This window comes from Xiphophorus maculatus, chromosome 16 (assembly GCF_002775205.1).
Source record: "Xiphophorus maculatus strain JP 163 A chromosome 16, X_maculatus-5.0-male, whole genome shotgun sequence".
In the NCBI taxonomy this organism is placed as follows: Eukaryota; Metazoa; Chordata; class Actinopteri; order Cyprinodontiformes; family Poeciliidae; genus Xiphophorus; species Xiphophorus maculatus.
The window spans coordinates 5,101,391-5,173,479 of record NC_036458.1 but is presented as its reverse complement, the minus strand read 5'-3'; the positions used below and the strand labels follow the sequence as shown (position 1 = coordinate 5,173,479).

The following is a 72,089-nucleotide window of genomic DNA, read 5'->3' as shown; positions in this document are numbered from 1 at the left end:
GGAATATATCCTTTTTCTCGCACTTCACATTTTGTGTTGGTGAGGGTGAATATACTTTTGTTAATTTCTTCGTTTTTCTTCTTCTACAAACTCTGAACACATATTATGTGCATGTCTGGCTCTTGTGATGGTCATAGTAACAATTAGGAGTACATAATGGCACCATAATTGATTAATCATCAAGGAAAGGCAGATTTACTGACTCAGAGCTGATCGTAATGTGCAGTTTCCAAACCACAGAATCACATGGGTCCAACGGGGAGTGATAGCAGCTCGTCTTTTTAGATGATTATTGTGGTTAGCTGAAGTGTCGCTGTGAGAAGGACGGAGCGAAGGAAGCAGATAAAAATCTCTTCTCCCATTAAAGCTGATAACCGAACGATCTTATCTTCACTCTGACGACGAGGACGTTTCAAACGCAGCTTTCTGTTCTTATCATTTTCAAGAGAGAGATCAATAAAGTAACTCAATTCAACTAAACAAATGAGCTTGAGTGGAACTAAACACAAAATACATCAGAAAACCAAACCATAGTAGACATTACATGAAGGATTTCCTGTTAAAGTGGAGAACTAAATGTTGTCTCCCTGCTTTGTCTGCTGTGTTTGATTCAGTTTTTGGAACTGAACAGTTTGGGGAATATAACCATTCAGTGAAAAGAAAGAAAGGTTTTGAATCCATGTCAGTTCCTTCTGGTAAAGGATGAATGACTTCCTGTTATTGAACGTTAGATCAAAAAAGGCAAGCAGGTTCTTTACACTGTATCCAAAATCCATCTCCTCCTCAGGATGATTAAATTATGGATAAAGCCAAAAAAAAGCTTTGCTGTCATCGCTGAGTTTCAATTGGATGAGACGGTGAGTTTCCACTGAAATGGATGATAAACAAAAATAAAACAGTCCTTATGAAAAGTATTCACCTCCTGGCATGTTTTTACACTTTTTATTGCTTTTACACATCAATTGTGAGCAATAAATTTGATATTTTGACAGAGAAAACTTTAATGTTAAAGAGAAAACTGTCAATAAAATCAAATAAAAAGGTAACATAAAAAAGTGACTGTATTGATGGACGACGGATTTGTAGAAGCAATAAAATGGGTAAAATGTTATTTTTATAAACGCTGTATACACGACTTTTGTGAAAATACATAATATCTGACACACAAATAAACAACTCTTTAGTGTCATCACATATTGGTTGAACCAATATTTAACATGCAAGAGGGAATTATCTGTATTTTTATTTACGTAAAAATGAATAACAAGAATTGGGGATCGCAGTGTTTCACAGATTGCTCATGGTGTAAAACGCTGCAGGCTACATTAATATCAGGTTGGAATATTTGTGCAAAAACATTTTATTTTCTACTGTGAGGAGGCATTTGGAGCGTTTCTTTCATCGTCTCCAGCTCATCTTTCATAGCCGCCGTTGCTCTGGGGTCTGTCGGGAATCTGCTGCACAGCTCTCTGAAGGTCTGGCTTCAACATACGTCGCTTTTCATTTCGCTTTCAATACAAGGGGGAAAAAAAAGTTCCTTACAATACATAATAAATAAGAAGTGAACATCTGTGCTTCAGAGTATCTTCAGTGTATCTTTGCTAGGGTCAAACATGATATAGGTTTAATGATGCAAAGAGCAAAACCGATCCAAACAGTCAATCACTTCTTCTTGGCGCTGGTTCACTTCCTGATTGTATGAGTAAGACAAACAGAGCACAGGTTAGCACCACTTTGAAACATGGCTTGAGATCTGAGAAAGTATGAAAGTATTCAAGCTGCATCTGTATAAAACACAGATGTTGCAGACAAGGAGAAAGTAAGGCCTTAACACAGTATGACCCCAGTATTATGTTATAACCACTCAGTCATTCCTTATCTTCCTGCTGCTGAGGTGACAGATTCAGTCACTGTGACGCAGCACGTTTTAGGGAACCTTAGGGGTGCTGAGAAAGAGCTCCACATGTTTTTAGCAGACGTCCAGGCAAAGATTAGCCCACCTGTGACTGGTTACACATCTAAAAACTGGAGCTATTGTTGTTATTCAGCACAGATGATGGCATGTGTTCAACCTTCACAAATCATGTCCAGTATTCACGCTGAAGGCAAAACCTGCACAGGAACATGCAGTTTCCAGTGAGTACGCGTCTTTACTGTGTTTTATATAACTGGTGCTTTCTTCTGCCTTTCTCTAATGTGAAATAAATACTTTCTGGGTCCAGCATGACGCACTGAAAGGTGACCTACTATGCTTCCTTATAGCATGTTCATTACTTTTTCTGTTCAAAATCATTATTAGATAACGAGATTTCAGTTTGTGTATTTTGTGCTCCTGTCAGAATGAGCAGTTTTAAGGCGTCTCGTCATTTTAAATCCACATAAGCTGCTTGTGGCCACGCCCCCAAACTCAACATTTACATGTGAAAATGGTTGCAAACAGATGCACAATTACACAACCGTACCAAAGCAGAAGTGCATAACCAACAAGAATGCAGCAAATTGTATGGGGAACGTTTCCTGCCATAATTCGAGAGCACACATTTTCAGTCTGAAAGAAGGATCTCATAACTTCTGTCCTCAAAACGTTTTATACTTGCGCTTACATTTTCATTTTGAAAGCAGGACCTCGTGTAATGCTTGAACTCCAAACTTCTGCTCTCTTTCAAATGTTCACTGTGCTTTTTCAAACCGTTCTCCTCACGCTCAAAACTCCTCTCTGCTCGGATCAAATCTCCGCTCACAAACCTTTCTGCTCGCTTGTGAATCACTGCGTGGCTACAGTCGATAGCAGCCACACAGGCACACCCACTAGAAGGAAACAAACGCACCCAGTATAAACTTGTCATTCTATTGGCTGAGAGGTTGGAAAGTGCGAGGAGAAAATGATTTGCAAGCGAGCAGAGAAGTTTGCAGGTGGAGATTTGATACGAGCAGAATGGTTTGAGAAAGCACAGTGAATATTTAAAAGAGAGCAGGAGTTTTGAGTACAAGTATTACATGTTTTGAGAGATGAAATCCTGCTTTCAGACTGAAAATGTGTGCTCTCGAATTAAGGCAGGAAAATTCCTCCATATTAGAACCAGCTGTTCGGGATCTCAGCTCTGGTTGCTAGGCGACTGGCAGCGCCTGCTCTTTTGTGACGTTACATTAAAGGAGGTTTATGAAACGGCTCATCTTCCAGACACCAAAAAACACAAACTTTCTGCTAAAAACCAGCAGGGTGCCTTTTCCTCAGTGTTTTTAGAAGCACAAAAGAAGAACAAAAAGGTGACAAATGGGAATTCTGAATAATAGGTTTCTAAGGAGAGAAACTATATTTACCCCTTAAGAGCCATTTGAAAGACCTCGCTTCAGTTTTTCTACCAAGGTGTCATAATATTTCCCTGAATTGCTGCTCTGTTTGTCTCCCAGGACGGCTAGCTGGACAAGCTCTCAACAAATGCTCGAGCTTAAGCCGAGAAAGAAAAAGATTGCGACTAATTATATGAGCCGTATGGTTTACCTCAGCATACATTAACTCACAGCTTCCTTCATTAAATGAATTACGATGATCTATACAGAGCATAAGGAGCCTTAATTCCCGCTTTTCTTACATCCACGGGTTCCTTGGCCTGTGGAGTAAACGGCTCCCTCAGGATCCATATTCATAAAGCCAGATCTTTCCATTTAAGTTATTGGAAACTTTGTCCAAAGTCGAGCACAGAGTCCAAATCAAAGACTTTTCATCTTGCAGTTTTCCTCTTTGTTCTCAGCTGTAAACCTCCAGCGCTCTCTCCAAGAATGATACAGACATGAAATAAGTTTAAAGGCCCAACAGTTTATAGTAAATCACATAAAGAAAAGATGTTTCAAAGGAACTATTAGGAATTAATATCAATAAAAGTTTGTCTTTTTGGTAAATAGAGTGTATGAAAATGTTTTGTTTATATTTATTGAAACCATCTATTTATATCGATTTCTTCTTCACACACATAATCATCCTGTTTACATCTTTGGCAAGAACTGATAAACACCAGATGAATTTACATGATGTTTTGCTAACATTTTATATGAATAAACTTTAATAATGACCAACAGACATCCATAATCAAAAACACTGGAGTCTAAAACCAATATACGAAAGCTGAAAGTACTGAGGAGCCATATTTTTTTCCTCAATAAAAATTCTTGTAAAATATTTCCTTTGTACTTGTTTAGCAATAAATTATGCATCCAATGTTATAGTGAAACAAAGCAGAATCAACTCCTTATTTTAGATTGCAAAAAGAGTGGAGTACAGCTTTTGCGTAAAATCTTGTTTTGTTCTTTTAGAAATAGTTTTTTTCACACATTTCCAGCAAACAAAAATTAGAATTTTATTTGAAAACATTCAATAAATGTTCGTGCCAGAATTCACAAAATCTTTTGAGGAATAAAGTTGAAGAAAATTTGTTATCCGACTTCCTTGAAAACAACAAGAAAACAAAAACATGGCTAATTAAAGAAAAACACTTTGTCTTGCACCTAAATCCTTTTTAAAACAAATTATTTCAGAAATTATCTCATCATATGAAATGACAAAAAGCTGAAGCTTCATGAGCTCCTTTTGCTGGATGATTACATTTCTATTATTCATAACTGCAGTTTTGGGCCCAAACAAAATTGTTCCAAAGACTATTGATAGTCTTTGGAACTATCAATAGTTCCAAGACTATTGATAGTCTTTGGAACCCCTGATCTAAAATGTAAGGGTGACGCGCCTTCTGATAAAATTTTAGCATTCTGTCTTTATCAGTCAGACAACTCACCTGGAGCGCTCTCTGAAGTCGGATCTGAAGTGTGGACTGTCTAGTTACAGCTGGACTCGTTGTGCAGGTGAAATCCCATCTTGGTACCAAGCTGAAATTCACCGATCTCACAAGAGTGACGCGTTTCTTCACCATTGTGTGTAGAAGGGATCTCCGATGGATTTATACACCTGTTTTCATGGAACATCTGGATCCCAGGACTGGCGCCGTGACCCAGTAACTTTGGCATTACGGTGTGTCAAACTGATGGTAGTAAAATTTATGAAATGATTTATCTTTGCCTCATTCTTTAATTAAAAAAAATGCATTACAGGAATGTGAGACTTTTCATATAAACCAGGAAGACAAATTTCAAGTGCATGCTTCTGAAAAAATGCTTTTTAGCACAAAATATCTACATTTTTTCATTGCGGCTCTTCTTTTGACTAAATTTCTTCTGTCAACTTTCCCACTTTACTTTTGTTTTCTTTGCCTTGTTATTAACCTCTGTGTTGTTTTGGGGGTCTCGGCGTGTTGTTGCGTCTTGTTTTACTTCCCCTGCTTGTCTGCCTGTGTAATTGCCTTGATTGTTCCCACCTGTGTTCTGTCAGCCCCGTTTTGCTTCCCTCCGTCTCTTCTCCTCGATGCGCGCTCCGACCCCGAAATCCCTGCTCGACATGTTGTGGAGACCTGCAAACGGACATGTTTGACATTAACGGTTTTCTTTCATTTCAGCGTTTTTTCCCCCCCTCTGTTTTAGGAAGTTAATTAAAGTCTTTTGTTCCTTTTTATCTCGAGGAACAAAAGACGTCTTGCAGTTGGGTCACCTCGGTAACCATGGCTATTATTGTTAACTAAAACTAACAAAATAATGAAAACTGAAATTGAGAAAACATTTTCGTCAACTGAAATAAAAACAGCAATTAATAGGAAAAAAACTATAACTCACTGGAAATGTAGTGTTTACTTATAAAACTAAAACATGCTGAAATTATAGATATAAAATCATTTGTTTTTATTTGTGAACTGACGTCAGCTGTTGCCAAATTACGGTCCTCCATTTTCCTCCTGGTGGAGACTGTTAGCCTGAAAAATGGCGACGGAAAAGTTGGGAGAAAACATGAGTCAGTTTGTTGTTTAATAATTTAATAAAAAAAATTTTTAAATTATATATTTTGAGTATTTACCCAATCGACGTGATCACAATACTTTGACCGTTTTGAACTGCACACCTAAAAATTAACCAAAGTATGAAGAAACTAAAACTACTACTGTAACTAATAGAAATGAAACAATATTTAACAAATGACTAGCAAACACTCTATAAACATAAACTAAGTGAATTAGACAAACAACAAAACACAATAAAATAAAACCACACTATAATAAAAACCCCAACACTACTATTGTCATGATATTTTAATTAAATGGACCCAATTGCAGCATGCAGGCCGGATACATAACAAAAAAATTTAATGAAAAAACAAAAATACAACTTGCAAAAATGAGAAGGCCCAGCGTAGCAGAAAATATCCAAAGCAAAACCCAACAGGAGACAAAGAGGAGATCACAGTGGCACCAGGGAGGAGTGAGGAGACCAACCAGCAAGTAGTGACTGGGAATGAAGTGCTTAAATACTGGGAGGTTGACTGCTGGAACAATAGACCAGGGCTAATGAGGTAACTGACTGCAGGTGTGAGAGGAAGGAGTGAAGGCAGACTGAGGAGGAGAGAGGGAAAGTACACAGAATAACTGGACTAAAGGAACCTAATAAAACTATAACAGAAAATAACTACAACTGGAATCACGAGGGAAGAACAGAAGTGAAAAACAAGGCAGGACTAAAAAGAAAAAACTAAGGAACACCAAAAATTACCAAAATGAAAGTCAAACAACCCCAGATCCTAACAATTAACCCTGCCTATAATCCCAATTGGCCGATTTCAGAAGAGGACGTGGTTCTGGTTCTGTAGGAGGTTTCTTTCTGTTACAAGACATAAATTTTTCTCTCTACTGAGAAATGAGGCAAAGATTTAAAATCTCCAAAAAATAATAATTGTTAAACCTGGATTTAAATTAATGTAAAACTATTACTTCTGACTTTTGTCACAGTCAGCACCCAGAAAACATTCAGCGCCTGAGGTAACAGCAAGCTTATGATGACGGGCATGAACAACAGTGGGTGTGAAGTGTTTAATGCTGCCTGAAGCGCTGCGCTGCACTTCACTGAGCTTGGAAATAGTTTCATATCACGGGGCTAAAAGAAGCTAAAGAGAGAGAAAGCCGCTCTGCTTCCTCCATCTGACACAGCTGGCCGATCTCAGCGTGAAGCTGGTGTGAAGATCTGATTAAACGGTTTGGGAGGTATGAAAATGGCAGAGCTACAAATCCAAAACCATAAAGGTGCCTGGGAAGGGGAGCGTTCGCTGCCTATTGTCCGTCTCTATTCCCATTTGTTATGCTCTCTCAGAGCGACTCGCGTTACAAGAAAACGCATAAAATACCTTCTGGCTTTGTAAATGTGAGGAATAATTTAAACAGTTTTGTTTATGATTTTAAAAAAGGACGGAACAGACAATACTTCTCGAAGAAGCTTAGGTCAGTCAGTGTAATCTCTTAACAGCCAGAAACTTAAAAAAAGTCTCAACACTGAAAAAATTTAATCTCTTCAGTTCTGGAGATTACAGTGCAAAGAAGGAGCTGCTACACAGACTGCTACAGGAGATCCTTCCTACCGACAGCAATCAGCGTTAGATAATTTCCAATTTCCATTTGACACCAATACTATTTTTTAATTAGAATTGAATTTGAAACTGTTACAATTGCTCCACATTGACTGTTTTTTAAGCCAGAATTGCCACATAATTTCAATGGGAATTAGTCAAGAATTTGACTAAATTTTGTTTAGGTTCAATTGAAAACATCTTAGTACACATGAAATAAGACAAACTAACTTAAAAGTAGCTTTGTAGCTAGATGTAGAGGCTTGTTTTAAGTAATTAATTTATTATTGATGAAAAGGTAGCAAATAAATTAACTTATAAAATGGAGAAATGTCTTGTTATAAGTTAATTTATCTGCCATAGGATCTGGCACTTTTTCATCAATATTAAGGAATTATTTACTTAAAACAAGCTCCTATATCTTGCTAAAATGTTACTTGTAAAATAGTTTTGGTCTTATTTCAAGTTTGCTAAGATATTTGCACTAGAAACTAGACAAAAATACTTGGCAACATTTTGTGTTTTTGCAGTGTAGGCAACTCCAAAACCTCAAATGTATTTATTTATGAGTCAGTCTGAGCTCAGTTGGTGTCATTTGAACACTTTCCAGATGCAATTTAATGAATTAACGGTAGCAAGAAATAGAAATGTATGATCCTAAAGCAGCATGATGTGTTGCTTTGTCAGATAATTCAGATTTCCTCCTATTATCAAACAAGTTTTATTGAAAACATTTATCTATTCCACACGTTTGGCAGGAATCTTTCTTATAAAACTAAACCAGAAATATTTTTTTCATTTAAATTACGAGCTAAGGATGGGAATGACACGTCCAAACAACCAGGTTTTTGTTTGATACTAAAATATAATAATCTGAAAAATTTTTCTTTTTAACATTTTCTTCTTTTATTTTTACAATTTAAAATGAACATGTTGATATAAACAAAAGTTTTGGAGGAATATTAGTTGGAAGAACAAAATTTATATAGTATATCCCTTCTCTCAAAATACAATTTACTACATCATAAGCAACTAAGCATCAATCAACCATCCAAAATAAACGTCAAACTCGAGGCCCGTGGGCCAAATCCGGCCCGCCATAACGTTTTATATGGCCCTCTAGGTTATAGACTAAACACTAAGTGTGCTTAAACATTATATTATTAATCAAATCAATGCAGTTTGATCTGTTTATGCCAAATTATATCAGTCAGTCCCTCCAGTTTCTTGAGATTTATCATGGAAATTCACACAAAATCAACAACTTCTTTGAGCTAATATGTAATTGGGAATTTATTGAAGATTTTTCTCAAAAATTTCAAAAACTTTCTTACTTGTACTAAACAGAACAGGTTTTATCAACACATTCTGGCACAACCGGCCCTTTAAGAGCATTCAGGATCTTGATTTGGCCCACAACGAAAATGAGTTTGACAGCCTGATCCAAACTAGATATATTATCTCTGTAATAATACAGCACTATACTGAGCCAATCTACTTCATTAAACCTTGATAAAACATTATATTTTATTATTTTCTTAAAAGAAAACATTTATCTACTCACTTTGGTTTCTTTAGAAAGATTGTTCCACAGATTTCTGTGTGACAGAAATGAGAACATAAGAAACCTATAAAGGACACAAACACGTTTTCATGCTAATGTTGAAACAGAAATGCAGCTGCTAACTGGATCCAGATAAGAGACTCTTCATGATGCAGCTCCAAAAGCAGATGAGTCATCACAACCGCTGTGTAGCCATCACCTGAATATTAATTAGCATTTGGGATAAAAAATGATTAATTTAGCAGTTTGGGCATGATCACTTCAGAGCGCCGTTTGTCACACGTGCAGAGGGATCGTTTCCGAACAGACAGGTTGAGTCCTGGGGGGTTTTACAGAGAGAGATGCTGAGTCGGTTCTCTGTATTTACCATGAACCAGCACACCAGACAGGTTCCATTCCTGCTAAAACCAGACAAATAAACTCTCCAAGAGTAAGCAGGTGCACCGTTATATTTCAGGATTTAAAGAAAAAACCGTCTGGTCCTGTTTTTGTCTTTACATGGCCGGACCCCCTGCTGTCGCCATGTGGGGAAGCAGCAGCGGCATGAAAACTGCAGGCTGTAAAACAGGTGACCCCTCTCAGCATACCTGGCAACCAGAAACCCACAGGAACAGGGCACAGGTTGTATTTACACAGGTGAAAATTTAGACATCTGAAACAAACATCAGCATCTCTTTCAACAAGGTGTTTCATATCTTGTTTGTGTTTTTGTGGCTGCATCAGCTGGTAATTCGGTATTTAACAGAGTTGTTTAGCGATTCAATAACAGTACAAAGGAAGATCAAGGTTCAGGAAACCTTCATTTTGCTGAGAAGAGTTTATCTGTATAATCCACAGACTGCTCTGTGGCTTATCTAGATGTAGTAAGAGCAGATAAAACACAAGCTGCAGAGATTAGTCTGAAGCTGCAGTGATAACGTCTTCAGCTAGTAATAAAATCTAGCCTCCTGTCATTTATGGTTCACTGCACATCCTCAGCCGTATGAAAAATTATAAACAATTAAATGATTATCTAAACACCTGGGATGTACCTGTTCGGAAACTGTTAAAATATCAATGAATTCCTAAAGTTAAATAATATCTTTGAACATCTTTTCAGAATTTTGTGATACTTTTTGTGTTTTTTTTTTTTTTTTGGAATAAAAATCAAAGTGTTTGTGGTATTAAATTGGACATATTTGCAACATTTCCACTTATTTATGACAGTAAAAGCGACTTTTTGTACAGATTATGGACTATAATCTGACAACCATTAAGGCTGAGGCAGCTGTTTAGTACAAGTAAGAAAGTTTTTGAAATTCTTTGAGAAAAATCTGCAATAAACTCCCAATTATGTATTAGCATAAGATAGTTGTTGATTTTGTGTGACTTTCCACTATAATTCTCAAGAAACTGGAGGGACTGATTGATATAATTTGGCAGTAAACAGATAAAAACTGCATTGATTTGATTGATAAGATAATATTTAAGCCCACTTAGTGTTTAGTCTAGAATCTAGAGGGCCACAGAAAAAGCTACGGCGGGCCGGATTTGGCCCGCGGGCCTCGAGTTCTCGTTATATAAACCTGATGGTTAAATGTGACAACTCTGGCTAATTATCTGACCCCAAAAATGTCAGAGTAGATGGAAAAAAAATCATTTGTCCAGCTCTATTAACAACTGAAACGAACGTACTTTCCGGGATTTCTCAAATTGCTAACTTTATGTAACATTAATTTAATGTAAAACATTTATGTAACATTTTGAGCTTCATCCAAATGATCTAAATCCACATTGTTTTCTGTCTAATAGCTTATATACTCTTTCTTCCTGATCAATTGTACTGCTGCAATGTGATATGTGCAGAGGAGGTGCATGTAACCCACCTGGAGTTTTGTCAGTGCTTATCTGTTTATCCATATCACGACTTATTGACCTCATATTCTAATGGCAGTTTTCTATATTTGGTTGTCTGTTGGATACATTTCCTTCCCATCTGATACACTAACGTTAGAATCAAGACAAATGTTTATATCAGATTTAATTTTGGTGACATTACAAGAAAACCATATTGATAGAAATGCCAAAATTAGTTGGCATTATTATTTGAACATGTTGGCCTAAATAACATGTTTTTTTTATATTTACTAAAAAATTCTGTTTGTGATACGCCAAAACTCATAATTACATCTTTTGTTATATTTTTTCACCTGCTGGGTTGATGACGCGTTTTGGTCCATTCTGTGCTGGAATCTATAGATTGAACATAGAAATTTTACCTGAGTAATTGCTTATCACATTGCGGTTGACTGGTGTAATTTTAGATAATGCCACACGGTGTCACTGTTGGCTGTAATTTAAAAACAAAACAAAATAAAACAGTAAGGTGAATCTCCATCGCTTCCCACACACACAAAAAAGAAGAGTGCAGTGGGAGAGAGCCGGACCCGACCAGAACTTCTGAAGGGCCTAATCTGTGCTCTCAACATTTCTCTCCAGAAGTCTTTGAGCCATTTGTAGGAGCAAAACTAACAAAGGCTCTAGCAGGTGATGCTACCTTAAGGAGCTAAAAATAAATGACAGTTTTTATCCGCCAAATGCCTAAAACCTGCTGCCGCTGGAGGATTTGAAATGCTAACGGATCTCTGCGCCAGTTGTACAAAGACCGGACTGGACACAGAGCCATAGAAGTTCTTACCGGATCACACAGCTGGACCAGAGGTAAGTGTCATTCATTGTTTCATTTACGAAGCTGAAAGCAGCAGCTCCAATAGCCAATTCTGTCCTCTTCCTCTGTTTGGTCTTCCTCATCTTTGTCACCTCTTGGTTTTTCTACATTCCCATCGATTTCAACAATTGGACTCAATTTGAAAAGGCTTAATGATCGCTGTTCTGGCTAAAACTGTAGCGCAATTGGACCATTAGACGTCATTTACCCAGCATGCATTGCAGCGAACAACATGGTTGTGTGACAATATTTAATTTAAATAAAATAAAAATATTTAAATAATACACATTTACTGTTTAAATATTGTTTTAGAAATATAAAATTTAAAAATATAAACAAATATTTAAAGAAATGTTTTTTATATTTAAATATTTATTATTTTAATATTGTCACACTAAAAACTAAACAGCCAATATTACTGTATTGTTTTTACATCTAAATAAATATGTCTCAAATAAAGTCTATTGTTGCAACTAATCTTGGATCCTTTAAAGGAGGATGGAAGCAGAGGGAGAATCGATGAGTCGGTGCTTGAAGGCATTCAGATCTCTACAGTGAAACCTAATCACCATTTGGCAGCTGCAGCTCGGAGGCTGCTCCCTCTGCTGATAATCTGCATGAAGACACATGTCAACATCGGGAAGATCGTTTGAAAAGGAAATTATAAGGAGTCTGAAGCAGGTAGAAACTGTTTCCCTGGTGACACCAGCTGTTGTATACTACCTCTTGGATCGATATCTATCAACATTGCGTTTTCTTGAATGGAAAAACTAACTTGCTGAATGTGTATTGGTGGTTTTAGAGTGCTTTCCCCCAAATTAGCATCATTTTGAAACGAAAATAAACACATAAAAAGGATGAAGCAGCTGGTTTTAGTGTGGATTAAAGTTCAGCAAAACCTCAGAGAAGTTTCCACAGAGAGAAATTTTACTACATTTGCAAAATTACTAAGAGAAATTTCACAGTTTTACACTTAAAGTAAAACTTTGGCGATCATGACAAAAAGCTGTTTCTGAGCTCCGGCTCAGCTGAGTCGACCCCTGGTGGCAGAAAACGGCCCTGCATGCTCTCGGAAGGAAAACGAAAACACATTCCTGGTATTTGCTCTATACAAAAAGATATATAAATAATTCACAATCTTAAGGTCGGGAACACCTGCACATGTTTTGTTGAGAAATCAGTTTGTGTTCAGGCACTTCTGCAGAAAGGTTTTGAGGCGATATATGAGGCACGCTAAGTGGACAGGTGTTTCCAATACTCCCTCCTTTTACATCCAGAAACATTGAAAACATATTTTAGCATAACGAGGTCCAGCAGAGCAATGCCACAGTCTTCAGTGATCAAGAAGAAATGTCTTTTCTTTGCAGCCACTGTCTGATTTGGTTCCTTTTGTGTTTCACTGAGATCATTTCATGTCTCGTTTTGAGTGAACTGTGTCTTTTTGTGGTCATTTTGCATCTGCTGTTGGTTGTTTTCAAACTTAATTGTGGATTTTTTTTCTCTTTGAGGTTAATTATGCTCAACTTTAATCATTTCTAGTCACATGTTGCCCATGTTGATTCAGTTTTTGGGTCACTTTGCATCACATTTGTTTTATCTTATGTCTTCATTTTTGCGTTTTCTTTAGTTCTTTTCATTACAGTTTCTCTTTATTTCATCATATTAACAGTTTGTGCCACATTTTTCTTGGTGATCTTTTCCACTTTTTATTGGAAATGTATGTGCCAGACCAGGTTAAAGAAGCGCAAAACTGTGAAGTGGAAGAAAAATGAAACTTAAAAATAAAAATCATATGTAAATATATTCCTCCCAGGTTAACGTTTCAGTTCCATCTCCAGCTTCACATATTGAAAGACTGACATTCTGGCTCAGTTTTTTTTTTTATACCAAACAGCTAAAACTGGATGGGGGGAATCTGTCAACATCAATTTTTAAGTCTCCACAAATATTCTCAATTTGATTCAGGCCATTTTAACACATGAACATACTTTGATCAAACCAATCCATTGTAGCTCTGGCTGTATGTTTGGGGTCATTGCCCAGATGGAACGGGAACCTTTATCTCCGTCTCAAGTCTTTTGCAGCCTATAAGATGATTTCTTCCAGGTTTTAAACTGAATTTAGCTCCATCCATCTTCATCGCCCCTTCTGACATCATTCCAACATCAATTTACGCAATATTAGCTTTCTGCCACACATAGCGTTTTGTATGTAGGCCAAAAAACATCAATTTCTGCCAAATCTGAGCCGCACACTTTCTTTGCTGTACACTTAACCATTTTTGATGTCCTTTACTCAGGATTGCTGGGTTTTAGATGACGTCACCCAATGCAGACGGGGGTCAGGAAGTAAATGCAGCTCGTTTACTTCTGTTGATCCAGAATCAAAATGAATAAAGTCTGCGTCGTGTACGCTTGCTCCAACCGTACAGGACACAGACTTTCCACTTTCTAACAGTCGCATCGTTTACATTATATTTTCACATATTTTATTGGACAGCTGCTTAGAAAGACTATCATTCATATATAAGGTGAGATATATTATTTTTGGTCAAACCGTGTTTTAATGGGGTTTCTGTGGATCACTGCGGATGTTTGACCTACATTCTAGAAATGCAGAATGACTCAAAATTAACATCCAACTCCAGCGTGAATTTGGGTTTACAGAAGCTAAATTAATTATTTATCAGGAGATCCAAGCTTATAGAAATAACACTGGTTAGCTCGTTGTTAGCGATAGCATCGTTATCGTAGACTAATTACTTAAAAAAGCACAACTCACTACTCACCTGTACAGAAACAAGTCAGCAGCCATTTAATGCTTCTTTTGACCCTAAATGTTTGACCCAATCTGAAACTTTTGAGAACTTTCTTCTGGCTCGTCCTATAATATGAGGCCTGCGGCACCGGACCAACCCTCTACACCCTCTCAACGCCGGATAAATCCTCAAGATTATATGACAAGTCTTTTTTTACAGAGACAATACGGATCATATCCTAAATATACGTGTATTTTGGAGTTACCTCGTCTGTTCCGGCCCATTTAGGGCATTAGCTACTCGCTGTGATCCATTTTGCTCTGTTTTGAACCAGAGAAATCCACTTCCTGACCCCCATCTGAATTTCGCGCGTCATCCGGGTCTGAAACCCAGAAATAGTTTTCTTCTTCCCGCTCTTCCAAATCAACCAGATTTGTGCAGTTCATCCCTAATAAGTGCTTTCCTCTGCCTGATTCGTGGCTCTCTGTAGCTCATACAATAGTTACCAGTTTGTGATTAATGTTCTCCTTGGCTGGCTTACTCTTGGTATTCTTTCAGTTTTTTAATAATGGATTGAACAGAGCACTGTGAGTTATTCAAAACTTGAGATGTTGTTTTATAGCATAAATCTTCCTTTAACGTCTCCACACCTTTACTCCTGGTGTTTTTAAGATCCTCTTACTGAGGCCTTCACAAAACATACTGATATTAAATTTTACTAATTAGATGACTTCTGAAGGCAAGTGGGCATACTTTCATTTGGGGGTATCAGAATACAAATGCATGCCACACTTTTCAGATTTTTATTTGTATTCCCTCACTTCACAGTTATTCACTACTTTGTGTTAGTCTGTCAATTGGAAATAAATATATATGAAAGACAAAGTCGGAAAATGGAAACATTGAAGCCGGGCTTTCTCTCAGTGTGTTTTTTTAACCGAGGGAGCCCTGGCTCCTTGACCTTTGACCTGCTGGATCCTCTCACTAATCTGTGTGAAATTATTCCAAACAAGACGAGATCTTCACCTTTAACATGATCCACTGATGTAATATAAAGATTGTCTATAATATAAGCAAATAAAAAGGGATTAACTTCGATTTATATTATATTCCAGTCGGTGTGATCGAAGCTACTTATAGCTACTGTTGCAATAGGGCCGAGCTAATGTGGGGGGATCAGGTTCTGCTGCAGAACCATCAGGAGGAGTGATAAACCGGAGGCTGGACGTGACTCTCTCCTCTCCTCTCCTCCGCAGTGCACTTGCAGCTGAGCAGCTCTCCGGACAGGACCGTCTCCTCCTCCCCTCCTCTCCTTTATATCACTCCTGCCTTTGGCGCTGGCCAGAGTAGCAGCGGCGCTGCTGGAAGGCTGCGGAGACTCTTCCATCCGACTCCACGGTGCGGAGGTTTTCCCGGACAGACGCGTGACGGCGCGGACTCTTAATCCCGCTGAATCCCAATCCGACAACAATCCGTGCCTCTGGAATTAAGATGAGCGCTTCTGCCGCACGGCTCTACTCCACATAGCGCCGCGTTTCCCTGCTCCAGATCTGTTTCATGTGACTCCTGCGTACGAAGAAGGATGACTGCTACCTTTCCGCTGGTGATTCTGTGCGCCTTGGTGAGTCGCCGCTTTCCCTGACTTCTGCGGGATTTAGTTATTTAGAAATGCGGGTTATTTTACGCGTTCCCTGTAAAATACACGCAGCTGTAATGCGTTAATAAACTTATTACTGAAGTTTTGCGTAAAAGTTTCCCTGCTCGGGTGTTCATTGAGGGAAAATCCTGCAGGTGTCTCATGCAGGTTAATGTTCGGCACCAAGGTAATGTCACATTACACACTCCAGCCTTTCTGCTGCGTTTCATCCTGGGTAGAAGATGCAAACTGTGCTGCTGGGATTCCCAGAGAACTGGAAATTCTTTGGAGCTACTGTAATTTCAGTAGATTTTGATTTCAAATCTGTATTCTTTTTGAAGTAAAACAGATTCACTCAGCAAGAGTTTGGGACGTTTTTCAAGTGTTCTGCATAAAAATCCGGGTTATAATCAAGAAAGTTAACAACGAAGCATATAGGGGGCTTTCTGCCATGTTCACAGCAGCTGGTCTAATTGGGCTGCAAGGCTCAGTCATCATGCAAACAGCCCTGGATGTGAGGGGACACTGTTATGACAGCTGGTGCAATAGAGTGGCAGCAGTCGCTGCACTTTGGTAGAATTAAATTTAGAAATAAACTCACAAATTGGCCATGAAATTGACCAGAGGACAAACGAAGCACATCACAGCTGTGTTGCTTCATGGCTTAATGGTGGCTCCAATTTTTATTTACCCAACTTGACCTAAATGTGTTTCAGCTGAGTGAAAAATCTTTTTTTGGTGGTCAGGTGGAACGCACACACGGTGTTTGAGGTAAAAACCGAGACTTGTGCAGAAGTGTTGACGGGGAATGACGAGGAAAAGAAGAGCAGAGAAAACGGGAGAGCAGGAATGAGAGGCAGGAGGGGAGATGGTGGCTGCTTGGTACATCTGTTTCTGAATGAAAGCAGAGAGGAGGGGAGCGACCAATGAGAGTCAGGGAAAAAAAAGATGTCTCAGCATATGTGAATTAGCTGGAAATGAGGTTTTATTTATTATATAATAAAAGCCACAGGACATGAAAGTGATGCAGGATAATCAAATTTATTTTTCTTCTAAAGAAACTGGTTACAAATTCTTGTCATTTAACTTCAGTTCTTGTGCCAGTGAGTTAAACTGTAAATATGTCAGGAGGGAAAATGAGAAACAAGAGCAGACGAGGAGAAGTAAGAAGTAGAAGCAAGTCATATCAGACAAGACCAATGAGCCTGCAACAGTTTTAAAATAAACGGTGTATTAGAGAAGTTATCTGTCAGAATAAATATGCATGTTTATTTAGGCCTGTCACCATAAAAGATTTTTAATTAAATAAATTGTTCCAGAAGTTATTGTTGCCTTGAGACCATTTATAAGTAATGTAATGGCAAAATACATTACTTATAAATTACTTTTCTTTAAAAAAAAAAAAAAAAAGAAAATCTGTAAACTTTAAATTCTAATAAACATTTAACACTGGAACTGGGCGACATTTTAAATATCCAAAATAAATAAACAGAACAAGTAAAATGAATTTTGAAGTCTTTGTAAAGAAAATTTGCACCAAACTGCAGTTTTTAGTTGAAAGAAAGAAAAGATAAATCATGCCAATGGAAATGACTGAGTTTGCTTTAATTTATCATGTGATTAATCAATTTATTGATTATTGTGACAAGTGTACGTATATTTATCTCAAGTGCTTGAGTTACATTTATGGAGAAAGATTGAGTTTAATATGTTTGTGTCAGGAAACGTTGAGTGACAGAGAAGGAGCGCAGGCTTTTAATGCCCAGAAATACTGAAGCTGAAGTGTTTGCGTTAATCACAAGCAGAGAGAAGCTGCGTCTAGCTCTCACCTTTGGACGTTAAATAGGACGGGCATCTGGGTAATGTTGTGCATACATGCCTTTATGGCTCCTGCTCAGCCTGAATGCGTTTCAGGTTCATTATTAGAGCTGATGTGCCTTTAGGGGAGCTATTACGCCAGGTTACATGGCAGGTTAGTGCAAAGTCTTTCCAATACAGGCAGGCATAATGATTTATGGTGAACCTTTACAGAACAGGTTATCCACCTGGCAGTAATCTTTTCCATCAGTTTGCCTATTTGGTGTAATACGTCTGTCTCTATTCTGCCAGGCGACGTTAGCGCTGGCGTCCAAGACGGAGCGGGCGCTGAACGTTGAGTGTGACTCTGGCCAGTTCACCACCGGCGGGGAATGCTGCATGGAGTGTCCACCTGGAGAGGGAGTGGTGAAGGAATGTGGCGCCGCTCAGACTGTCTGCGCTCAGTGTTTGGACAGTGAGTAATGATTTCTCATGGTTTGCACCTCTTTTGTACATGCATGTGCATCGAACTCATCAGGTTCAATACGCGTGACTATCGTTTTCAGGTATGTCAGCAATAAACCTTCTCATTGGCAGGTCCTGACAGATTGATTTGTAAATGCTAGGTCATCACTAGCTACTGCTTTTGTGCCAATGGGGAATCGATAATGAGGGAAACCACCTCAGAGTCCTGAACAGGGATGGTGGATAGAGACAAATCCAGCCTTCATTCTTATTGTCAAGATGATATCGGTGTTAAAAACAAAAAAACAAATGTGACTGTATGGGCGAATTTTTCTGCCATAATTTGAGAGCACACATTTTCAGTCTGAAAGCATGATTTCATGTCTTTCTTCTCAAAACTTGTAATGCTCGCACTCCAAACTTCTGCTCTCTTTCAAATATTCACTCTGCTTTCTCAAGCCTTTCTCCTCGCGCTCAAAACTTGTCTCTGCTCAGATAGGATCTCCAATTGTCTTTGCTCGCTTGAAACAAAAATGCACCGTTGCCTGGCAACCTCTCAGCCAATAGAATGAAAGTGTTATACTGGGTGCGTTTGTTTCCTTCTAGTCGGTGTCCCTGCATGGCTACTATCGACTGTAACAAAAAAGTACCAGTTGCTACAATCTATATATAGCAGCCACACTGGCACACCCACTAGTTGGAAACAAACGCACCCAGTACAACACTTGCATTCTATTGGCTGAGAGGTTGCCAGGCGATGGTACTTTTCTGTTCCAAGCAGGGCAGAAAATGTTTTGCAAGCGAACAGAGAGGTTTGCAAATGGAGATTTGATCCGAGCAGAGACCAATTTTGATACAAGAAAGCACAGGGAATATTTGAAAGAGAGCAGAAGTTTTGAGTACAAGCATCACAAGTTTTGAGAAAAAAATACATGAAGTCCTGCTTTCAAACTGAAAATTAAAAGCACAAGAATTCAAAGTTTTGAGAACAAAAGACACAAAATCCTGCTTCCAGACTGAAAATGTGTGCTCTCAAATTATGGCAGAAAAATTCCCCCATATAGTTTCAACAAAAACACTTGCAGAAGTATTCATACACCTTGAACTTAAACTTTTTTCCAATGTCAATGACAGTCAATGCTTTCTAGGACTTCCTCTTGTTGCAATTAGTAATCTGGATTATTATACCAGTTCTTTGCAAAAAGCTCAGGTTTTTTCAGATTGGAGAGTACGAGTAATCTTTGGTTCTTAAGTCTTCCCACAGATTTTCAATTGGAATTTAATTATTTTAACTTAAGTATGCCATTCCACTGTCCAGGACAGATTTCTCCTAAACCTCAAAACTATGCAGATTATCCAGATAAAGATTTCTTTAAATGCATCATAACTAACAAAATTTGTATGGGTCTATAAGTTAATCAACATACAATATGTTTGGCACGTAACAGAATTTAGCAGAAACCTGATAAATTTGTGCAGAAACAGGAATATTCTTTCTATCCCTCAATTAGCTGTTGAACTTGAAACTAGTACCTCACTAATTGAACAATAACAATCCTTTTATGGTTTATATTTGATATATTTTAATATGAGACTAAAACAACATTCAACTTATATTTAAGGACTATAATCTGATAAAAATAATTATCCTTCCTGTTAGATGATGTGTTTTCTGCTGCTGAGTAAGAATCAGTTTGCATTGAGCTGCGAGTAAAGATTGCTTAATTAAAGAGTAAATATTTGTACAATAGAGGACCTGTGCAGAATAAAAGAGTTAAAGGAAATCAGCTTTAAATATTTGTAGAGTTAAATAATCTTTCTTGAAAATCGAGTCCAAATTTTTGTCAAAGCCAAAGTAAATTGCTACAGCCCAATATTTCAATCTGGATATAAGGTAAGACTTCTGCGTTTTCTTAAGATAAAACGCTTGTATTGTTTTAAGTGGCTCCAAATGTGCCTACAGCTCGACTTAAGCTGCAAACCATTAGCACTTACTCTTTGGTCCAAAGCCGGAAAAACATTCAGCTTCAAACAGGAGGGAAACAAAAATGCAAATAAATGTTTTCCTCTGCATTCAGGAGTCTCTGTGTTGCATCCTAGCAGCTACTTTTCCCCTTTATGATGTTTGTGTTTAATTTTCTAAGCATGCATTAAAGTTTAGGTCACTGATTTCAGACATAAATAAATACAGTTTCACATCCTGTGTGAAACGAAACACGTTTTTAGGATCCAACGCTGACTCAGTAATGTCAGCACTGTTTAATTATTAGTCAAGCATTTCTTTCTTCCCTTTAAAAAGTTTTTTTTTCTAAATAAGCCTCTATGTTATACTTTTTTTCTCATTTCCTACACTTACAGAAAAAGGTTCAGGGAGAGTTTTTTTTTTTTCTTTGTCAGGACCTAAAGTGTGACAGGATAAAAACTAAAGATGACACAAATGCTGTGAGCCAATTTCACACAAAACAACCCCATCAAAGTCAGAGTTAGAAAAGGTGCAGGCATGAAATCCACGCAGGAGCAGAAACGCTTCGAATTAAAGCTCTGTTCCAACGCTTTTGCATCAAAAAAGCTCTAAAAGGTCTCTAAAAGTCCTTTTTTTGCATCAAAAAACCCCTGAAAGGTCTCTAAAAGTCAACAAAATAACTGATCGACATCATCAGATAATGCATGCAAAAATATGTTTGATTAACACCTTTGCTCAGATGTCACTAGAAGTTTATTTTATTGTCGCATATTAATTGTAAGCATTTGTTTTTCCTGCACTGTCTGCCCTGGATTTAAACGTTTTGCACCAAATCCCACAAACCGTTGTCACGTCTCCTTTCTCTTTTTGCTTTACTCCACCATGCAGTCCCCTCCCCTCCTTGCAGTAACTATGAGTCATCCTCTGTATTAGCGGATGAAATGGTATTAGAAAAGCCAGGCACCAAAGGGCACGATCTGCTCATTTATCATGCATACTGTTACATCAGTCTATCTTCACCCATTTGATCCAGTTAATTAGGCCATATTGAAAAGCCTATTGTGCCTCCGATAGTGAACAATTAGTCCGCTCCGCTGTACAGGAATGGTAGTCACAGCTGATAAACACTCAACAATTAAGCCAGAATACCCCAGAGGTTGCCCCCAATTTCCGGTGTGAGTGTGTTTTTGTTTTTTTTGTTTCAGTTAAAGCAGATATAATCTTGGTGTGTGTGTGTGTGTGAGGCTTACAGGAGCACGCACAATAAATAATACAGCTGAGCTGGGTTTATATGGAGGTTAAAAGCTAACCTACTATAAAAATAACCCCATAAATATATTTTCTGAAGTGGTGAGGTGAATAATTAATGAGTAAAATTTGACAAATCCATTTCCTGCTTCATGGTAAGCATGAACATATCTGTATTTACCATGAGACCCCTTCAATGTCCTACTTCCTGTTGGTTATACCCCCTCCCCACCCAACTGTAGTCTTCCTGGCTTGGGATGTGCATCTGTAGCCCTGAAATATTTATTAGTCTCCTCCACTTCTCTCTGTGGTCGAGGGAAACAGGACGAGGGAACCTGCCTCACTTAGTGAAGCATTCAGAGGGGTTTGAAGTGAAAACGGGCTGAATGACCGAGAAAAAAGCATGACGAGACTGTGAATCTCCAGGGATTTCAGGAGGAAGGAAAGTGGAATCACAGGCATGTCTGGTTGAGGTCTGGAGCCGAGCATCAGGAACCGCTCCAAACTGTGGCTGGAGATGAATGAAGTGAGGATAAGCAGAGATTTTACTTCAAAGCAGAGAGAAAACGATTAAAACGGGATGCAGGGGTCTAACACACAACAATGCGCAAAATTCAATCAATTCAAAATACTTAAAAAAATCTTTAAAAAAAGGTAAGCAGGGTTTCCCCCAGTTTATTATAAGCCTGGCGGGCCACCAGGCTTTGCTTGTGCCCCCACCAGGCAAAGCACTGCTTATTTATTCAAGTCTTTTTAAAATGTTTGCATTTTTTAAGACTTTATTGTTGGTGTTCAGGAATTACTCTTCCAACCTTTCAATAATACATAATTATCAAGTGATATTTTTAAATTTCCTGTCAAATGTAAAAAAAATGTAACTCAAAAACACGACGGGCGGCTGGCTGAATGACTGCTGAGGACCAGGTTCAGCAAGTTTTCTGGGGGAAACCTTGGGTAAGACAACAAAACCAAAGGAAACACAAAAAGGTAAAAGTATAAAACTACATATTGGTAGTCCGTAATTTATGAACTAGTAGGAGTTTCTCTGGATTCTTATTCTGATAAAACTAAATGTTGATTCCAGTTGTTCTGGGTTGAGTTCTAGATTTGTACAAAGCTAAATGTTGGTTCTACATGTTTGATTCTTGTTCAGGGTTGTTAAGTAGATGGTACTTTCTAAGTTTATTCTAGCTTTGTAAACTAATAGGAGTTTTGCTCTGATATTAAAAGTATAAAGCTAAATGTTGGTCTAAATTAATAAGTACTCCACGGTTTATAAAAGTAGTTAAAATAGCTCAAACTAAGTTTCGTCAAGGAGTTTCTGTAGCTGATGATCTCCTGTAGCAGTCTGTGTTACAGACCAAAGGCACTCTGGTTGTTCAAAGTTATCTGTTATGGTCTTTATTTAATAAAATACAACTTAATGTTAAATATTAGAAACTCCTCACTCATACTGAAAACGCTGAGTCTGTTCACTCAGTAACACCGTTCCCACTGAAGAGTGTTGTTCCTGCAACATGATTTGTTTCATTTATATTATAGATTGGATTTTGAATTTATTTCTCAGAGTTTAGAGATCAGATTTGATCAATACAAAATGTGACTGATTCATTAATGCTTTAATAAATACAACATGGAAAACCGTATTTCCAACTGACTTTAGCAGTGTTTTCACACCTGATAGTCCAATAGACTTATTCAGTTGGGGACCAAAATTGCAACATTTGTTACATTTTCAGCTACACTAAGTCAAACGAATCAAACTCTTTGAGAAACCTGTTCCCCTCCTCGCCTGTGGGGGCGCTGCACCAAGAACTACTGAACGAAAAGACACAAAAACCTCAGAAGAAAACAAACACAAATTCCTTCTTCGCAAACAGAAATGGAGTGGCGTAGGATTTCTTCTTTTGTCTTTGGCAAAAAACTACAAGCTATTTCTTTCACAACCACTTGGTTGTATTTACCCAGAATGCCCTGCGCTATGGTCCACTTCCTCCTTTTTAGGTCCACTTGGCGTTCAAATGCATTTGAACAGTACCAGAGTTCACTTCTACCAAGCCTTAACCTGGATTTTTAGGGGGACCAGAGTTTGCTTTTTGGTCCAGACCTTCTCAAATACGCCAAACTTTCTACAAAAACAAACTAAAGTTCAATCAAAGTTTGAATTTAGTCTGAGAAAGAGCCCCAAACATAAATCTTTAAGCCAAACCTTCACTTCTACATCTTACGATTCATTCTCCACTTGAAGTAATGATAGATGGCACTTAACTACACAGACTTTACTTTTTAGATTCCTATTTAACCATAAATGTTTACTATCCAACACCAACCTTCCCTCTGCCCTTTTCATAAATTTGGGAACATTTAAAGACACCTGTTTCAAATCTGGAGAAGGTCAACCAAAGAAGTGGGACGTTGATTAAACACAGTAAAGTTTAAAACAAACAAAAAAAAAACCCAATTCAACTGTCAAACATCTTTGCAAATGTTGATAATTTATCCTCCCTAAGCAAAAGGTCACCAGTTTATGTGGGACATTTTGTGGAGGGGCAGAAATTTCCAGCGTCACTAAAAGCTTCCACTCAAAAGGGCTGATTGTGAAGATCAGTGAGCAGTTTCAAGGACATCCGCTGCTACATTATTAATGACACTAATGGGACCAAAGAAACACGAGGGGGGCTGAAGTGGCACATTCAAAGTGCAACAAGCCCCCCACTCACATCTCACTGTCCCATCAACCAACTTGGTGGCTAAATATGAAAACTCTAAATACTCGTTTCATGGCTCAGCTGGGGACAATTAGAAAGAATCTCATATTTTATTTAAGAAGACACTCCCCGTCTGAGTCTTGATGGCATTTAACTTTCTTCTTTTAGCTCTGGATAAAAGTGCTGACGCATAAATTGGGTCCGCACACCTCGTCTGTGGCTGCATATGGTCACGTTTATAAATGTTTACACGCAGGCACTGTGAAGAGAGCTAAACTGAGCGAGGAAGCAGCCTGCATGCTGGGGGATAATTGATATGAATGAGAAAAGGAGCTTTACTGGTTCAGCTTGACTGCAAAGGAAACAAAAGCTTTCAAGCTCAACTAATTCAGATAATTGTTTACCTTGGAGTTCTGTTGTTTATCTGGAACTCGGTCACTGTCGCTCTCCTCATGCTAACAGGAGCGAGAGGAAACGCCAGATACTAAAAACTTGTCATTTTACTGTATAACTTTTAAAGATATGGGGCTGCCGTCAATCATAAGGACTGTCAGCCCTCGGTGTAAACGCGGATTTATTTGCAGCTCACACTTTATACAAGGTAAGAAGACTAACATTAATATACTCTATAAGTACGTATGATTAGAAAGATATCAAATATTGCATTATGGCAAATGCCATAATGTCTAACGGTTGGTAACCATGGAGACAATGCCACACCGTCATGTAGCCTAGCATGTATGGAAGAAAAAGCTGGTTAGCATCTCGTCTTCTGTACGTTCTTAATGCCGCTCCGGTTTAAGGGGAAACGCTGTTCATGATATAAACACATGATATAAATCATGTGATGTGAATTCAGGCAAAGTTGGTAATTTGATCAACAGGTGTGGGTCGGTTTCTAAGTTAGCCGTTTCCAATTTTTAAAAATACGGCCGTCTATGAGCCCTAATCAGGTGTGTTACGTTAACAGACAAATTAGCTCGACTCGAACAAATGGACTGGCTGAATAAACTGGCAAAAACAACGTTAGAAAACAATTTCAGTTGCTCCGTCCCTCATTTCTGACCTCCATCATGGCGCCTCGAATGATTAAGTGACGTAGTTGCAAAGGGTCAATATTTGACGGTACATCGGGAGCAGCACTCACAGGAGTCTCCAGTTAATCTATTTTACTTGACCCTTCCTCCTGCAGCCGTCAGCACTTTGATTACTAAATTATGTTTTTTAGATTAGGTTTGGACTTTGAGCTCCGGACCACCCTCGGAGACCGTTTCCGATTATGTCGCCGTCTAGCTGCCTGAAATTCATTCGAGCAAATCTGCTGGTTGCTTGCACGTCGTCCCCTCTCCTCCATACCTGCCTCCCTATCGTTACCCCCATCTGCTCCTCTCTGTCTGCCTGTATAATGTGACGGGGCCCGGCTGTACCGCTGTTTACAAGGTGTTTAAAACTTCAGCCGCTGCCAACGCTGACTTGCCAGGGAGGTTTAGAAGGAAAAAGAGGAGTGCTGGGACATTGCTGCAGGGGTTTTCACACTGACAATACGCCGTTGCTCAACACGACAAACCCTTAAGCAGTTCTCATGAAAAAAAAAAAAAAAAGGAAAGCAGCACACTCTGGAACATATGGAGAGGCAGATAAGAGTTGTGCAAACGTCCCACACGTTAACGCATGTGGTTTCATTTGCGGTTCAGTAAATCTTGATGATTTATGTCATTGCAACCCAAACAATACGATTCCAACCAGAGTAAACGTAGCAGAGTCCTTGTTTTGTAACTTTGAAAATCAAACCCTGGTGTTAATTAAGTGGTTTAAGAAGCAGCTTTTACATTCATTCCTGTTTCATGGTGTCATGCTGTGAAACTTTCATGACGTACGGATCGTCTTAGGGATCAAAGTGTGCTCCTTTCTGAACCGCAGCTTTCACAAGGTGACCGCTCTCGTGTTTGGCAAAACGCAAAGTGGAGCTGCTCGTGTAATGAATATGAGCTGCAGGTTTTTCTTTTTTTTAAATCTCCCTCCCATCAGCCTCTCAGCTCACCTCGCATCTTTTTCAACCACTAAGCCATGCTCGTATGGCACATAAACACTTTCTCTCTCTTGCTGTATGCATAATTCAGCAGCCATCCAATTATATCTGAAAATAATTCTATGTGAACATGTAATAACAGAACATGCAGCGCCCTGAGGAAGTCTTCAGCGTCAGACCAAGCTAACTTCAGGTCATCACTTCCTCAGTGATGAACTCTCCTAAATCCTCCTGTTGCCAAATGTTCCTGGAGAGCAAATCTGAAGTGTGTGAAGTAATTGAAAAGCAGCGGGCAATTAGTCGCAACAGCTCTTACCCCTTTTTATTCAGCGTGCCTCTCCACATCTCAGCTGTTTTCTAGAGTCGTTATTGCTCACAGTCCTTCCAAAAACCGATGGAAGATGAAGACGTTGTGGACACATTGTCAACTTTTTATTTTAGTTATAAACGTTGCCAAGAAGGCAGAATGGTGGCGCAGCATTGGAAACTGAAATAACAACATGCAGTGCTACTTTACATGCTATTTGCTAGCAGGAATTCTGATTGCTGTAAATCAGCAAATCTCTGTAGTCCAGACGACAACGACCTGGACTACAGAGAGGAGGTGGAGCAGCTGGTGGACTGGTGCAGAGACAGCAGCCTGATCCTGAACGTTGACAAGACGAAGGAGATGATCGTCGACTTCAGGAAGAACCGGCCCAGCCACGCTCCACTGCTCATCAACAGCTCAGCTGTGGAGGTGGTCAGCAGCACCAAATTCCTGGGGGTGCACATCACTAACAACCTCACCTGGACTGTGAACACCACGTCTCTGGCCAAGAGGGCACAGAAACGTTTGTATTTCCTGCGGAGGATGAGAAGAGCACACCTGCCCCCGCCCATCCTCAAGACGTTCTACAGAAGCACCATAGAGAGCATTCTGACCAGCTGCCTCTCTGTGTGGTGTGGAGGCTGCAGCGCCTCCGACTGGAAGAACGTGAGGAGAGTGGTGCGGACAGCAGAGAGGATCATCGGGGCCCCCCTTCCCTCCATTCAGGACATTTCATCCCAGCGCTGCGTGTCCCGAGGCCGAAACATCATCAGTGACCCCTCACACCCCCACCATGGACTGTTCTCCCTGCTGCCCTCTGGAAAGAGGTTCTGCAGCATCCGGTGCAGGCCCACCTGGTTCCGAAACAGCTTTTTCCCACTTGCCATCAGACTGCTGAACTCTTAACTGGACTGCACTCAAAATCTGGTCTCCACTTTATACCTTGCACATGTACATAGCTAAATAACTTCCTTTTTACTGTCAGTCCTGCACTTTATATTTTATATTTATATTCATATTTTATACTGTATTTTATTTTATTCTGGAGTAACCTCACAACATTGGAAGCTCAAAACACTGTCCTGAGCCGTATGCAACGAAATTTCGTTCTGTATACACCCTGTGCATGCAAAATGACAATAAAGTCAGTCTAAGTCTAAGTCTACTTTGGGTTCAGAGGAGGAAGTCAGTAACCGCTGAGTCAGAGTGAAGCCAGGGCTTTGTGTAAGGTGGCGACGACTTGAGAATAAAAGAAAAAGAAAAAAAGAAAAGAAAATAATGGAGACTTCCTGGCTGATTTCTGCTATACAACTAAGTTATATAAATCACAAAACAGTCAGAAGCAACTTTTTCAATACAATCCTGTAGTTGAGATGTAAATAAAATATTTTTAGTCTCTCAACAGGCTACTCATTATCTGGAATCTTAACCAGAAGTAGAAATATATTTGTTTTTACGATTGTTTGGGTCCCCATTAGCCGTTGCCGTGACAATGGCTACACTTTCTGGCATCCACATCATGAAACCCCCAAATTATAATTAAAACAGCCACTTAATATAACAGTAATAACATGGCATATTGATTCATAAATATAACATTTATAATTCTTAATAAAAATCGTACCATTATAATTCATATTATTCCGCAATATTATGACAAATTTAATCTTTTGTGACATTTCTAACACTTCGCATTGTTATTGTGGAGAACAGAAACAAAACTAACACAGGTGCCTAAAACTAAACCTTTGCATGTTCTTCTTGTTTAAGCCAAAGCAACACAGCTGACTTTTACAGGAAGTTAGAAAAGTTGCATGCAAGTTTATAAACGATGAAATGACAAACGATAATCTCTCACTTTGTTGAGAAGTTTTCACAACTGGAATAGTTGATGATGTTTATTAGAAATGTGTCATATGTCGACAGTGTGTGTTCAAAGTGAATGCATTAATGCCGTGGAAACCTTTTAACGTTAAATATTGAAGCAAAATACTCTGGAAAATGGTTAAAGATATTTAGTTATTGCAAATAAGAATTGTTGAAAGTTGTGATTACTTCCTAATATATACCGAACCCATTCATTTGAATTATTCTATCACAATTTGTGCTTTTAAAAACAACTTTTTAGTGCAAATTACTTCTGCTACATTACATTTTTCTTACCACAGACTGAGCTGCATTCCCATTGTCTCATTTCTAATTTCAGAATTCAGTAAAACATTTCTTTACTGCGGTATATTTGGGTAGTTTTCACTGAAATATTCCTTGTAGTCCACTCTATGGTAACTCGTGATCAGAACTGATCAAACAGGGTTATAAGACTGAAGCACTTCCTATGATAGTCTTGTTTTCAAGTTTACAAGTCATTCAAGTGAGCAGTTCAGGATCTCTGACTCATGAGCCAGATTTGATCCAAATCTGCAGAATAGCAAAATGAGTAAGATTTACAGCAAGAGGGCGTAACTTTCTTTAAAATTGACTAATGTTTAATTCTAGGTTAAGTCTGAGTATTTGCACAGGCTGGATTTTACTTGTTGTGTTTGACTGAGGCTGTAGACGTTTACTCAGCGCAGCACAAACACATGCAGATCGATATCATAATTAGGAACCCGAGGCTTTTGACTCGCTAGCCGACAAGAGCACCTTTCTTGTCCTGTAGCACAAATCACTGAGAGCCCTGTGGATCAATGTGTCCTTCCTGGTAATGAATGTGCAGTAAACATGATTAATGCCATTGGATTCACTGTTTATCTCTGTTTTATCTTCTCATATTCCATCGGCTCTTCTTACTTTTCCTCTGGTTTCTGACCTGCAGGTGAGACCTACTCAGAGAACTACAGCCACACGGAGAAGTGCAAACTGTGCACTCAGTGTACCGGCCTGATGCGGATGGAGACTCCCTGCACCGACTCAAACGACGCCAAATGCGTCTGCAAGTACAACTTCTACTTCAACAGCGTCTCTGGACGATGTGAGCCGTGCACTGTGTGCCCGCTGGGACAGGGCGTTTACTCGCACTGCGACGCTTACCACGATACCATATGTGAGGAGTGTGTGGACGAGACGTTTTCTGACCGGGAGAGCTACCTGGAACCCTGTTTACCCTGCACCATCTGCGAGGAAGACATCGAGACTCAGCTGGCTGAGTGCACGCCCACCAGTGACTCCGTCTGCCACAGTAAGCCTGCTGCTTGAATTTCTGACTCCAAGCTACTCTCATACCAATATTGACAAATCCTTCATGCATGTGTGACATGCAGTTGCATCAGTTTTTGAGTTTGTGAGCTTTAGAAGTGACTTAATTCTAAATTTCTGAGGGCAGAGAGATGTTATGGCTGTTCAAAAGACTGGCCTAGTTTTTGAATTAGTCATTTTTAGGAAAGGACCCTTAACAAATAATCGGTAGCTGTTTTTCCACTGCAAATGTGCGCAGAACTTTGTCGATATTCCACTAATGTTGAAAAAACACAATTTCATAATTGAGATGTTTCCATTAAGTAGGAAACACAAATTAAAATCACACGTGAATAAGTTTGTTTATGCGATAAGTCATTAAAAAATGCGCCGCTCTGTCATCTTCCAACTACTTCCTGTCGTCTTCTTCGTCTTTTCCGGCAGTAGTAATGTCCAGCTGTTGATCCTGACTTATGTGATGCAAAAAAGTGTTTCCATTACAGTTTTGCAAAGTACACAAATTTTGATACAGCCAAAACAAACCCAACACCTCATCAAAATGTTTTGTGTTTTCATTTAGCAATTTTATTTTCATAATCCCCATTTATGCAATTTTAAGACAAATAGAAACCGATCTGCTGCCCGGAACGACGGGGAATAAACGGATATTTGTGTCAGAATGAGCATTTTGAAGTGACTTTTTGACCTGGATTCAGTTTGTTGTTTTTGCCATCAGCGATGTGCTTCCAGAAGCTGCTGAGTTGTTTTGGCTCAGCCTCTCACTGAAAATTAATCAAGGTCTGAGAATGCATCTGATTTGGTCTAAAAGACAAGATAAAATCCCAAATAATGATGCAACCCACAACACAGACAGAAAAGTTTGCACTCTGTACTTACATTAGTTTCCCGGGGATGCATTCAGGTCTTTTTCTCATTTCAGTTAAAGAAATCTTCTCTATTCTAACTGTTGAATATTATTTGGTTTGTATAAGGCCTGACCTGAGCACGTGGTTGGTCTTTAACACTTACTAGGCATGAGAGCAGCTCCACCCAAACACACAAGACGTTTCCAGCCCACAAAGTGCCGTAAGTTATTTCAGATCGGCGTTGGAAGCCTCATATAATTCTCAATCACACTTGAACAAAACCAGCAGGAGCGACCTGCACGTGCGTCTGCGTGAACATGCGCGGTGAAAGGTCGGGCTTGGTCAGCTGGAAGTTGAAAGTTTTAGCATTAAAAGGTCAAAGATCGCAGCAGTGTCAACAGAGAGATGATCAATAACCCGCACAGCCACAAAAAACAGTGCCAAGCTTTTTGTCCAGAGGTAAAGGTGGCTTGAAAACCCAGGAAGCTGTAAATTCACACGGGTCAGGCGAGGTGGGGAACTGACTTCAGCGTTGCCTTGGGTGGTAGTGCTGACTTCTTGGAAGAAAAAACTGTAAAACAATAACTCCCTCTTGCTGAAAGTTTCATAGATTGTATGCTTCATATGCTTGCTTTCAGTTCTGAGAAAGTTAGAAAACTAGAAGATCTTTTAACACTTCATTGTTAACGTGCAAAAGGCTAAACTGCAAAAACACAAAATGTTACCAAGCAGCTTTCTAGTCCAAATATCTCAGTTCACTTGAAATAAGACAAAACTAACTTAGAAGCAACTTTCCAGCAAGATGTAGAAGCTTACTATTGATAAAAAAAAAGTAATAGTTTGGATTATTTCACTTATAACATTGGAAAAATGTGTTTTTATAAGTAGAACTAGTACTTCTTCCATCAATATTAAGGAATTAAGCTCCTGTTTCTTGTTGAAACTTTACTTGTAAGTTAAGTGTCTTATTTCAAATTTACTAAAATAATTGCATTAGAAACAAGACAAAAATACTTTGTGTTTTTGCAGTGCACATAAATGGTTTAAATTCTTTCTTCAATCAACTGTAATCACACTGAATGCGTAGAAACGGAGGACTGAATGATAAGATCTGGACGTGTTGATATTGTGGAGGAAGAGCAAATAAATTTTCATCCAGTCTCCACCAATATTTACCTTTATGCAAACTCAAATTCACTCTCTGCTGCATTTTATGTTGCATGCCCCCAGTTTTCCATAAATACAGCCAAACCCCGGCTTACAAAACATCGATGTACACGAGCTACAATGCAGCCTCTTGCTGCCCATTTGTCGCCCACCCAGGCTGCTCGACTTTGACCCGCCTGTCCCGCCTGATGGCACGATAGCAGCCATAATGGTAGATGCTAGAGATGGCATCATAAGTGACCTTATGAAAGGAAAGTCCTGTTAAACAGCGAGTTCGTTCCTGTGGGGATAATGGCTGCAGACACACATGCTGTGATGGTGTTACCAAACCTTCATGGTGGTCCTTGATAAAGATTTTTTTCCTGCAGCAAACATAAAAATAAGTTGCTCATCTGGGACTCACTTCCTGTTTCTGAATTCATTGAAACACACGAGAAGTACTTTTAATTTCGTGTCGGAGTCTTTCTTGACCTTTGCACACGCTGTAGTGAAGATGCGAATCCCCGCTTCATATCCAGCTGTCAGCAAGTGTCAGTTACACAAAGCAGCGACAGAGATGGAGAAAGACAAAGGGGCAGCGATGAAAACAGACGGAGAGCTGCAGCATGTGCTGTGCTGGTGTTCTACGGTGAACGGGGTCGATATGAGTCCTGGGATTTCTTCTGCTCACGCTCAGGTTTCGCTGAGTGACCTCTGAGAGCGCACACACACACACACGCACACACACACACACACACACACACACACACACACACACACACACACACACACACACACACACACACGCGCTCTCTCTTGTACAAGGTTTAGACTCTTTATGAGCGTTCGGAATCAATAGGGCTGGTAGAGATATGGACTTATAATTTTATCGCGATATTTTGTGGAGCTATTGTGATAACGATAAAGGTTATGATTAAAAAAAGATTTATTACTTAATTTTTAGGTAAATAGTTTAGCAGGATGGTGACTGCATGGCACAGCATTTAACAAACAAATAAGCTTCTTCAGAACAAAAAACATTATTTATATCACTAAGCAGCACACAGTAACTGCATTTAATCATATTTTTTTTTTATTTAATTCGTGGAACTAAAAGTGGAGAAAATACTAAAATAACATTTTAATCAAACTGTTTTGTTCTCACTGCAAAAACACAAAATCTTACCCAGTATTTTTGTCTCGTTTCTTTTAATTTTGTCTAATTTCAAGTGTAAAAAGTAATTTTTCAGCAAGATATAGGGGCTTGATTTAAGTAAATAATTCCTTATTGACTTATTTTGTTTGTATTTCCCTTTAATTCATGTAAAGCACTTTGAATTACCTTGTTGCTGAAAATGTGCTATATAAATAAAGTTACCTAACTTTACCTTAATACTGTAACATTTGTAAACTTACAGCATGGGAAAAATATCTTGCTATAAGTGAAAAATTTAGCCAATGAATCTAGTAATTTTTTAATTAATATTAAGGGATTATTGACTTAAAATTATCTCCCATATCTTGCTGAAAAGTTAGTTTTGTCTTATTTCAAGTGTACTAAGATATTTGCACTAAAACTAGACCAAAAATACTTGGTAAGATTTTGTGTTTTTCCAGAATTTTATCATAACAATAAATCAAAAATTCTTATTGTGCCAAGACTTTTTCACAGCCAATAACTGAAAAACAATACGCAGAACGCGCGCGCTCTTCTCTTCCTCCTGCCAAGTGTAATTCCACTTTTGCATTTTTCATTAAACTCCGGCTGTTGCACACATGTGAACCTTTTTTTGATCTGCAAACCGACATTCGCCTTGTGCCGTTCAGCTGAACATCTTGGTGCTGCTCGGTTTGGAAAGTTTCAGCATGTGCTGGAGTGTTTGTCCTGAGGAGCAGTGAAGATTGAACACGCAGATAACGCCAGACTCTCTTTATTAGAGAGTCCATCACCTCCCGTCTCTTCCCACAGTGGCCCTCGAGTGGACAGGCGAGTGGAGAGATGGAAGCTGTCCAGTGTGCATTCAGTGTCTTTGCCGCTGCAGTATAATTACTCCTTCTAATCAGAACACTTTACAGCAGCTTCTCTGTTCATCTGCACCCCCTCCCCACTTTCTTCTAACACTCTGCCTCTCTGTCTGCCCTCCCCTCCACTCTTTCTATTAATGCTCCCAAACAGGAGACAGAGCGCTCACTTGAATAATTTGTAGCATGAGTGTATATGTGTGTGTGTGTGTGATGCATGCACGCCAGGCAGTTGTGATAGAGGCTCAGCTGAGACAGAAGGAGAGTGTTTGGCGGCTGATAAAGAGGTCTTTGTACGTTTTGCAGAGCCTGATAGTTCCTCATCTCCACCCTGAACTGGCAGAAGCCGAGACATCAACCTCTGTGAAAGACCCTGGGGTTAAATTCACCATAAAGACCTCAGTGACTCGTAAAAATTAAATCATTTTCCTCCTCGCTCTTGTGTCCACACCCCGGTAATAAACACATCCCCAACGCAGCTCCACTCATAAAAATCCCAGGCTAGTTTTATTCGGTTTCATGAGCGTTTCAAACCGGACGAAGCCAAACTGGGATAGTTAAAGGTTCAGCTGCACCTTTCAGCCCCCCTGTTCGGCCTCGGGCTCGGGCCCTCAAACTCAGCTGAGTTTGAGTCTGCAGATCGGAGAAATATAAAAATAAGGAAGCAGCTATAAAGACGCAGCACCCTGCGCTCTCACCTTCAATCTTATGTGACACATGCTGTGAGAAGATCAGTGGTTTTGGTCAAAACGATACAATTAACGAGTCCTGAGGTCCAGTAATCTCAACAGTTTTCTTTATACAGGCAATGCTTCAATTTTTTGGGTTAAAGCTAAAGTATGTAACTTTTTACATAAATTATTTTTATTATTTTCATGTCGTGACAGTACGACAGATAAACTGTGAAAAAAATCATCTGCCTTCACCCAGTGCTCCCAGTAATAACAGCAGAAATACACCAGCAAGTCAGAAACAACCAATCAAAGCCAGGAGGAGGGTCTTAGTGCTGTCAATCACTCTAGTGCTCACCTGCTCACACCTGCTTTTTGCTAAGTTACAGATGGTTCACCACAACACAGACTGACACAAATGCTAATCCCAGTTAGCATAGCCACAAATGATGGCAGGTAAATAGTTTTTCTTTAACAATAATTAGTTTCTCCTAACACATTTAGCAACACGTACACAATAGTGATTGACAGCGCTAAGACACTCCTCCTGGGTCTGATTGGTTGTTTTTGACTGGGATTGTTGCATTTTAGCAGAACGCAACGTAGGATGTGGAGGAGCTCGATTTATTTCCACACATTATTTCATTCCATACTGTCACAATATGGTGAGAGTTTTAATAAATCTAATATATATATATATTTTAAATCTTGCATTCTGCAACTTTAGAGGCAACTAATAAATCATTTCATTTTTTTAATACATTGTTTTATAGTCAACATAAACGTTGTGGGTTTGAGTTTTTCCTGTTTTATTGCTAATCTATATAGATTAAACTTAATGGTAGCATGTCTGGGAAGCCTTGGGCCGACAAACTGCTCATTAATAATTTAGTTCAGACATAATTTAAAACCTATTCCACATACAGCCTCCCAAAACAAACCACCAATGTGACAGAGAAACAGATTAAGATCAGCTTTGTTCATCACCAGCAACAAAAGCATGCTACGCTAACGTAGGCTGTGAACTTTTCCTTTGAAATATTTAAGACAATAAAATTAAATGCTGCTAAACAGAGTGATAAATAGATAAGTAGGATAAAACATAAGTATGAGCATCAAATCTTTTACACAGGATATCTGTGGAAGGGATTTTCGTCGAGTATTTTTGAGAGAGAACCAGAGACAAGAACTTCTCTCACAAACTCCCCATAAAGTTATTCTATCCGCTCACCTTCACATCTTTTTTTTCACACCATCCATTCACAATTTATTCTATTTGCAAGCTCATGTTGCATTGCTAATAGCATTACCCAGCGCGGCATTAGCTGGATGATGTATGGCAGAGCTGAGGAAACCTGACTACATCCGAGGAAAGGTCAAGAAATGCATGTAATACAGACGCCCGTGTTTCGACTTCTCTAAACAATCCCTCCTTTCAGACGGATTCAAATCAATACCGTTGCTGTAAATAGCTTTCTGCATTCTGCATGTTTCTAAGTATGGCATGCACATGTGCTGACTTTCTGCCTTCTGAGAGATGTTTTCCACGGTTCAGGAAACCAAACAGGTGCAGGTCGTCCCATCACTGCTGCACTGAAAGACTTCTCTATATGCACACTTAATTACAAACAGAAACTTTATGTCTACGTAAGCTGCCCCTTAGGTTCCCATTGGACTATTTAATGCAGAACCGTTTGTAAATTATGCAGCGAATCAATGTGGAGGAGCTTTACAGTCTGTCATGTCAGTAAAAACAGAGAATAAGTGCAGCCAGTATCTGTAATGGTCCACTAATATTCTAATGCGCCACGTCGGTCTTCAATGTAATCAATTATATAACGTTAACAATCTTTAAGTGGATTTTTTTCATGAGATGGCCCACTAAGTCAATATACAAAGATGATGGGACTTTAATTTCTGCTGCTGTTACCTTACTCTAGTACTAGAGGAATGTATAAAGTATTTGGTTGATTCCTATTTATTTTGGGTCAACATCAGTAAAACTGTTTATTCAGGGGGGAAAAACAAGATATTGTTTCTCAAAATGCATTTCTGTTCAATTATTCAGTGAGAGATTTCAGTTGTCACCAGTGAATAAGAGTGGAAACACATTTAAAAACAAATAAAAATGCTAAACCCAAACTACCTAAGCATTGATTATTAGCAGTTACCTAAGTAATGATGCTAAAATAAACTGATGGGGATCAACTATTGATTCATACTGTTAAAACAATGAATATGTTCCACCTTTAAAATCTAATTTAACTATAATTGGGACTTGGCACATATTTTAAAATGAAGAAAAGTGAATATAAGCAGCTAACTGATAACTATGCAACTAATAAAACAATATAATTTGCTTTTCTAGCATTCCATATAAAGTAAGAACTACAACTACATTTGGTAGCACTGAATTTAGATTTAAATCAAGGAAAACATTTTCTAATTCTATCCAAATATGTTTATTTGAACTGTACAGTCGTGTTAAATCAAACTTTGAAATATTTTCAGTCAAATAAACAAATAATTTTCATCAAAATGTTGCCTAAATTCAATCTTCTCCTCTGATCTTGCATGAATAAAATAATGGAAAGATTTCACAAAAGTAACAAAAACAGATTTATTGATTCATGGCGTAAATTTGTCATAAGCAAAGTATCATCAGCATAAAGTTGCTACAAATCATTTTGCTCAATTTTCTATGGTAAATTCCAATTTTGGAAACATTAGGGAATCACGTTTTTCTTAAATTCTGTCCTTTTTTATTCATTAATGCATTCTTACTTTACGTTTTTCAAACGTTTTCTATACTTTTAAGCAAGGATTAAAATGTACTGTTAGTCTTTGGGCTGAAACAAGCTTTCAGAAGCAGCTTTAGACAATTCAGAAGCTCTCAGTCAAACAATCTGTGAAGGACAGAGCTTCTCCAGTACAGAGGACGTTACTGCCTCATCTTCTGGTAGTTGGAGCTCATAGGTCAAAGGTCACATTGCCAGGAGCCTGCAGTGTTACAAGCTTCATAGCTTCTGCAAAGCCACAGCAACACTGTGGTAATCACTGAGGAACAATTACAACCCACAGTCTGAAATGTCAATAAAAATCTAAGATTGTACCCAGAATTCATCAGAGCTGATAAGGAGAAAGTCAAACTGGAGAAAAGTGATCCTTACAGCTAATCTTCTGGAAAACACTGTGACTTACTCTGGATAAGCTTCGGGCTTTCCTGTGATTTCTTTGAGTTATTTCTGCACTGGAAAATAAACATTCGCAAGACAAGATGTTCCAGATTTTATTTGATGTGGTGGTGATTAAAAACCAGAACACACACTGCACCGATAGACCTCAGGCTTCATTCAGCTGGAAATGAATTATAACGATAACATCAAAATTATATTAAAGCTGCAGTATGTAACTTTTACATGTTTGTTTCACCATATGCACCGCTCCCGATCAAAAACCACCAATCAGAGGCAAGAGGAGGGTCTTAGCGCCGCCAATTACTGTTGTGTACTTACTGCTAAACGTTTTAATGGCGGAGAAACAACTTGAAGTTACAGGAAAACCGTTTATCCACCATCACTGGTGGCCATGCTAACTAGCCTTAGCTAGTTTGTGGTATGTTGTGGTGAACCAGCATTAGTGTAGCAGAAAGCAAAGGGTGGGCATGAGAGTGATTGACAGTGCTAAGACCCTCCTCCTGGCTCTGATTGGTTGTTTCTCAATAGAATAGAATATACTTTATTAAGTGGAAAAGAAGTCTTGTGGAAATTGCTTGCTTGTTGACAAGCTACTCCATTTAAGATTTTAAATACTAATAATACAAATGTAACCATAAGATATAAAGTTTTCATATAGGCTACATAAGAGAGATGTAAGTAATTCATTATGAGTGAATGTGAATAAATAAAGCATCCACATGCAATGATGTTAATCTAAAAATAATCTATAAATGAGTGCAGAGAAAATTAGGTATATTAGGCATATACAGCTCTGGAAAAAATTAAGAAAATATTATCAGTTTCTCTGATTTTACTTTTTATAGGTATTTGTTTGAGTAAAGTGAACATTGCTCTTTTATTCTATTAACTACTGAGAACACGTTTCCGAAATTCCAGGCAACATTTTTTTTATTTGTATTTAGTGTTTAAAATGAGAAATGGTTAAAATAATAAAAAGGTGCAGTGCTTCCAGTTTTCAAATAATGCAGAGAAAACAAGTTCATATTCGTTTAGAAACCACAATACTAATGTTTTAACTCAAGAAGAGTTTAGAAACCAATATTTGGTGGAAAAGCCAGGAGGTTTTCAATGGCTCTTCATTATTTTCCCAAATCTGTATATATGGTGTATTTCTGCAGTTCGTACTGGGAGCACTAGGAGAAGGCAAAGAAGCTTGACGTAACAAATATGTAAAACCACTTTTTATAAAAGTTAAACACTGCAGCTTTAATGACACTTTTAATTGTTCTAATAATGCTCAACAAAGCCAGAAGCGTTGCGGGCCGAGTCCCCCGGTCTTCAGCAGCCTTGAACGAAGCCCTGGGAGTCGCCACAGGGTTAATCCCATGAGGGGCCAGAACAAAGCTAATGGAGAGCAGCCCAAGGTTCTGCTGGGAGTTCAAGGCTCCGATCCGAACCAGGCTCCACATTCTCCTTCCCCAACTGTCGGCTGAGCTCAAAGACATTTTGGTCTTTCCCTCAATCTGCTTCTATATTCCCCGAGGGGACAGATAATCAAGTGAACTTTCGGACCATCTCACAGGATCAGCACGTTGTTTCAGAAAAAGGTAAGCACTATGACGTTAAACCGATTTTGACTAATGCCTGCTGGTGTGGGCGGCTTGCAACACGAAGATGGGAAATTACAAAGTCATTAAAGAGGAAACAGGACAATCTATGAAGCTTGACGTCTCTGCAGGCTTTGCGATGACAGAAACCAGATCCCTTCAGTAGCAGTGATCTGCCAATATCTCTGGCCTTAGCACAGGCTTCTGCCAGAAAGATGACCTCCACATTCAGTTTTCCAAGGACCCATATGGCCTTAAGGTCATGCAACGCGCAGACATCACACAGATCAGCGTGCGATGAGAAGAAACCCGGTGTGCACGGCCCAGGCCAGGTCTGGTCTGGGCCGGTGGATGTCATAAATTTGCCACCCCCTCCTTCCTGTCAGTGCTGAGAAACATTCCTTCTTCCTGCTCACAGCAACTTCTCCAGATCCCATCCGTCTATCAGAAGCAGCTGCTGCATCAGACATCTGGTTGCACACTAATCACCACCAAGTCTACAAGCTCTGTGTCATCAAAACAAGATTTCTGGAGGTTCAATTGATCTCCTCCACATTCACGAGAAACATCCAATGAACATTTAACTTTTACAAAAATATGTTTTCTACATATTTACAATACGTATACAATATACTGAGTTCTTCACTTATTATACAATAAGTTAAGAACAGGGTGTTCAGCAGTTTGAAATGTGAGACATGGCTAAGGTGATAAGCCTAGTTAGTAGAAATTCAGTTTCTAGTATCTGTTTAGCCATCAGCAGAGAGGCCTTTTTGGAGAAACGCCTAAAGTTGAGCTGTGAATGTGTATGCAACTCTGCTCCACTGCAACTTACAGATAAGTAACTTATAGATTTTCACCTGACACTTGAGCCAGGGGGTGTGGCTACGTAATGTGTGATGTATCCTATGTAAATGAGGGGACGTTCAGCCCCAAGTCAGAACTCATCCGATTCTCACTGAGATGTGAGCTTCGTATGTTTTCTCCATTTGCAAATGTTAATTAAAGCTGTGTTTGATCTCTCTTATAGCTGAAGTTAATCTCAAATTTTGTGCAACTTAACAGCTGTTAGTGTCAATACCAGAAACAACAAACAGCAGTTAGTCATCTAAAAGAGTCTGACCTTTGACTTTCCTGTTTGCAGACCAGTGTCTTTTTGGTTTGGTGAATTATTTCTACTTGGCCATATGTTTCTGCTGAAACATATAGAATACATTTTTTACATATTCTGGTACTTCAAGTGGTTTGTAGAACTTTTCACCTTAACGAGGTTCCCAAGGCCTTGAAATTAACCCTTTCTCCTCTGTTTTCCTCCATACAGACCCAAACATGCCCACAGACTTTCCAATCATAAACAGTGAAGCATCGATTTTTCCCGATTACCCCGACCCGGAAGGCTCGATCAGCCCGTTCCCGAGTGGAGAGACGACCACGTCCAGCGGCGGCGCTCCTCACTTCCTCGGCCGGGGCTTCAACGAAAACCTCATCCCGATTTACTGCTCAATCCTGGCTGCTGGTGTGGTTGGCCTGGTGGCATACTTTGTGTTTAAGAGGTCAGTCAAAAGCTTTTCTGAATGAAAAACCAATTTGGATTTGGTACCTCATGTGCTAAGCCGTTCAGTGATTTATAAACTAACAACAGTATTTTAAAGTCTGTTCTCTGAGCTATGTGGAGCCAGTGGAAGGACTTTAGATCTGGTTGAGGTGCTCTGTCTTCCTGGTTGTAGCCAGAACAGCAGCAGCAGCACTCTGGTTCAATTTTCTGATTGATTTTTTAGGACCTGAGAAGACACTGTTGCAGTAATCAATGTGACTAAAGATAAACGCATCGATGAGTTTCTCTATCAAACCAAATCCGGCCCACCGTAGATTTTTATGTGGCCCTCTAGATTCTAGACTAAACACTAAATGTGCTTAAATATTATGTTTATCAGTCAAATCAATGCAGTTTTTATCTGTTTACTGCCAAATTATATCAGTTAGTTCCTCCAGTTTCTTGAGAATTATCATGGAAATTCACGTAAAATCAACAAATCCCTGCCCTTTATTGTGCTAATGCATAACTGGGAGTTTATTGCACATTTTCTCAAAAAATATAACATTTTAAAGAGTTTATTGATATTTAACAGTTTGTGAACAGGTTTTATCAATACATTATGGAACAATCAGCCCTTTAAGAGCATTCAGGGTCTTGATTTGGCCCAAAATGAAAAAGAGTTTGACATCACTGCTCTAGATCATCGGTCCTCTAATCCTGGAAATGTTCTTCAGGTGATAGAAGGCCGACTTTGTAACTGTCTTCATGTGGCTCTGAAGGTTCAGGTCAGAGTTCAGCACTACTCCCAGGTTTCGGGCCTCATCACTGGTGTTTAGCTGTAATAACTGAACCTTTGCGTTGATTCTAGATCGTTCCTCTTTAGGTCCAAAGAGGGAAAAAAAACATTTACACTGAAGTGAATAAATATTCAGTCCAGCTGTGGCTGGAGGGAATTTGATCAATTTCTTTAAACGAGCCATGATTATGTTTTCCTTCAAGGAAGAAAAAACAAAACTTTATGCATTACAGCGATCACAGATTGCTGAGGACATGAGCCTGCAGCTCCAATCTATCCTACTGACAGATACAAATTCAGGCAGACACACATTTGAAGCAAGTAAACAAGCTGATTAGATGCATTGATTGTCTGAAACATGCCAACCAAGGGAAATTTGAGTGCCACACACATCTGCTCCACATTTGCTCTTCGTCATGCACAAACAAATGATAAAATGCTGTGAGTTTGACAACAGACTGACATTTATAAGAGGTGTTAACTGCTCTGTTTCATTCAAAGCGTCCTGAATTTTTAAATCGTTAATTTGTGAGTTATCTCACGCAACTTCGGAGAACTTGTTACATTTATTCACACATTATATGAATGTACATTTAGTTAACGCTTAGATAAAAATGTAAAGATTGCTTTGATTGTTGTCAGTTGAGTTGGTTGATGAATTGGATGATTATTGCAGGTTTTACAGGAACTTTCCACTGAATATTAGGCAGATAAAAAACACATCAAAGAGCCTTGAATGCATCCTAAATGAGCGATGTCTGAGTCAATCTTCTAAAACTATTACCTTAGTGACAAATATACAATCAAAACTGCCTTGTGTGCTGCAGCATAAGCAATGGAAAATGCGTTTATTTGATTGTGAAGTTGGTGCAATCAAATATAGATGTTGCTCCTTGAAAACATGTTTGTTTGTAGAAATTATATTCAGTTATTTCCTGCAAACAAATAATGGCTGCCATCTTTTTTCCCCTTTTTGCCAAAATCAGTATTCAAAGCAGTGTTATTAATCTCTTAATTAAAAGAAAATGCAGAATTATGTTTTAATAGCTGTGATGTTGCATCAGCATTGAGGCCAAAGGAGTACTACACTACAAAAACACAAAATCCTATCAAGTAATTTATCAAATATCTTAGTAGACTTGAAATAACTTTTCAGCAAGATATAAAGGCTTATTTTAATACAATTAATTCCTTAATATTGATGAAATAGTACTTGTCTTATTGGCAGATAAATTAACTTACACTTTGGGAAAATGTCTTGTTACAAGTGAAATAATCTGCCAATGGAACTAGAACTTTTTCATCAATATTAAGGAACTGTTTACTTAAAACAAGCCTCTATATCTTGCTAGAAAGTTTCCTGTAAGTTACTTTTGTCTTATTTCAAGTGTACTAGGATATTTGTACTAGAAACTATTCCAAAACTACTTGGTAAGATTTTGTTTTTACAGTGTAGACCAAGACTGAAGTTTGCAATCTGCCTATAGATGCCACGATACTGGAGGTACAGCTACTTTAAAATCATGCAAATTGCTCAGTTACACAAAGATATAGCAAGAATCAAGTTTGTAAAAACAAACATCTATGCAAATTAAAAAGACCTCAACCAAATTTCATCAAGAATTAAGTATGGTTTTGTGTTTCACTTATTCACAGGTGGAATAGCTGCAAGCAAAACAAGCAACCAGCTAATAACCGTGCGGCTACAAACAACCAGATGGTAACACCGGAGGGAGAGAAGCTGCACAGCGACAGCGGCATCTCAGTCGACACTCAGAGTCTGCAGGAGCAGCAGCAGCACGCACAGGCTGAAGCCCAGCCTCAGCCGTCACGCTCACACACACAGGAGCAAATAGGTAAGCTCTCAGGTTTGCACCAAAACACTGCCATTAAGGTGAAAGCATTTTCAGAAACTTAGATGAAAGCCAAATAATACCACCCTGAAAATGTGCCTTTTTATGCTTTGTGGATACTATTATTAAGGTTGGAAAAGTGGTTTCTCTTTGCCTTGATACAGCATGCTGAAGGTTTTACGGCTATATTACATGGAAATAATGATCTGGAGGTTCCACTTCATTTTGTTATATCTGACATTTCATCACAGAACCCTGGGCTCGCTACAGTACAGAAATAAAAAAACGAATTCTGACTTTAATACTCTGAGATCAAAAGTCGAGATTCTGAGATTAAGGCCAAGATTTCGAGTTTAATGTCAGAATTTAGAAAAAAAAAGCCATAATTCTCGGATTAAAAATCAGAATTCTGAGATTAAAGTCAAAATCTCAGAATCTGAGATCAAAAGTTGGAATTCTGAGATTAAAATCTGAATTCTGAGGAAAAAAAGTCAAAATTCTGAGAAAAAACCCAGAACTGTGAGATTAAGGCCAAATTTTTGAGTTTATTCCCAGAATTCAGAGAAAAAAGTCATAATTCTCGGATTAAAGTCAAAATTGTTAAAATTCTGACTTTGATCTTCTGGGAAAAAAGTCAGGATTCTGAAAATAAAGCATAAAATTTGAGTTTAATGTCAAAATTACAGAAAAAACAGTATAATTCTGTTTTCATTCAAAGTCAGAATTTTGAGGATAAATTAGGATTCTGAGATTAAAGTCAAAATTCTGACTTTGATCTTCGGAGATCAAAAGTCAGAATTCTGAGAAAAGGGTCATAATACTCAGATTGAAGTGAGAATTCTGAGAATAAAGCCTGAATTCTGAGATTAAACTCAAAATTGTGACTTTAATCCCAGAATGATTTTATGTGGGTGGATTAAGGTCATTAAGGTCAATCAGGTGTAAGAGTCGAATTTACGACTGATTTAGCTGCCAAAGGCTGTTTGGTGATTCTGCATGAAAACATTTGGAAACTTGAGAGTCTGAGGCAGAGGTTCAGTAAAATGAGGGCAAAGGATGTAGAAAAGAGTTCGACACGCATCTGAAACCCTTTCAGTTTGGATCTGTACATGTCAGAGATAACGCGAAGTACCAACGTCTGATCTATATCTGTCTTCTGTGGTTTATATTTTCCTCCTGGGATGGTAGGAAGTATTTTAAGGTCTGATTCGCCATCAAGCCAGACAAAATCGAAAAAGGTTTTTGTAAGATGAACTCAGTAAATGAACTCTGGCATGGAACCAACATTATGCACTTTGCTGATCTATTATAAAGCAATTTACGATGCACTCAATTTGCTTCTATTGGTGGAGTGCATTAAGGGGGATAAACACAGATGAAGTTTACAGTACAGTAGTTTGTTAGCTTTCTCTCATTTGTGCATCACAGAGCTGAACACATGCATGTGAAAGCTCCTTCACAGATCAGTATCTATGTGCAAACCACACCCTGATGTTGTTTTTGTGCAAAATAAATGCAGCACAATTTACTGGCATCTCAGTAGGGTTGTTTTGCTCCTGTAAGATTCACTCCAGTGTCTTGAGTTAACACTTTGAATATCTGGAGTTGATTGAGCTCATATTTTACCGCAATTCAGCTCTGAATCCACAAGTTCTGTTTGGTTTTATTTTCACTTATTTGTGGGGGTTTTCATGTATTATTTGGAAGATGCACCATATGGGGCTGCTTAGGTTTAAACTAGGTGTTTTTGTTAAATTATAATTGCTTTGATCACTGATCTTTGTATTTTTCTGGTCTTCATTTTTATTTTTTGTCAGCTGCCTTGCTTCACATTAAAGCAGATCCTGAAAACATTAAGAAAAAAAACAGCCTTTCCTTAGATTTAAAAACAAACATGCACTTTTAAAACTGTTTTTTGAGTCATGGCCACAGAATCAAATAAGTGCTAGCATACATGGATGACACATTTACTTCTGCAATGACACAAAGAGTGAAGCCTGTCACGCTTTGTGGCTGTGAACAGAAAATGTTTGTTTTCTTGACTAAAAAAGGCCTTTGGAATAGGAATTTTTCTAGTGGTGAGTTTTATTGGCAACAATAAAGGACATCCTGAGCTTTTGGATTTAAGTGAAGCAAAAATACCAAGTGGACACATGACAGTTCATAGCTGGGTCAGAAGGCTACACAGACTGGCCAGGAGGTGACACTTTTGTTTTTCTAGGTGGATAAAATTCATTAGGTACAAAAAAAGTTGATTTTTGCAAATTCTAAGTTGTTTTTTTTTAATAATTTCAAAGCCATGTGAGTATTTGAAGTATCATTACATCCACTACATATGTAGTTAAAGTTAGAGACGACACAATATGTTGCGAAGAGATTAGAGTTCACATGTCCTAGCAGTTAAATTCTTACTAGCAAAACAAAACAAAAAACACTGATTTTATGAACAAAAGTGATGAAATGTATGGCTTCCTAATATAAAGTATTCTGCTGATATCCAGAGGTGGACACAATTCTTGGTACCCCTCAGTTAATGAAAGAAAAACCCACAATGGTCACATAAATAACTTGTTTTATGTGTTTTATAATTCTGTTGAAGCATGTTTGAAAAGCAATGTCTGACTTTCATTTGTTTATTTTCACAGAATTTGTATTTATTATCTTTGTCAGATTCAAGTTATTTCTGTGACCCTTGTGGGTTTTTCTTCCATTGACCATTTTGTCCATGTGTGTAAAGCGATGCCGGTCAGAAGTGGAGCAAACAAATCTAAATTTTAGTTTTTCTGATTACAGCTGTTGCTATAATATGCATTTCCCTTATTGTGGTGGATTAAAGACAGATTGGGTTTAAAAGACTCTCATTAAAGTGTTTTGTTTTAGGTTCTTCAGGCTACCGCACTGAGAAATCAAAATATCTTTCGTTTTTTGCAATTGCTATAAGAGCCATTTATCAAGGTTCTTAAACAGAATAAATTTTTACTGAGTTTTTTTGTTCTAAAAACCTCCTTCCTTTCTTCCAATCAGGAAGAACAAAACAAAACAATAAAAGGCTTTATACTGGAGAATCAGCTTGGCGGTGGTTCACTGACTCAATGTCTGACTGGTTAACCCTGTCCCCTCGTTAACTTGTTGGCTCATTAGCAGGTGTTACGAGATGGGATCCAGGCCCAGTCTCTTTTGGTTTCCAAGTCGGATGTAGCATCCGTGTTTAACAGGTGCTAATTGGCATTTAGCACAACTTGTCTGTGTGAAAGCGGTTTAACAAACGGTCACATAAAAGAGGCTGTGGATTCCTAATCAACCAACAGAATTCGCACTATAAATCCATTATAATCGCCGACGGTTTCCTGTTTCCAGAAAACAAAACAAAAAAAAAAAAACATGTTTTGCTGGTGGGTAAAAGAAACGGGAGCAGTTTCATTTATCATACGTCAAGTAAGCTTTTATGAAAGGAAGTAGAGCGAGGAAAATGCCCCTCAATGTGACTGACAACTTTCAGAAAGGGGTATTCCCTGCATGAGTCACTGGTGAAGGGTGAGAGATGCTTCACGAAGGGAGCTTGGCCTCATTTCTGTCAGCTCATCAAAGAACCGTCTATCTCTGCAGCCCCTCACCCCCTTTGCATCCTCGCCCCTCTCAATCATGCATATAGATGGAGTTTAAAATTTAAACAACAGCCTCAGCTTTGCTCTAGCGCTCTACCGAGCTTCTCTGTCCTTTATTTGACCCCCGGACAAACTAAACAAAAATAGCTTAAAAGATTTCAGTTTTAACAAGGTCACTGCAAAACAAAACATTTTACCAAGTATTTTTATTCTAGCTTCTGGCGTAAATTTCTCAGTACACTTGAAATAAGAAACTTATTTGCAAGTCATGTTTTAGCAAGAAATGGAGGCTTATTTTAAGTAAATAATTCCTGAATATAGGAGTGGTAGTTTCACTAGCAGAAAAATTAACTCATGACATGGGAAAAATGTCTTGTTATAAGTGAAATAATCTATCAATGGAAATAGTACTTTTTCATCAATATTAAGAAATTGTTAACTTAAAACAAGCTCCTATATCTTACTAAAATGTTTCTTGTTAGTTTTGTCTTATTTCAAGTGTACTAAGATATTTGCACTATAAACTAGACTAAATGTACTTGTTAAGATTTTGTGTTTTTGCAGCGATTTTGACGCGCCTCCACATAGACTTTGAATGTAAACCCGACGTACAAAAAGCGTTCGGTGTAAATGCAGCATAAGTGTTAATTTCTGAAAATTGAACTTCTTCCAGACTATAATATAAGCAAATACAAATCGACTTTTTCTAGGATCAAGGAAAATTTCTCACGATGGTAAAGTGAAAGCTGTGGAAATTGTGTTCTGATAATTTTACATAGAAGACAGAGAAAGAACATTTGTCTCAAGTTTACACGCACGGTTGAGTTTCAGAATCTGATCTGCAAGCAGGAGCTCTATCACATGTACGTAACTTTATACATTTCAAAGTTACTTTGAAATAAAGTGTTCTCACTGCAAGATTAGTAATGCAGTTTCAGGAATACAGAAGGCGTGACTCATGGCTGGAGAAACAAGTTTCTCTGTTATCAAACTGAGCTTTAAGGATCAGACTAAAGGTAAATGCATGGATGAGTTTCTCTAGATGTTGCTGGAACATTTTTAATCCTGGAAATGTCCTGGTGATAGAAGACCAACTTTGTAATTGCCTTTATGCGTCTATATGTGTCTACACTGAGTTCATCACTACACCCCAGACTTTCAGTCTTGATCACTAGTTACTAGCTGTAAAAATATAACATAAAAACTTAAAATACCTACATTCAGTGGAATGGATATAATACACTTTTCCTCTTAAAACAGATTTCGTCATTTAGGCTCGTTTATTTTCCTTTGGGCATGTAGTTTACTTCTAAGTTGCTATAATCAGACACGATAAACATAACTCTTAGTCACTGTATTTAGAGTATTTTTAAAAATATATTTTAAAATATGGGAACTTTTGGTTGCTCTAATGGGAATAAATCTTTCCCACTACTCAGAACAAATCAGAATAAGTCTTCAGCTGATTCTGACAGACCCTGAGGTTTTACCACATCAGGAGGGATTCATCATTCCTCCTGCATGGCTGCGGTTTGATCCAGAGCCTCTTCCCAGAAAACCTCTGAGGAAAGGTGTAAGGTTTCTTGATCAAGGGCAGAATCATCTGATTTATTATTTACAAAACTCGTCTTTTTTTTCAGCTGTGACGTTGAGATCACAGTTTTAATGTGTGGAGAGAGAAAAAATTCAGCGGGAAAAAATGAGTCAATAGCAGAAAATATGACAAAAATATTTATGTATTTATACAGCAATGCGACAAGGATGCACATTTCATTTAATGTTATTGCTAAAGTAATAAAAGCATGTCTAATACACATAAAAGTAAATTTTTTGTACAAAAAGAAGGTAAAACAATGGATTAGCTGGTTAAACTTCAAATAAATGTCTACAACTGTTTTGAGATTTCAAAACATATTTTAAGCCAAATATAAGTCAAATTCTGGAAGTCATAAAAATGTTGAGATGCCATTTTAAATAAGAAATGTCAAAATTGTAATTTTACATATAAGAAAACTGAAAAACCCATGTGAGAAACTTATTTTTTTCATAGATCTGACTAAATTTCACTTCATTTTCATTCTATTTTTTATTTCATTCACTCAATAATAAATTTTAATAGCTTATGTAACAACTAAAAGGAATCATGAATTAAAAAGAGCATAAAGAACTATAAACTTACATCTGCCTCCTATTTACATAAAGAAAAAACTTTTAAACTCAGAATACGATCGCAGATGTAGTTCAAATGAACAAAAACAACATTTTCAAATTTCTTTTACATAGATATTCAGATTGTTTTATATCATTGCAAAATTTGTCCATAAACTGACATCTTTAATTGAAATGTTTCTTTCCATCATCGCTGTTCTGACTCTAAAACTTTTGAATTTGCTTTTTCTTCTTACTAAAATTTTTTACATACGTTTATAAATTTATTTATAAATAACTGTAAAATCATTTATGTAATACATGTAATGTAATATACATTTTTTGAGTAAATTATGTAATTTATGTAAAATCACAAAATATTATGTGAATTTTGTAAAAAATGTCAAATTAATTGTATGAAATTTACATTTTTGTAAAATGTATTTTTTAAATACATTTTACAAAATTCATGTACACTTTTTTAAGGCTTTAATCTCATTTTGTATGAATTTATTTTAGAAAAAATAACTCAAAAATAACTATAAATTAATTGATAAAGTATAAAATTAATTGTACTCTGTGAATTGAAGTTATTGAAAACTCTGCAGCACAGGAAGCGAAGTAGATATCACTGCTTCCACTGGTTCCTGTTTAAACAGGCAGGAAGAAAGTTCTTTGGCCATCACTGGTCTGAAGGGCTGCAGATGCAGACAGGGAGCTGAAAGGTCTGGTTTAATAATCTCAGTGCAGATATCTTGATGAAATTTGAGTTAACGTTTCTCTTGGAAGGATTTGACGAAACGTTAAAGATAAAATTGGTTGCGTTGCTCTTCCCTGACACAAAGATGCATTGATGAAGAAAAGAAAACACCCAGTGCACTTCGGGGCTCAGAATCGTCTCTGCATTCCTGAGGCGTTTCCCTGGCTCCCCTCAATATACAACAGGTTAAGAGGTTTGTGGGAAACTGGAGCATTTGTTTCCCATCCGCATCTAGCTAATGGCTTCAGCTTAAGTGGTTCGGATGGATCCATAACACCATAGGGCCCCCTCCAGGGAAGAGTTTGTTTAGAGGAGGCAGCCTTTTGGGATTAAACCGCGATGGCACAAGTGAGAAATTTCTCTTTCGTGACGTATTTCTCATTATTTCTTCTCTGCAGTGGTGAGGGTAGATGGAAGCCCCCAGACCGACTCGCCTCCGACCGAAGTCTAAGGAAGAAGAGGAGGAGGAGGAAGACGAATTGGCAGGGCTCGGGAACCGAAGGAAGGGGGTGCCACGCAGAGAATGTAAAAACAAGACATTGATTCATAATTCAAGTGGCCACAGAAAAACGTACAGAAACCCTCCAATGTGCTTGGGGCAGCCGACGGAGACTCTTCGTCCCTGCATGTGGAGTCAAACTCTGTCATATAGAGTGCCTGGACACCGAATCTATGGCAATAGCAAACAAGAACAAGTATAACAACATGCAACATAGTTTTTAGGAGCTGCCAGATTAACCTGTACTTCCCTTTTAACGTCTCCGTTTTTAATCCCATGTTTATGCTTTTTTTAAATTTTTTCTTTATTTGGAGGGTATTTTTTCTCCTCCTGTCCTCTGTTGGCATCAGAGATACAAAAACAGCAGGGGTGCCATTAGCAATTCCCAGCTTTTTCTGGAATTTCTTCCTTCCCTTTCATTTAATGACCAATGTTAATGTCATTGTTTGAGAACAGCTACAAGGATTCATCCTAGTGACTCATGTTTTGATGAGACTGCTCAGTAATTAACTCTTTTTTTGTTTTTTTGAATAATTAGATGGCTCTATGGCTGTGTAACAGACATAAACTCCCTCTCTAGCAGTGCCTCCAGGGATTGTATTTTAGCAGCTTCATGTTCATAATGTTTGTCTCATGTTTGTGTTTGCGCGGTTGTGTCATTTTGAGGCTTTAGTTTCACGACCGAATCAGCAGGCTGGATTCGCTGGAGGTGCAACGTGAGAGGAACATCTCTGGACTCAGCGCCGCTGCTGACTCACCGAGATGAGTCGTCTGATGGGAAACGGGGGGGGGGGATCCATTTACAGAGCCAAAAAACAAACAAACAAAAAAGAATCACGACTGCTAATTAAACTACTTAAATGAGTTTGGGACTGGGGAAAAAAATCAAATCTGCAGGAGGAATCCCATCCAATCATTCTTCGGTGAAATTGGGACAGCCCTCAGAGGAAGCCGGCGCTTCCACCTCCACAAGCTCACGCCTACCGTAAAACACACAGCCTTACTTACACAAGGCTTACCTGGGAGGCGGGTAGTAATTACCTCAGGGTTTTAGCTTTATTTACCCTCTGCTTGCAACACAGTTCCTGCTGAAGCCTCAATGTGACATCATATTTTCATTTTCCAAGGCAGAACCACCCGACATTTACTGCATTTTCCAGTTGAAATCAAGCACTTAAGCACAGGCTTACATGTCAGGCCTGGTGGTATCTTTTTTTATGGAATGCCCCTTTAATGTGTCCCCTTCCTGCTGCTTGAAGCGACTGTAGAAGTGAGCTTAAATACCATGTAGAGGACACATACTGTAGCCGAGCTTGACTGCATTCATTGCTTACAGTGGCACATAGATTCTCAGGAATTAACTTGTTGTAGTATGACTGAGATTAAATGAGTATTTACACAATTTAAAACAATGGAGAAATAAATACTTTGATTTGGTTGTTTACATCCTGTTGATGCAGTGCAAATTGTTGGCCCATATTTGGGGAGTGAACCAGATTCTTGCCGGTTCAACCTGTACCAATAGTTTAAAATAATGTGTTATGAGCACTTCGTTAATGGGAGATGGATTATTGTTTACAAAGGGGTGGAAGCTAATGCTGCGTTCGCGCCAAATGCGTTTTGAGCGTCAGGCGCGTCTGGTTTACGTTCAAAGCCTATTTGGACGCACATTGAGAGAGCGTAGCGGCGTGTTTCGTGTGTCTAGCACCGCGCGATTTAAAGCGTTTTGACCGTTTGACGGGCGTCCAACATAATGCTGGTCTGAACTTTTGCCGCTCAACTTGGAGCGTCAACTAATCAGAGAAACTTGGCTATGTAACATAATGGCCTGCAGTTGATGTCCTGCCCAGAGATCCAGGCACTGATGCGGGTTAGCTTGTCGTCAGCGCCCAGCTAGCTTGTGAAACTCACAACTCCTCTAAATTATCTGGTAAATTCAGATACACGGACACATTCTGTTGATTTCAATAAATAAAACCTAGACAGTGTTTCATCTGCCGTTGTTCAAAGTAACCAAGAGAGAAAAAAAAAATTCAAGAAGCTCCAACGCGCGTCATGCAGTTATCCGCCGTCATTGTTTTTGGTTCAATAGAAACTAAACACAAGATGTTCATCATCTGAGCTTCCGTTATGACTGCAGAAGCTTCACTACATTATAGTTTGGTGTCACTCTCTCAATTTCATCTGCCATTGTACAAACAGACCGGCAACGGAAAACAATATCTCGTTCCAACTCAGGTCTAGCACGATTTTGACGCGTGTCCATATAGACTTTGAATGTATCCAGACGCGGCTGACGCTCAAATCGCTTTTGGTGTGAACGCAGCATAAGCGTCAAGCGTCTGACTTCAAAGCTTACCCAGAGGCGTTTTTGACAACCAAAGAGTGTTCAGTCTGAAAGCAGCATAAGGGCCAAAAGTGCATGTGCGTTCGATGACGAGCTAAGATCACAGTGCCATCTAGTGGCTTGGCATGACAACTACAACTGACTCAAAGTGTGCAGGTGGAAAATTTCCCCAATAAACATCCGAAAATACTGGCGGTTTCCAGGCAACGGTCTTCTGTAAACATAGCCTTGTTGGCCATTTACCATAAAATCTTGGTGGTTCGCAATCAGTTAGCCATAATGCTTACAGACTGCAAAACGGAATGTGGCAATTAAGCTAAATCAAAAGAGCCAGCTGATGAAAAAGTAGAACAAAAATTTTAGTTTTAAAGAAGAAAACAAATTTATTTACCATTTTGGGAATTGCTTCACTCCAACTAGCCTTTGCTTGAATTACCTCAAAGGTTATTCCCGGTTTCTTGAATATACACAACCTCATCACAGACGACAAACTGTCCGTCTAATCTTAGTCAAAGTTTTGTGAAAAACTATTTGCCCCTTTAAGATTTCTTCTGTTTTGCTAACAGTTAAATTTCATTCCCAACCCTGTAGACCAAAGTAATCCCTCAAATAAAATCTGCCAGACAAAAGAAATAAAAAGGTCTTTTCTCTTTTTGACAATCTGGAACACTTAATCTGGAATTACCCAACTGTGAGAAAAGTGTAATAACAGAAAACATCAAACTTCATTTTCACTGAAGTTTGAGAGCGTAAAGCTCACAAAAACATTGCATTGCCCTGCCTAAACCCGGTAGCTTTAATGCATATTTATTTAACAAAGAGACAAAAATATTAAAAATCCTTCTGTACTGACATTATTCCTAATTTTTCTTTTTTAAAAACGAAAAATGTATACCTTGCTAAGTTGAACAAGGTATTTTTAGGTAGAAAATATGTTTTATAGCATTCGAATATAAGTTGCAGAGACATGAATGAATAGTCTGATCAGATGATAGTTGTTGGATTGGCATAGATTTGTCTAGAAATAACCAGATTACAAATGTTAGAAAAAAAAAAAAATCAGTGTGAAACTCTAACTTATGACACATTTTGCTTAGAGAGTCACTTTCCAACAATATCCAAGAGGTATTAGTTTTGTCATTTTATTCTCAGCAAGAGTATAAATGCAGACAAAGCCTTTAAGGAAACGAAAGATGTTTTTTAGCTTGTTAGCGGCGCTTTTAGAGTTTAGTGATAGATAGGAAATGTCTCGCTGAGGGAAGAAAACAGTGAAAATGACTCATTATGTCCTGTGTGGCTCTGCATGGATCAATCACTCGGTCACAAACACCCCAAGACAATTAAACTTTCTGGTCGCCTCACTTTTGATTCATGAATCAGTGCAGTGTAATAAATGAAAGCAAACAAAAGTCTGCTGTAGTTTGCAGCTCTGTAGCAGATCTTGGTGTGAAGGGGTGACCACACACACACACACACACACAGGAGTGTATGATTCACTCCTCTATTGAGAGCCAGAGTGATTCATCCTGATCCTGCATGAGGGACTGACATTAAAGCAGACTTCTCTACATTTCGTATGAGTGACCAGGAAGTTGATTTAAAGGGGGGAAAAAACAAATTTTCTTCATCTCCATCCCCCCGCTGAGGTTCCAACAGCCCTCCAGCAGTGCACTCATCCTGCCTAAAGCTGACGTATTCCCCTTTCTCCAACAGATTGAGATGCTTTGTGCGAATGTACAGCCTGGGTAGAAACAGAAAAATATGCAAGACATGTTCAAAGGAATAGTTTTCATTAGGGATGCACGATATTATCAGCATGGTATCGGCCGATATTAGCTGCAAAATTTAATATTGGACATCGGCCGTCAAAATAACTCACCGATATAAAAGGTGTTGTTTTTATATGACAAACCAGTGACAATGAAGCCTGCAGCCCAGCATAGCGTCAAATTTGCACTATTTGAGTGTTGTCATTGTCTAACGGAGAGCAAATGAATAAATTTGACGGAAAATATACTGCAAGTTGAAAGTGTTACATCATTCTCATCCTCCTTTTTGACATTTGCATTTGGTAGTAGGCTAAATTGACAAAGATAATGCAGTATTTTAATTCCATAGTAGAGAAAGCCATATAGTTTCAGTAAGTAAAGTAAGTAGGTATAAGAAAAAAATATCGGTATTGGTTATCGGCCAAATGAGTTTTAGCATATCGAACAAAAATCCAGTATCGTGCATCCCTAGTTTTCATGTTAGCCCCATTTCTGTAGGTCTGAATTGTTTTTCTCCTTACATTTCCAGTTTATTAGGAGTACCACCATCTTGAAATGAGCATTTTTTTTCTAAGTGAGCACTTATTAGATATAATATGATTGCACTCAAAGAGTGTACCACAGTTCAAGTGCCTGTGTACAGTGTCTAACGTTTTTTGAGTTCAGATGTTTTAATTGTTACTTTAACCATGTTTTTATTTTGCATCTTTTTTCCATTTGTGTTTTTTAATGTGCTTTCTTTTATATATTTTAGAACTAATGAAGGATTTTCATGAACTGAAGTCACAAACATGGAGCCTTGGAGACTCACAAAAACTGTAAAAACTTGGCACCATTACAAACAGGTTGCCAATGAACACATACTGTATGTTAATATGATGTATTAGGGTCATGTAGCATTTTGAAAGCTTAAACATGTTACCAGGTACTTTCACAAGGCTGTTTGTCAACAGAAATGGGCGCTACTGTACAGATTTAATGCATGTACAGTAGTTTTATCAAGTACCTCCATTATAGAGGCATCAAGATATGTAATCTGCAGCATAGTGATGTCTGTGGAGAGGCTCACTGTGAATCTCTGAGATTTTATTACTTGATACAAACACATCAGGACTTGGCCCCCCAACCCCAAAAAGCTGAATGTCCTATGTAGTTGCCTACTAATGTAAAATGCATTCTGTAAATGTGAATTTCTTAGAGTTGATACGAGATAGAAAAACATGCTTTAAAACGGAAAAAAAAATCTGAAATGTGTGCAACAGTAATAAAACCACAATAAAAAGATTTAATTGCACCATTTGTCTCGTTTGTGTTTGTTGTTAGCGTGAGATTGTTTACGTCCAAATGGATAAATAGATCTGAGGTTTGTATTTTGTGACAAGGTGGTTTCCTCCAAGTACTGCAATTTCCTCCTACAGTACAAAAAATATATATTTTTAGGTTAATTGGTCAATGTAGGTACTCTCTCTCAACTCTGCAGTTGTGGTTCCAATGTGATTTCGAAAATGAATTTGCTTAATATAAACACGTCAATTTTGAAAAACAAGTTAGGTTTTTGATCATGTTCTTGGTGTTAGGATGAGGTATTTAGTTTGTTTTGCAAAATTGCAATGGAATCACTTTTTGTGCATCACACGAGTCACATGGTCAACAAGCGGATGTTGCCACTGGTCCAAACCATGAAGAAGAAAACGACAGGAAGTAGTTGGAAGATTCTGACGCAGCGTGTTTCTTAAAGACGCATTGTGTGAACAAAATTTTAATGAATGGAAAAACTGCAATTGCAAAATTGTGCTTTTTCTAAACAAACATTTGTGATGGACTGATGATCTATTTTAGGGTTTGTCCTAAATCAGGGGTGGCTACAAGATGTTATCGGAGGGTACGCACAAAACTATCACTGCACCTGAACCGCAGGCGCACAACCACATCTCCAACGAGCACCATGACGGTGTCACACAAAAAAAGTACAAACCTGGACCACACAAACACAAGACACACTCGGGTAATGCACATGGCCCACTAAAACAGCAGATCTATTTATTTTTTACAAATTATACTAAATATTAAAGACATGAAAGCAAAGTCAAGGGAGGAGGAGGATGGAGGTTCCCAGGTTCAGGTGGTGTATCTGAGTCGTCCAGAGGAGAAGGTGAAGCAACAATGTTTGCTTCATTTCTAGTCTTTTGGCAAAACGCTTTGACTATATTTAACTGTTTAATCCACAGGCTTAGCGCAACGCTCAGGCAGAGTGCAGCAGATGTCACAGTCGGCCAACAGAGTGACCTGTGGTTTTACGAAACCACAAAAGAAGCTCATAAACCGGCGAACTGTCAAAACCGCCCACAAGGTAAAAAGGTCAGGCAGGAGCCAAATGACTGTTCTTAAAACTACAGGAGGTTTCAAACTCCACTCATTCATTTTTAGCTTACAGAAAAAGCACCAAGCTGCCAAATAAACAAAAGTAAACTGATCAATAACATTTAGGCTTTGGTGTCACCCCTACAGATGTGCACTACGTACAAGATGTTTGGACACAAAAGATATTATTAATCCATAATTTTAAAAGAGGGTTGGATAATAAAAAATCCCAAAGCTATTCTTTTCTTTTCTGCCCCGAATAATGTCTGCATCTGCTTCCACAGCATACTTGAAGTAAAGTATTGGTAAGGTGCTGCTAGTTATATCCAACTGGCCAACTAATCTTCTGCAAACCTTACCACCACTCTAAAAATAGAAATCTGTTCGTTTGTCTCACTGGAAGATTCCCAGCTCATCAACCACTGCACATCATTGAACAATGAGAGACAATATTTGCAGATGGAAAATATTTCATACAGTTGTCAAACTTCCTAGGAGACAATGTCCCAGCACATTCACTCCAAGCTCAGACGGAGGAATGCTCAGAGAAACTGCAACCTAAAAATAAACATGGCTTGTTTGGAGTGGTTTCCATGAGAAAAGTATGGAAGCAGGAAGTAGAGTTGTTAAAATGCAGCTATGTCCTCGAGACGGATGGGATATAGTGGATAAATGTGCGTACTCGGCGCAAAAAAGTAGTGCTCAGTGTTTAATGAGGCGAACATGGATGCTACCGATTTTGAAGTTGTTGTCCAATCGGAGCCAGTACATTAACAACTTTATCCTCGTTATTGTCCGCCATGGTTGTTGTTCTTTTTCCCGCTTACAGGATGTAGATAAGTGACATTTGTTGAGCATCAATGACGTTATATTCTGGTCACATTTGAAAACATCAGATACGTATCGGATATCCAAGCGACCTGGGTCGCATTCGATAAGAAAAACCAACCTGTGTTGTTCAGACTGTCATAAAAAGATCAGATACAGGCAAAATAATTTGAATTGGGTCACTTCGGGTTGCAGAGTGAACACAGCCTAATACAGCAGAAAAAGCAAAAATAACTCATACCAATTGCTAAGCACGGTGGTGGAGGTTGTCTGGCAACCTTATGACATGCATCTATAGTTGCTATCAAGTCAGACATTATTTTTATGACAGTGTTCTTTTGTCAAATACATCCAAAAATACAGCAGCAGATCTCTATTAAAGTCTTTTAAAAAGGTTTTGCAGTGCGCTCAAATGACAATGACCTGAAAACATTTTTTATTTGTAGTTTTTGTGACTTTATTATACAGGGTGTTGGGAAATCATGCAATACTTCAGTAAACATTTGCCTACTTTGTCTTCTGACAATTTATTTATATTTTAACATAAAGTCCTGGGGGTTACACTGGAAAACTGCAGTACTGTCAAACTCCCAATAAAGCTGCTTTATTCATATTTGTATGTTTTTTGTTTGGAAGTAAAGTTAGTCTGGAAGTGTGACTAAAATGTACCTCACATTTCAAATTACGGCTCCTTCTAAAGGACAAAAAATCTGATACATTTCTTTGTCTGCACGACCCCAATACAGGTCACTGCAGACTTAAGAAGCAAAGCCTGCGACGAGGTTTTCTACCTACCTTCACATTTGCCTGCCCCAAAATACGAAGAGAGAATTTATCTTCATGGTTTCTCTCCCTGCTATCTGCTAGTAGCATCACTGATTCAGCTCATTACTTCCGTCTCTCTGGATTTGATACAGAGCTGTGCAGGGCTGACACCAAGTGAAGCATTACGGCCTTGAAGGAGAGCGCGCTTTTTTAGAAATTTTGTCCAAAATTTGCAGAATTTCCTCAAGTCTCAAGATGGTGAAAACTTGCAGGAATATATAAATACTGTATACATTTAGAGAGCAGGGTTTTTTTTCAGGCAGGATGGACTGGAAACCTGGTGTGCTCTTACTGGTAAGACTCATCTAAAATGTACAACAGTTTATGTCTCTGATAGTTGTCTTTAATATTAACTGTTAGAGGTGTTGGACTTTTTATTTGGCTTTGCAAACAATCTGTAAAAACATTAAGTCAAAAACCATTTTGGTTTACCAACTCTTTACAGGCTACTTTTACAAATTATTATCATTCAGCACATGCTAAAAAATAAAACCTCTACTTATTGTAAATAAATTCACAATAAATACCATCCTGGATGCTTTTGTTGCAATAAAATTCCTATTTTAGAATTATTTACAAGTTTTTATAAGTTAATTTATTACGTTATACCATATCAGAACCACTTAAAGCAGTGATGTCAAACTCATTTTAATTTTGGCCCATATTAAAAATCTGAATGTTCTTAAAGGCCCGGTTGTGCCAGAATGTTGTAATAAAACCATTAAACTCCTAAAATATCAATAAATAGCTGTTGGTTTTAGTATTCAACAAGCGTTTCTTTTCACAACCAGGATTTGTGATTTTTTTTGTGGGTTTTTTTGTGCAATTAAAATGATAGATTTTGTGGTAATAACTTTGCAATATTTGTAAGGAATTTTTATTGAGCTAATGCATGATGTTAAACTTGCCTTTTTATTAATCACTGTATTGATCACGGACTATAATTTGATATGAAGGAAAGCTGAGGCAGCAGTCACTTAAACCCAGTGTTGGTGAGAAAAATTTGCAGTAAAAATCTGAACAAAAATGTGGGAATCTGTAGATTTTGTGTGAATCTTGTATGAACTTTGCAGATTTTGCCCACTTTCACTAGAGGCAGTCTAGAGGGCCACATTTGGCCCCCCAGCCTCGAGTTTGACACATGTGACCCAGAAGAAATAAAAAGTCACTTGTTGATTTGTTTATTAGTTTCTTTACAGCTCTACCTTAGTATGCATTTAATGTTGAAATCTCTTCAAATCTTCTCTATACAAAAACTCACTGAATCTATTTTTAACACTTGGCTCATCTAAATGTCCTGTTTATATATATATATATATATATCCATTATTCAGCTTTTATACTTATCTACTCATACATTCATTCACCCATGGTTAAATGGTTTCCTAACACTAATTTTTTTAACGTTTTCCCTTTCTTCTCTTAAGTGCTTGTGGTACCCAGTTGCTCATAGCGCACTGTTCAGCAATCTGAAAAACCACCACTGCTACCTTCCTCTTTTGGAGTCAACTCCAGTTAACACTGGTTGTTTGATCAGACAGACTCAGCTCAGCTTTAAAACCAGTTCCATGTGGGTTTTGGATCCATTTTGCCATAACTAATTCGGATGTTTCTTTGTTTTGTTTTTTCTGTGGTGATCTGAAAAAACAAAACCACAACCAGTTTTGTGCTTGCTGTAAAACACAAGACCTCTGGTACTCTGGCTAGATTTAATTTCATACCTGACTGCTTCATGAAAGTATTTTTTTACTTGGATAATTTTTTCTATTTTCTGTGGAATCACTTCCATCCATCTGTAGCCACTTCATGGTTTTCATGGCCATGGGGGCAGGTGCTCATCTACAGCAGTCCGTGTGCATGAAGGGATAACTGCACAGGCAAACTCTCACACCTAAAGATCATCTAAGGATCATTAATAGGTAAATTAATCTAACATGCATGTTGTTGGAATGTGGAAAGAAGAAAAAGTACCCAAAGAAAGGTGATGCATGAAAAAGGGAAAGGGAGAACAAGCTGGAAAAAAATCTCAAACCACTTTTGCAAATTTTTATCTTCTGCTTTAAGCACATCTGTTCAGATCATAGTGCTGTAAAACATTAAACAGAAAAATAAAATGAGCCTAAATATAGAACTTTTATAGTGCTTTATCTTTTAAGTAAGATAATAATTATGAAAGCATTTCCCAGATGCAACAATACGTTAAGAAACCAGGAATTATAAGCCTGGCGGGCCACCAGGTCTTATTTGTGCGTCAACCAGGCTTAGCACTGCTTATTTATTTAAGTCTTTTTAAAAATGTTTGCATTTTAAGACCTTATAGTCAGTGTTCAAGTATTAATTTTCCAATCTTTCAATAACACATAATTATCAAGTGATGTTTTCAAATTTCCTGTCAACTTTTAAACATTTTTTACTCAAAAACACGACGGGTTGCCGGATGAACCCCAACCACCGGGCTTAGCAAGTTTACTGAGGGAAACCGTGGAAACTGCTGGCAACTTCATATTTGCTGTGGAATTGATGTAGTTAAATATTTTACTAGAGGGTCTTAGCTGGTATTTTTCAACATTCTTGAGCTATATTTAACAACTTTATTGTTGACAAACACAACCAGTTTCTATAATTAGAAACTGATAACTGGATCGTTGAAAACCACCTAAAAGCTTAACCCATCCCATCTGTAGAATCTGTCAAAAGTCTCAGAAATCTGACTTTGGACTCAAGAGGTTCGCACAAAAACATACAAAATGCTTTGCTAGAGAAAGAAAAAGCGTCAAGCAAATAAAAATAAAACTCTGAAACCAGAAAGTATGAAGTGATGGAGCCGCTGCCAAACCGCAGTTAAAAGCAGAACCATATGTGACTGTCTAAAGGCTAGGACTGTGGTTCTCTACAATTTTATCACCACTTAAACTTCTTGGGGTCCAGGAGGCTCGCTTTCTGTGTCCGATTTATCTTCATCGATAACTGCTTCACAGACACTAATTGGCATGATGTCAGGAAAGATCAAGAACAGTACAGATGCACTTGTGGCGGTCTTGCATCAGTTTGTGAGAAAATGCAGCACATTTTTTGGTGCTGAATATTTTTTACCCCCCTCTGATTGATTTACATATGGGGTCCTGAGTGCAACCAACAGACCAGGACTTACAGACAAACTAGGATTTTAATTTGATCAGATGGAAGAGGGGGAAAAATCTAAACTCTTTTTTTCTGTCACAGTGAATCAAGATTTTGTCATAATAGATGAAAGCCATGAAAGGATGAAAGGAAACAGGCAACAATCTGAAACCTGTTTTGTGCACTGCAGATATATTTAATATAGAATAAAGGTTTCTAAAAATACTCAAAACCAGCTTTGCTTACAGACAAATTCACGTCCTGTTTGTTTTACTAGATGCTTCTCAGAGATCTAAAACAATTAATACTCATTGAAACACATGGATCACAAGCAGGAAGTCGTTTTGAACTTTACCCAGCATGGCCATCAAGCTTCATCAGCACATTCTGCACAAAGCTTGGCTCAAATGGTAAGCTATCTAATCAGCTTAAGGTGTTCCTGAAGTAAAAGTTCATCTGCAAACAGAGCAATATATTTATCAGATTTAGATACAGCTGAGAATGTCGTCATAATGGGCCAGGATTGCATTGCTTCGGTGGGGAGTGCATTAATTGTGACAGACAGGACTTTCAATACATCCATTGCTCACACTCATTAAAACAAAAACAACAAAAAACACAGCAGTGCACGTGTCAAACTCAAGGCCCAGGGGCCGATCTGGCCCGACGTAGTTTTTTATGTGGCCCTTTTGACTTAAAATTACATCAACAAGTTCGTCCAGTTTTGCACAAACCTGCAAAATAAAAAAATTCCCACATTTTTTCACTAATTTTTGCTGCAAACTTTCTTAAAATTGGCCAAAAACATTGGGTTTAAGTGACTGTTGTCTCAGCCTTCCTTGATGTAAAGTCAAATCCGTGATTGATACGACCATTAATAAAAAGTCATATTTAACATTATACATTAGCACAAATATTGTAAAAATTCCTTGCAAATATTTATAAATTAGAACCAAAAATTCTGTGATTTTGATTGCAAACAAAAGAAAAAACCCAACCAAAAACAATCACAAAACCCTGGCTGGACTGACTGATCGGTGTGAAAAGATGTTCAATGTTATTTAATTTTAAGAAACACTGATTGAATGGTGAACCGAACAATTATTTATTCATATTTGAACACTTTAAAGGGTTTTATCAATACATTCTGGCACAACTGGCCCTTTAAGAACATTCAGATTTTTGATACGGCTCAAAATGAAAATGAGTTCGACACCCGTTACAGAATTAGAAATCAACAGACCAGTTTTGCTTCCCTAACAGAGTCTAGCCACCGAAAGCCAAAATACGCCACACTGATATAACAAATGAAACAACCATTCAAAATATCAACCATCATAAACCGCTGTTCACATTCCGGTTACAATTTCACTCTGATTGACCTGAATCCACTCAAAATGTTCCCATTTGAGGCATTTTTATTCCAACCTGCCATTGTTTCAGAAATGTTCAAAACTAGCCAACACATCTCCAGACTCACCATTTCCAGTCATTCTTACATTGCTTTGGTGCGGAGTGCTTGATACAACATCTTCAAACTACTTTTCTTGTGTGATAATAGAAATGTGCACACCCTCTTCTCAATGACTAATAATTACTGGAGACCACTGGTCACATAATTGCACAATTTCATTTATTGAAAATAAATTAGCTTAATGTAAACACGGCAATTTCGAAAAAACTAATTTTTCTATAAGGATGAGGTGGTTTTTCATTGTTTTAAAATTGGTTTATTTCATAAAACTGTAATGGAAACACTTTTTTGCATCACACAAGACACATGATCAACTGGTGCAAATCACAAAGAAGACGACAACAGGAAGTAGCTGGAGGCTCATCCAGCGGAACGTTTTCTAACGACACATGTGATTTTAATTGTGTTTCTTATTTAACTGCAACATTATGTTTTTTTCAACAATACTGGAATATTGACAAAATTTTGCGAACATTTGTAATGGAAACTCAGCTACTGAGAAAATAAAAATTAGTGTGTCTTTTTTGTTTAACTTTCTACTTTAATTCCCGAAACAATTTGGAATGGAAACAAAGCTCATGACAGATGTTGCACCTTGTGCCTCTGATCTAAATTTAAAATAGACATGCGCCCAAAATTAACTTTTTAAAGAGGATTATTTATTTGATAAATGTCACTTTGAAAACATTCAGAGTTACTTGTTGCATAAGAATGTTGTGAAAAAAAAACCTCAATGCTGGTTAAACATTAAAGCATATGTGCACAGAATGTTTTGGACAGCAACCTCAGTTAGGCAATCTTCATCTGTAAGCAATATGGGCTGACATTGGATGTTTGGATGTTTTTAGGCAGGATGAAGGCAATGTGTGAGCATGTTTAACCAGGCTTTCAGTGCAGGAACCGTTCAAGTTTATGTGGAAATACCTGACAGATAAACATACAAGACGTCAGGGTAAATATACAGCATGCAACCCAAACAGCTGCCGTCAAAACAAGAAAAGGAGCCGTTTCTGCAGATATCTGTCCGATCTCATCAGCGTTCTCCCTCGAGTTGCTGCAAGACAAGGAATCTACGTGTGAGAGCTGGCAGCAGGCCACGAATACCAGCTCTGCACCATGTTTGGGGCACATGAGGAAACCATTCAGCACAGCAGCAGTTAACACATAAGCACATAAAACCCTCCAGCTTGGCCTATTCTACTCGAATGCATTAATGAGAGGGGGATTTATGAATAAAGACAGCAGAATTAATGAAGAGCACGAGTCAAACCGACAGAGCTGGAGATAGAAAATTATAAGAAATTGACATATGAAAGAAAGAAACCAGCTGCGGAGCCTCATTCTCCAACACCTCATTCTGGAGGACAAGTAGAGTGAGACACGCCCTGCAGCGAAGCCGTATCAGTCAGACCAATGAATTTATTGTAATTCATTGGTCTGCACTTGTTGCTGTGGTACTTTTAATGCATTTCATCTGGAGGAAGAAAAAAAAAAAAAAAAAGAGTAGGAATTATAGAAAAACGCTTTGTTGTCTTTGCCTAGAAATCTGACTCTCAGCTGAGCAGCAACACATTTATCTTCTTTATGTTCTGTAGAAGCCCATAAATCAAATAATCATTTAGGCAGAATGTCTGCTTGTTATCTTATAATAGAAAAGATAAGCAATCTTGTTTTTCATAATTAATTACAAGAGAATCAATAAGTTCTACACCTTTAAAAGGATCCAGGATTAGTCGCAACAATAGATTTTATTTGGGAAATATTTATTTTAGATGTAAAAACAATACAGTAATAATACTGTATGTTACATAGTTTTTATACATTTTAGTAAAATATTGTCACAGGAAAGTCACCATGTTGTTCACGCTGCAGCATTCTGGGTAAATGACGTGTAAAAGTGAAACCAGCTTCGTGCTGCAGGCAGCTTCGGTTTTATGTCCATTACAATTCGGCTTCCTGGATGAGAAGGGATATTTTGTTTAGGTGTAAAATCAGAAATTGTGTCATTTCTGTGACACACACAGAAAGAAATTAATCAGAGAAGAAATGCCTTTGGTGGCACACTAAAAGTACATAATTCACCAAGAAAGGCTGCTCTCAAAAACGTTATTACAAGCTTGTGAAGAGAAACAATGCGCTGACACTTCAAAGCATACTTTGTCATTATCATCTCTTAGAAGACATTAAATAATTAAAACCAGAGAAAACAGCGTGTTAAGTCATAACATATTTCATGTGACATATAGAAATATGAAATATTTACCCTCCTCTGCTGCCTGCTGTTGAAGCTGCTTGGAATTTGTTTTCACAGGATTTTGACATTGACAGAAAAATTAAGGCTCAATTTATCTCCCAAAGTGAATAAAACGTTTTATGAGCTGCAAAGTGCAAATAACAGAGTTTACAAATTAAATCTTTAAAAGTATTCACGGTACTTTAACTTTTTTCCGTTTGCACCATTGAAACAACACATTCCAATATATTTTACTGGGATGTTGTGCAATGGAATAGACCAACAAAACATGCTGCATAATTGTGAAATGGAATGACTATGATGGACAGTTTTCAAATTCTTTTTACTAAAATGTTTTTTAAAAACGTGGCATGCCTTTGTATTCAGTGTAAAAACCTTTTGAAAAATATTCGTACCACCTTTGCACATCAGGTTGACATTTTTACATATTCTTCTTTCTTCTCTGTGTTGTTGCATTACATAAAATCAAAGTCGAATAATATTTGCCTAGTGGATGTAATAGGACAAAATGTGGGAAAAGTTAAGGGTCTATGAATAGGCATTATACTGACCCTTTGCAACTACGTCACTTAATCATTGAGGAGCCCCGATAGACGTCGGAAGTGAGGGACGGAAGTATTAAACAGAGCATCTGAAATTGTTTTCCAAAGTTACTTTTGCCAGTTTATTCGTGGCTTCTACTTGTTCGAGTCGAGCTAATCTGTCTGTGAACGTAACACACCTGGTTGTGGCTCATAGACGGCGGGATTTATACAAGTTGGCAACAGCTAGCTTAGAAACCGACCAGTACCGCCTCCCTCCTGACGTGTTGATCAAATTATGGACTTTGCCTGAATTCACACCACATGATTTATATCACTAGGTCATAAACAGCGTTTCCCTTCACACCGGAGCGGCATTAAAAAGAAGACGAGATGCTAACCAGTTTTTTCCGTCCATGCTAGGCTACATGCCGGTGCGGCATTGTCTCCATGGTTACCAACGGTTAGGCACGTACCTTTTCCATAACGCAATATTTGATCTTTCTAATCACATATAACGTTAATCTTCATCTTCTTACCTTGTAAAAGGTGTTTGCTGCAAATCCACGGTTACACCGAGGGCTGCGAGTCCTTATGGCTGCCGGCTGCTGTCCGTCGCTGCTGAATCTTTCCATTTTAAAAGTTATACAATAAAATGACAAGTTTGGTTTTCATCCGTGTCCGTTTCTGCAGCCGACCACGCACCATCCTGTGGCCATTTTTAGAGTGAAATCAACTGAATATAAGCGATACTAGGTTGCAGATATCCGTTTTTAGTCTAGCTTTGAAGCAGCGCATTGGTTGTCCGTCATGGCGGAGTGGGCGGAGCTCTGGAGAGCGTGACGTCACGTGCTAAGGGTCAATAACTTGGGGCATTTTTATTTCAAAATCTGAGTATGTGTACATTTTGTTTCCTGTCAACATTTCTGATAAATAAATACAATTAAGGCTGTTCGACTCTAAATCCTCAATTAAGAACAGTTATTAAATATATATTTTTTACATTACTATGATTTTTCATTATTTTTAATGTTGAAACGAACCTATTTGACTTTTCCTAATCACTGCCTTAACAACATTTCTTGTATGTAATTAGACCTTCCAATCTAACCCTTTTGCAATTCCCAAAATTGCAAAGGGTTAGATTGCAAATAAAATAAAATCACAAGATATCTCTTTCCTTCTTTGACTAAACCCCCTTTCTTTTGACGTTTTTGATGTCATTTACCAATATATCAGCGGGACAAAGAGCTCTTACATCACTCACATTAATCTGCTGGCCATAAATTAGTGCTGATCTTTCTGCTACATTGACAGGAGTCCTTGCTTTCTATGTTCCTCCTAACAAAACAGACTAACGCTTAGGGATGATTACTTTGAGATCAGTGAACAATCAGGCTTTGCTCATTAGCCTGCAAATCCCCACATTTAATGGACCGTTGGTCTCTGCAATAATACTGAGAGCATTTCTGTTTTCCGTCCTTGCAAAGAGGATGCTGCAGCTACAGTGGCCACATGATTTCAGCTCTATGCCCCCTGAATACTGAATATCCAGTGGATACATGGAAAGAATTGATGTTATTGTCTGTGTGGTCACATATGGAACAGAAGAGTTTCCAATTAGTAAAAGAAACCGAGACAAGATGATAATAAAGAGGAAGAGTGAGTGTTTTTTGAGCTGCAATGGGTAGACAAAGCCAACAAGTAGCTTCTTCTTTTTGCCATGGAGTATTCTCGGTGGGCTGCTACATCTGGACAGTTGGGGTGTGTGTGCGTGTGTGTGACATGGAGAAGAGAACTTGATGTGCCTGCAAACACCTTAGAGCTGCAAAGACTCCTAGAAATCAGCTTTGAGATAAAGCTACACTGCAAAAACAAAATATTTTTTTGGCAAATTTCTGGTGCAAATATCTTAGCAAACTTAAAATAAGACAAAACTAACTTACAAGTAACTTTTTATCAGGATATAGAGGTTTGTTTTAAGTATATACAGTAATTCCCTAATATTGATGAAAAAGTGCTAGTTCCATTGGTAAATCTTTTAACTCATAACAAAATATCTTTAACATGGTATAAGTTAATTTGTCTGCAAATAGAGCAACTACTTTCTCATCAAATATTAAACCTTTAGACCTAAATTTCAAATCTCCACCTGGATATTTTTGCTTATTTTAATTGTACACAGTACTTTCAATGTCCTGTGACTAACTATATTTGCCCATTTCTCCATAACAACTGTAACTTTTAATATATAGCAAGTTATTTTCGCAATTTACCGTCTATCTCAGATTAATTTCAATCCCTGCTACGACGGGAGTGAAATTACCGTAATAACCTGATATTGGCTGGAAAGCGCAACGTCTCCCCTTTCACAAACTGCTGGAATATTGCAGATAGCGCAATGTGTGGTAGAAATACGGTACTGCAAATTTGGCTGGATCGTCAGCTTTACATTCAGTCTGTAAGGATTAAGGAAGTATTTACTTAAAACAAGCCTCTATATCCTGCTGAAAAGTTATTACTTTTAAGTTAGTTTTTTTCTTATTTCAAGTGTACTAATATAACCAAATATATTTACACTAGAAACCAGACCAAAATTACTTGGTAAGAATTTGTGTTTTTGCAGTGCACAACACTCAAAATAATTTAAAAAGAGGTAAAAGGCCTAATCAAATCATGTATTGAATTCTCTATCCTTTAGTCTTACTGTCTCTTTTATTGTCTTGGTTACATCTAACCTTCTTTTGACCTTCTTGTTTGAAGAAATTACAAAGAAAATGAAGCGTCTTAGATCAAGTAAGCTTTGTTCCGTCTCTCAACCTTTGCACTTCTATCTACTCCAGATTCTTATTTAATCTCTCTTCGATCCCCTCCATCTTTCACATATATTTAGCTCTTCTCCTCTTCCCAACCCTCAATCGGCTATAATTATATACCTTGGTGAAGTAAATATTTCAGTGAAAAGGCTTTAGCATGTCGCTGTGACAGAAATACTGCATCTCAGCTCGTGCTGGAAGGTCCGTCATTAAACTTTGAACGGTTGACTTTCTCAGAAAATGAACCCTGTTGACTTGCGCCACTGTGAAACTGACATTTAAGGCTCCGTAGAAAAAGACTCAAAAGCAATTGAACGGATCATCGTGACATTTAGGCCGCACATTTGTCACAGCATAATTTATAGTCGAGTTTGAACCTTGGAGCTTTCACTCTACTTTCATGTTTTCTTTGTGAATTATTAATGTAACTTAGCAGCGGATTCATACTTTGGCTACATTTACACCTAAAATCCTTTTGTTTTATTCTGTTGTGATTATTGATAAGCCGGCACTTGCAAGTGAGAAGGACAGTACTCACTTGTGTTAGCTTTGGAGAAGCTAGTGACTAGCACTAGGTTAACCATTGGATTGCCTATTAGCTCTGCTGTCCATTAGCATGTATAGGCTAGCTTTAACTTTGGATAGGCTAACAACTAGCATGGTGGTCCCTCATTGAATTGCCAATTCCCTCTGCTGTCCATGCTTACGCTAGCTTGAGCTTTTGATGGGCTAACAACTAGCAAACTTGGGCTGGTCACCTTCTTTTTTCTCTCAGGAAAACTTTATCAATAAAAATGGTCTGTAAGCAACATACATTAGATCACAGGTGTCAAACTCCAGTCCTCAACGGCCGGTGTCCTGAAACTTTTTGATGTGCCTTTGCTGCACCACACCTGAATAGAGTAATTAGGTTATTAGCAAGGTGCTGGAGAACTGATCTACACAAGGAGGAGGTAGTTTGGCCATTTCGTTCCAGTGTTTTTGAGGACTGGCACATTTAAAAACTGCAGGACAGCAGCCTTTGAGGACTGGAGTTTGACACCCCTGCATTAGATGCATTGACAGATTTTCCTTTGGCAGAGTGAACAGTAATCCAGTGTGAAATCAAACATAAACATACTTCATATACACAGCATTATATATGAAGCTGAAGTTGGTTTTTCACTGCAGTATTCAAGCTGGCGATTCCACTTTACCTTTCACTACTTTGAGCATCTTTAATTCGCTCTAGTTTGAGAACTTCAGAGTCGTTATCAGATTTGTGAACACACCAATATGGTTCTTTACTGAACTCTCATTTTGAAGATGTATATGTTAACAAAATGGGTCAGGGTAAAAACAACTACCAACGCCCCTTCAGAGGGAATTACTAGGCAAATGAGGTAAAGTTCGGTTGATATTTTTACTGGGAAAACAAAGGGAGGAGTTATCAGTTAATATACTGCATGGAAAAGATCCTCCATTATAGTTTACAACATATTTCTTGTTAGTTTGAAGTCAGACCCATCTGGAGATTCTGTTGCTGATAGGCTCAATTTTCTTATCTGGCTAGATGACAATGTTTGAGTTAAAGTTCCTATAATATTTAGCTAACACTACAGGTTTATGCTTGTTAAGAAAATGCTTTTTCCTCCTAAATTGCCAAAGGCCGTATACGTATCTAATGGCTGTGATGAGCTACTTCTTCTAACGAGTAAACTTGTACATCATTGCAACGAGAATGTAGAACAGTATTACCAACTGAAATACTGCTGATGGAGACATTTATAAAGGACCTGCTACTTAGAACTGAAAAAAAGGGCTGAGTACCTACAGTTAATCGATCTAAAAGTGTGGTCAGGTCATAAATGAACATTAAAAACCTGTCCCTGCATGAAGGGAAATAAAAAAAATGCCACACGTGCATTTTAGCTGACCATTTAGAGAACATCTAATAGATCTGACACATCTAATGGACAATTACCTCTACTGTATAAAACCACAGACCAACCACAGCGGCTTTTATTGTTCTGAAAAGTCATTGGCAATGCTGGATTTCACAACTCACTTGGCATGTGCATGCATTGTAAATAAAAAAGCTTTATTTTCCCACTAAAATATTTGTCTGACCTAGCTCTCTTTGCTGACTTTTTAATGAGAAATAAAGTGGTGATTAAACATCAGGATCCGTAATAACAGAGAGACGAGAGAGAAAAATGTTTCACCACTTCATGGAAATGGTTTTCTTAAAAGGAAAGGCTCACACCCTCGCGTCTTTGGCGGAAACAAGACGTTAGACTCAGTGGACACCCACATACTGTAAGATCATGAACCCTGGAGCACCGGAGCAGGGGTGCAGTCATCAATCAGAAATGTGCAGTCATCAACACCATGAGGAAGAGGGAGTGTTGGGAGGCAGTGGGACTCTACAACCGTCCCTGAAACCTAGCAGTATATTTCCCTCCACCGACAGTATTTATAGCCTGTTACTTCTCCAAAAGTCGTAAGTGTCTTTGTCTGCTCACCACATGCTGCTCTGCACAGACCTGGAGAGATCAGGTAACAGTAAGCGCTGCTTTGCGACAGATAATGAATGTTTCGAGGTACGGTGTAAAGAGGATAATACGGATTGTGAGTGCAGAAGTCTGAAAACCTGACACACATTGTGTCAAGTTAACTCCCAGATGAGGTCATCAATCAGTGCAACAGAGCAAGGCGGTCTGACAGCTGCTAATTCAGAGGGAGGAATGAAGGGATAGGTTAACAAAGAATAAGACTTGGTTGCGAGTCTAACTGAGCGGAAAGCGGAAGATTATTCTGTCTTTTCTAGTATTCTCTTTTTCCAGCTTTGTGCGTCTCATTTTCCGCTCCTCGCCTCTTACCTCTCTCAGTCTTTTCCTTTTCAGGCCTTATCAACACATCTGTCTGGTGAAGTTAGTGTTCCCATTCATTTTTTACACCATGTTTTCCCAAAGAGTCACTAGATCCCCAAAGAGCCCCGCTGGCTCAGTGTTTCTCTTCAGGCTTCCCTGAGAAAAATCTGTGTAACTAAAGCCCCCGGACTAACCACAACCCCATATTAACCTGCGGAGACTCTCTGGACGAAGCTGGTCAGACAAAAACCTGCGTTGTTACCGTCTGACAGCTAATGAGACGAGGACACGGTGCGGTGGGTTTCACTGGAGCATAGCTTCACACGAACAGGTTGATCTATAAATAAAATGAAATAAAATGAGCATATGTTCGAGTCACACTACC

The 72,089-nt window shown here is 38.3% G+C and overlaps 1 protein-coding gene across 1 annotated transcript; it reads left to right on the top strand.

The window, feature by feature from the left end:
• The first annotated feature begins 15,732 nt into the window (after positions 1–15,732).
• LOC102235630 (tumor necrosis factor receptor superfamily member 16) lies at positions 15,733–53,947 on the top strand. Its single transcript, XM_014475362.2, has 6 exons — positions 15,733–16,139; positions 18,264–18,426; positions 29,490–29,852; positions 40,661–40,892; positions 43,329–43,528; positions 50,437–53,947. The coding sequence occupies exons 1-6, from the start codon at positions 16,101–16,103 to the stop codon at positions 50,487–50,489; spliced, it is 1,050 nt and encodes a 349-aa protein (XP_014330848.1). The 5' UTR covers positions 15,733–16,100; the 3' UTR covers positions 50,490–53,947.
• Positions 53,948–72,089: the final 18,142 nt, after the last annotated feature.

Bases quoted from the DNA above. Each gene is read 5' to 3' on its own strand.
- LOC102235630 (XM_014475362.2), top strand. From the start codon at position 16,101: ATGACTGCTACCTTTCCGCTGGTGATTCTGTGCGCCTTG. The intron at 16,140-18,263 runs GTGAGTCGCCGC...CTATTCTGCCAG, and splicing joins TGGTGATTCTGTGCGCCTTG to GCGACGTTAGCGCTGGCGTC. The intron at 40,893-43,328 runs GTCAGTCAAAAG...ACTTATTCACAG, and splicing joins GCATACTTTGTGTTTAAGAG to GTGGAATAGCTGCAAGCAAA.